Source organism: Rhododendron vialii, chromosome 2a, assembly GCF_030253575.1.
Source record: "Rhododendron vialii isolate Sample 1 chromosome 2a, ASM3025357v1".
In the NCBI taxonomy this organism is placed as follows: domain Eukaryota; kingdom Viridiplantae; phylum Streptophyta; class Magnoliopsida; order Ericales; family Ericaceae; genus Rhododendron; species Rhododendron vialii.
The window spans coordinates 1,824,254-1,893,583 of NC_080558.1; the positions used below are offsets into that span (position 1 = coordinate 1,824,254).

The 69,330-nt window shown below is 38.8% G+C and overlaps 10 protein-coding genes across 10 annotated transcripts; 4 read left to right on the top strand and 6 right to left on the bottom strand.

Moving 5' to 3' along the window:
- Positions 1-10,434: 10,434 nt before the first annotated feature.
- On the bottom strand, positions 10,435-11,018 carry LOC131316288 (uncharacterized). The gene is made up of 2 exons (XM_058345608.1): positions 10,885-11,018; positions 10,435-10,729 (listed from the first exon to the last, which is right to left on the bottom strand). The coding sequence occupies exons 1-2, from the start codon at positions 11,016-11,018 to the stop codon at positions 10,435-10,437; spliced, it is 429 nt and encodes a 142-aa protein (XP_058201591.1).
- A 37-nt stretch (positions 11,019-11,055) lies between these two features.
- On the bottom strand, positions 11,056-11,520 carry LOC131316290 (uncharacterized mitochondrial protein AtMg00810-like). Its single transcript, XM_058345611.1, has one exon. The coding sequence runs from the start codon at positions 11,518-11,520 to the stop codon at positions 11,056-11,058; it is 465 nt and encodes a 154-aa protein (XP_058201594.1).
- An 88-nt stretch (positions 11,521-11,608) lies between these two features.
- On the bottom strand, positions 11,609-11,968 carry LOC131316291 (uncharacterized mitochondrial protein AtMg00820-like). The gene has a single exon (XM_058345612.1). The coding sequence runs from the start codon at positions 11,966-11,968 to the stop codon at positions 11,609-11,611; it is 360 nt and encodes a 119-aa protein (XP_058201595.1).
- Positions 11,969-16,981: 5,013 nt separating this feature from the next.
- Positions 16,982-17,878, top strand: LOC131316292 (F-box protein CPR1-like). The gene has a single exon (XM_058345613.1). It carries the CDS (start codon positions 16,982-16,984, stop codon positions 17,876-17,878), a length of 897 nt encoding a protein of 298 aa, XP_058201596.1.
- Positions 17,879-20,404: 2,526 nt separating this feature from the next.
- Positions 20,405-21,646, top strand: LOC131316294 (F-box/kelch-repeat protein At3g23880-like). Its single transcript, XM_058345615.1, has one exon. It carries the CDS (start codon positions 20,405-20,407, stop codon positions 21,644-21,646), a length of 1,242 nt encoding a protein of 413 aa, XP_058201598.1.
- A 1,871-nt stretch (positions 21,647-23,517) lies between these two features.
- On the bottom strand, positions 23,518-25,796 carry LOC131315995 (membrane protein PM19L). The gene is made up of 4 exons (XM_058345259.1): positions 25,473-25,796; positions 24,782-25,001; positions 24,109-24,154; positions 23,518-23,983 (listed from the first exon to the last, which is right to left on the bottom strand). The coding sequence occupies exons 1-4, from the start codon at positions 25,597-25,599 to the stop codon at positions 23,858-23,860; spliced, it is 519 nt and encodes a 172-aa protein (XP_058201242.1). The 5' UTR covers positions 25,600-25,796; the 3' UTR covers positions 23,518-23,857.
- A 5,032-nt stretch (positions 25,797-30,828) lies between these two features.
- On the top strand, positions 30,829-36,454 carry LOC131316242 (elongation factor Tu, mitochondrial-like). Its single transcript, XM_058345542.1, has 12 exons — positions 30,829-31,008; positions 32,451-32,526; positions 32,784-32,876; positions 33,032-33,106; positions 33,424-33,528; positions 33,638-33,728; positions 34,090-34,295; positions 34,703-34,786; positions 34,884-34,949; positions 35,036-35,098; positions 35,446-35,686; positions 35,975-36,454. The coding sequence occupies exons 1-12, from the start codon at positions 30,857-30,859 to the stop codon at positions 36,043-36,045; spliced, it is 1,323 nt and encodes a 440-aa protein (XP_058201525.1). The 5' UTR covers positions 30,829-30,856; the 3' UTR covers positions 36,046-36,454.
- Positions 36,455-36,909: 455 nt separating this feature from the next.
- Positions 36,910-39,851, bottom strand: LOC131316240 (uncharacterized). The gene is made up of 2 exons (XM_058345541.1): positions 37,623-39,851; positions 36,910-37,526 (listed from the first exon to the last, which is right to left on the bottom strand). The coding sequence occupies exons 1-2, from the start codon at positions 39,690-39,692 to the stop codon at positions 37,086-37,088; spliced, it is 2,511 nt and encodes an 836-aa protein (XP_058201524.1). The 5' UTR covers positions 39,693-39,851; the 3' UTR covers positions 36,910-37,085.
- An 8,603-nt stretch (positions 39,852-48,454) lies between these two features.
- On the top strand, positions 48,455-54,754 carry LOC131316052 (elongation factor Tu, mitochondrial-like). The gene is made up of 12 exons (XM_058345317.1): positions 48,455-48,682; positions 49,803-49,878; positions 50,136-50,228; positions 50,397-50,471; positions 50,789-50,893; positions 51,003-51,093; positions 51,455-51,660; positions 52,068-52,151; positions 52,249-52,314; positions 52,401-52,463; positions 52,811-53,051; positions 53,340-54,754. Exons 1-12 carry the CDS (start codon positions 48,531-48,533, stop codon positions 53,408-53,410), a joined length of 1,323 nt encoding a protein of 440 aa, XP_058201300.1. The 5' UTR covers positions 48,455-48,530; the 3' UTR covers positions 53,411-54,754.
- Positions 54,292-57,339, bottom strand: LOC131316051 (uncharacterized). The gene is made up of 2 exons (XM_058345316.1): positions 54,989-57,339; positions 54,292-54,892 (listed from the first exon to the last, which is right to left on the bottom strand). Exons 1-2 carry the CDS (start codon positions 57,056-57,058, stop codon positions 54,452-54,454), a joined length of 2,511 nt encoding a protein of 836 aa, XP_058201299.1. The 5' UTR covers positions 57,059-57,339; the 3' UTR covers positions 54,292-54,451.
- Between the last annotated feature and the right edge of the window lie 11,991 nt (positions 57,340-69,330).

The following is a 69,330-nucleotide window of genomic DNA, read 5'->3' on the forward strand; positions in this document are numbered from 1 at the left end:
AAATATGAGAAAATTAAGTAGTCTCACACAAGTATAACTCGTAGAGTGAGACACACATCACAGGTGCAAATTCATCCCCTGCCATTCTGTTTATGCCTGGAAGCGATTTTAATTCGTAGGGGACCAATTTCAATCTAGTTTCATAAAATAGCAAATCTTAATTAGAAATTTCATAATAGGTTAAAGTATGTGGAATTTTTTTAGATTTTAATTTTTTTTTCCCGTAAAAACTAGACACGTTAATTAAACTTAACCCTGGCATGCCGACTATATATCTTTACGATCGAATACATACATTATTGTAGCCTCCGCCTTCATCTTCTTAAAACCGGAAGAGAAAAGCCCCAGAAACAGAATCATGTTTGTGGGGAGGAAGAGAAAAAAGTCAGCAAAAAGAAAAAGGAGAAGAAGGAGGAGGAGGGAAAAGAACAACAGATCAGAATTAGCAGAGTCATGTTTTCCGAACGTTATTCTTCCGGAAGCCATGGTTGTCGAAATACTCTCGAGATTATCCTTCCGTCCTCTCGTCGGATTCACCTTGGTTTCCAAGCAATGGCGTTCTTTGATCTCTGACATATGCGCCATGAAACCCGGATCACCGACAGTTCTCCTTGGATACGAGTCGAGAGCACATTCCCATTCATGGATAGGATATTACTTTTCACCTCACTCCATCAACCGACACAACCATGCTTATGTGAAAAGGGTTTATGTTCCATGGGCCGTGAGAGAGTACACATACATAAGAAGGTTTAAAATCTTAGGACCATGTAACGGGCTGTTGCTTATGTGTATAGAGGAGGACGTGTTCTTGTGGAATCCACTGACTAAATTCTTCAAGAAAGTGCTCGCATATTTCCGATTGGGTGATGAGGGCTACAGTGTTTGTTCCAATCCGATTGGGTGATGAGGGCTACAGTGTTTGTTCCAATCTTTGCTATGACTCCACCAGTGACGAGTACAAGACCGTTCTTGCGCTTTCCCATCAAACTCCCAGTTACGGGGGTGAATTGGTTGTCGTTGGTAGTTTCAGAAGCAAAAGTTGGACAACGATTGCATTCCCCTACATGGTATCTTCAGTGATTTCGGGGCCCATAGTCAATGGAAATCTTCACTGGTTTGCTTCTAAGAACGACTCAGGTAGTCATTTCCTTCAATCCCACCAAATTATTTACTTCGATGCACATATTGATAAATTCGTGGAGGTACCAATGCCAGAGCCTAGGGGAGAGGACGGTGATATTATTTGTGGACTGGGAGTTTTGGATGGATGCCTTTGTATGTCGCGCTCAGACAGTCCAGGCAATAGTGAAAGCAATGTGGAGGTATTGATAATGAAAGAACACGGAGTGAAAAATTCTTGGACGATTACATTCGTCGTTTTAGATGGTTTTACCTGCAATCATCTTCTGTCACTGGTGCCATTAGGTTATACAATGAACGGTAGAGTTCTAACAAAGGTTTACGTACAAAAGGACCTTGATTGGCATAAAAGGGCATTTGATTTTGCTGCCAGTTCCAATAGGAGAATTTCAATACCAAAGGTGAAGGATCACTATTTAGATGTTATTGAATATGAGGAAAGTTTGATTACACCTACCGATTATGGTTGGGAAGAGGAAGAGTTGAAAGGGGAAGCGACATATAGGGAAGATTCGCGGAATATGATGAAGGGCAGGGATGGTTACTGGATGACGGAAATGATAGTAAATAATCGCTTGGTAAGGTACTAGTTGAAGCTGTGGTGATGTTAATCTCATTCTCTTATCTCGTTCTTCTTTAATCTTCACCATAATTTGGATTGTTTTAGACAGCTAAAGTGTTTTTTCAGTTCATTTATGGTTTATCCTAAGTTATGATCATTTGGTGGTTAATTACTTGGATTGAATTGAGCAATTCAAGTTTCTATATGCATATGCTATTGATTTTCAAGTTTCTTTGGAGTGACTTTTCGTATTTCATCAGAGATCTTAAACCAGGAGTTGAACGGTGAGAATTAATTGCAGCATAAGTCTCTCCAATTTTGGCTTCAATTAAAAAGCCAAATCCTACGTGAATTCGACTTGAAGCAAGTGAAATTCAACAGCAATATTCAAAACAACAGTCCTCATTCAGATGCATGTCATCTTTTGGACGCTATGTTTTTAGGGGTTTTGAGGATGCTGAACTTAGAATGTCAAATATTTGCCACACAAGCCATCAAATAAATCTGATATCTCAAAATTTTAAAATCAACACTAGAGTTGCGGCAAATGCAATATTTGGGCAAGCTAAGTTTTGTTAAAAATAATCCAAGAATGTAACACTTTCACATCGGATTTTTTGTTTGTTGTATTTCGATTTAGTATCTAATGCAAATGGAAAGCATCCTACCATGTTTATGAGAAATGATGTAAAATGAATGTAAAGTTGGACGTACGTGTCCCTAACATGGCTAAGGATTGATTCTCAAGGAATGTGAGTAGTCAATGTGGTGGCAATAAGCGATCATGCTATTGTTCTATGATGCCATGGTGGTGTCAATAGAGGAATTTTCAGCAATGTGGTGGCAATAAGCGATCATTCTTCGTTTGGGAGCGTTAAATGGATGCCTTTCTATGTCTCGTTGAAATCTTCTAGCCAAAGGTGAATACAATGTCGATAGAGTGGCAACCAAGGATATGGGGTGGAAAAATCTTGATCTATCATCTTAGTTTATACTATCAAATGTGGCCTTTAGTATTTTCTACTTTGACGAAGCCATTGTCACACAAAATGTGGCGCCGAAGCTCTCATAAACTTTTGGCATGGTCAACGTTGGCTTATATGGACATACGACACAGATAACAATTTGAGTGGATTTTTTCCGGCTCGAAACAGCCGTCGGTATTTCGATTCAGTTGCTTATGAGGAGAGTTTGGTTAGACCTTCTTCCTACGATTCAAAAGAGCGAGAGCCGAGAGGAGAAGCAACATACGAGGATTGTTTCCTAATCTACTTTATCCTAGAGCTATGTAAATCAATTCTGATGAGATAGAAATCAATTGAGATATATGAATTACTCTGTACGTAAACCGCGATTATAAGATAGTTTTCAGTTTTTTTTTTTTTCCCTTCTTGTGCTGTTGTTGTTTCTTCTTCTCGTTTTAAGGCCGTTTGTGGGAAGAACTTGGGAATTCTTATTGGCGAGATCATGCAATAGATTGTTTTCCCATATTTTCCAAGTGCCACTTTTAAAATGAAAGAGAGTTTTTATTTTTGAAGTCGACTTTTCCTTTTAGCTTTGAAGAAAACTTGGACCCGGGGATGCTACCGAGCGGGTGCAGAGCCGTTCATCTCGGCACGGACGGCTCGGATTGAATCCGAGCGCATACAGATTCGAACAGTCCATTGCTCGATTGAGATCCGAGCAGTCTATTGCCGAGATGATCTTTAACTTCAGTTACTTTTAGAACCGCATTTCTAGTTTACAATTTGCTGCAAAGCAAACAGAGCCCAAGGGAAAGAATAGGAAAGGCAAATGCTAGAACGCATTAACGCTAATATTATCAGAAAAACCCCAGCAGCATCCCTCTGCCTCCCTTGGTTTTTCTTTGTTTCTGCTGCTTTTGTTTTTCGTTCCAATCTTTTGTTGCTTTTTCGGGTTTTTTCGGTTCCTCTTCTCCACCTCTTATCCGAATCAACCAACAAAAAACAAGCCAAGCACGATAGACAGATTCAAGGGAGAATGGGAAGGAAGCAACGGAAGGGAGGTAGAAGAGATAGGAAGATAAGCAACACCAAAGCTAAAGTAAAACCCAGTTCTCCAAAAGTTTGAGAGGAAGAGAAATTGGTTCCTCACTTCCCAGATGAAATCGTTGTCAATATACTCTCGCGATTACCCCTCAATTTTCTTGCACGGTTCATTTGCGTTTCCAAGCAATGGCGTTCGATGATTTCAGATATCTCCCGCCAAAAATTGGAAGGCAGATGGTTGTGGCTATCTCCAAGTTGGGAGAAGCCTGCTCTTCGCTCCATCGACCCAGAATCAATTTATGTGAGAACGGTTCGTAACCGTCTGGCCATCTTGTACGAATATGTGGTTCGTGCAATGGCTTGTTGCTTATAGGCGTTGATGATGATTTGTTCTTGTGGAATCCACTGATTAAATACTGCAAGAAAGTCTTGTCGTATGAGCGTCTGAGGGATCGTCATGATCATAGAGTCTTGTGGTATGAGCGTTTCAGGGATCGTCGTGATCACATTGTTTCTGCACTTTGCTACGACTCAGCCACCATTGAGTATAAGGTTGTATTGGCATTTGGTCCATCTGCTAGGGAATCCGCCGCGGTCATTGGTAGTTTCCGATGTAAAAGTTGGACAAGTATACCTTTCCCTTATAATGTCTTAATGGTGAATTCAGGGCCTGTAGTGAATGGATATCTACATTGGTTTTTGCCACTTGGAAAAATTACGGTAACATTCCTTCGCCCACCTAGATCTTTTACTTCAATTCACGGATGGGTAAATTCGAGAAGGTTCCAACTCCACAGCCTAAACATGTGAAAGGAGATGTGGTGATTGGTTTGGGAGCTTTGGATGGATGTCTTTGTATGTCTTGGATCGATAATCCGGGGACCAACAATGATAACGTCGTTGAGGTATTAGCAATGAAAGAATATGGTATGGTTGAAACTTGGACTGATATGTACGTCGTATCAAATATAAGATGTTCTTATCCCCCGGGCCTATATATTGTCCTTATGATTTGTTGGTCCCATTGTGCTGTACGAAGAGTGGTGAAGCTCTAACGTTGATTCGAAGAAAAAAACAGACCTATTATTCTCATCCTTTTACTTGGCACATGAAGGCATATAATCCTATTGACGATTTGCATAAGGATATTCGGATTCCTTCCAGTGATTACAATGTTGAAGCGGTTGCTATTGAGGAAAGTGTGGTTAGACCAACTTACGATTGGGAAGAGGAAGACGTGAAAGGAAAAGCAACATATGTGGAATATTTCCCTCACAAATCTCCGCAAAAATTCAAACGGGTAGGGACGGTCACTGGGAACCAACAGTTGAATACGAACAACCGGACTTACAAACAGAGGAATTGAGGACTAATTACAAGCAGAGGAACGAGGAATGAGGAGAAGAAACTGGTCCAGAAAGGCTGGTCCGTTTTTGTTTAATTTTTGCAATCTAGTTTTCGTTAAAATGCTTAGGCAATCGAACCTTTTAATTACCATGTTACGTACATTAATTTTTTTCTGTCGCAGTGTCTTTGATATACAATATACAGTTTTGTTCAGAGCCGTTCGATGCTTATGAATCCACTTATATCTAAACAAGTCTTCCTGTACTTTTTTGTTGAAAAAGCGTAGATTCTATTCGGCACATTTTTGAATGTCGATGAAGGAACATGTATACTTGAAACAAGTTTTTAAGGTAGACGATAGTACAAGAGCCAAATTATCAAACACCTACAGCATGGGGTATTGAAGCTATGATATGGACTCAGGTGAAAATAATTTTGGGTTGGCATGTGGTGTTGCTCGTGCTCTGTTTTTGTGCTTCTATTGGGCTGATTGCTTTCTAATATTCCTTCTTTTTTTTGTTTTCTGTTGGCTTCTGCCAAACATCTTGTTTTTGTTTTCGTTGATATTAGTAGCTTTCTTGAGGCTCTGATTTGGAAATTTTTACCCTCTTTTCTTGCCTATTCTGACTAGTTTATCTTGGTCTTTTCGTCGCTTTTTCTTTTGATGAATAAACAACAAAGTCTTCGACCAGGGAACATGAGAATTCGCACTATAGTACTGGCAGGCCAGGCCAGGCCAGCCTTGAGCCACGGTGGGAATGGGCTTCCTAAAAAGCCAGCCTGGGCCGGCGTCAGCATAGAATGAAGGGGGACGCCCCTAATGTTGTCTTGGGAAAGCCAACTTCTTGGGTTGCGGGCAGAGAAAAACTGAAGCAAAGACTCGGGTCGAGGCAGAGCGTAACTAAGAGAGTCATTCCATTTTAGCCTATTTGTCAGATGACTACTAATTCACTTATGAGATTAGTATTAGCCGCTTACCCCGGAATGGAATGGTTCCGTAACTTCCGTTTTGCGTCTAAATTCTTTTCTCTAATACGGGTTGTAACGAGGATCTTGGGAATTAACAAATATAGAGTATTAGAAATAACTCTGTTACGTTCCTGTTACCCCTATGCTTGAAACTTGAAAGGTACTTGATCACACGCAACAAATCTCACTGATCAGATGAATACTCGTGTAATTTTTTATTTTTTTTTTCCAACGGAAAGAGAGAAGAATTTATTAACGAAGAAACCCGTCAAAGGACCGGGCATCATCCAAAGCAAGATTAGCTAGCCAATAGGGGACATGACCCCCCCAATTTTCTAGTCTAACCCCTAATAGGGAATGCTTAGCCAACGAATGGGCTACCCTATTACAAGAACGATTAACATGCACGAAAGTACAAGAGGAAAATAGAGGCAGAAGAACTAAGCAATCCAAGAGAATAGAGCTACAATCCGCAAAAGATTTTCCTGCTTGAGTAAGTGCTTGAACAACTTGGAGAGAATCACCCTCCAGAACAATCTTTGAAAGGCCTCTATTGGCTGCAAAGACCAAAGCTTCCCGGAAGGCCATGGCCTCAACAGCTCTAGGGGAGAAAAGCCCAATAAAAGGGATGGCCACCATGCCCACAATCTGCCCCCAATGATCTCGAGCCACAATGCCGACCCCAACTGAGCCATTTGCCCTTTGAACGGCCCCATCAACATTTAGTTTTATCACATCAACAAGAGGTGGACGCCACATAGGAACGCTCCCAGAAACAGCAGGGCTTTGGAGAGAATGATGATCAACCATGACAACCTTAAATTCGGAACAAAGAGCAGAAGCCTTTTCCAGAATCATAGTACCATCCCAGCCAAGGCCATCAAAATACACTTGATTTCTTGCCTTCCAAATGAACAAGCAAATAGAAACAAAAAACGCACTCATATTCACCAATGTATCGGACGCATAAGAATTATGGGGGAACGAATACCACCAATCGATAAACTGAAAGGAATTCCACAGAGAAGAAACCATAGAGCTAAACGGGGAATCAAGCCACACCGCTCGCGATAGCTTGCACTGGAAAAGCAAGTGCTCTAGTGTTTCATAATTGGTCTTACACCTTGGGCAGTAGGGAGAAACATCAATACCTTTACGATTCAAATTAGCACATACAGCAATAGCATTATGGGAACATCTCCACAAAAACATCTTGACTTTATTAGGAATTGGTAAAGACCACAAAGATTTCCAAAAAGAGTCAGAAGGAATACCCGAACTCGACTCACCGCGTTCTCGAGACTGCCGTGGAAGGTTGCTTTGTTTTGCCAAACGATAAGCCGATTTAACTGAAAAGGACCCATTGCTGGTAGAGTGCCATAAACCCCTATCTCCGCAGCCTTGTGAACTGATTGGAATCGAGAGGATTGACTCCACATCGGATTCCAAAAAAAGCTCCTTAAGCAATGAAACATTCCAGCTATGGGAAGTGTTATCGATAAGATCCGAGACACAGTGAATGTGGCTAAGGGGGGAAGCGGTTGCTGGGGGAGGACTAAGCACTTGAAAAGAGAGAGACCTCGGAAGCCAAGGATCGCTCCAAATATCAATGGAAGAACCATCCCCCACATTCCATCTCCAGCCCCTTTTAAGAATGGCTCTGCCTACCAAAATGCTGCGCCATGCCCAAGAAGCAGAGTTCGGGCAACAAGCTTCCCAAAAAGACTTATTAAAAAAATACTTGCCCTTAAAAAGTTGTAGAAATAAAGAAGGCGGGCCTTGTAAGAGACGCCAACCTTGTTTCGCAAGAAAGGCCAAATTGAATGAATAAAGATCACGAAAGCCAAGCCCACCATCGAATTTGTTGTCACAGAGCTTGCTCCAACTAACCCAGTTAATCTTGTTCTCCCCTTCTTTTGAACCCCACCAGAATTTTCGAATTGCACTACAAATATCCTTGCACACCCGCTTAGGCAAAAGAAAACACTGCATCACATAATTAGGCATAGCTAACAATACCGACTTGATCAACACTTCTTTTCCTGCCATATTAAGAATAGTATCCTTCCAACTTTGAAGCCTATTAAAAACTCGGTCTTTTACGTACCTAAACACCTCAGTTTTGGACTTACCAATAATGGAAGGTAAGCCCAAGAATTTACCTCCTTGAATTTCACAATTAATATTAAGAAAGTCGGAAATACCTTCCTTTACATTGTTGGGAGTGTTCGGACTGAAAAATAAAGATGATTTATCCCTATTCACCATTTGCCCAGAGGCCGCCTCATATTTACGCAAAACCTCATCAATAGCATGACAGCCTGAAGTAGTAGCCTCCCAAAAAAGTATTGAATCATCGGCGAAAAACAAATGAGAGATTGCTGGACAATGTTGCCCGATTTTAACACCATGGAGAGCGCCATTCGATACCACTGTTTGAAGTAAAGAATGGAAGCCTTCCGCACATAATATAAACAGGAAAGGAGATAGCGGACAGCCCTGTCTAATTCCTCTAGAGGGGGAGAAACGATCTCCTTTCTCACCGTTGATCACTGTAGCAAAAGAAACTGTGGTAACACAGGCCATGACCCACCGAATCCACTGATCAGCAAACCCAAATTTACGAAGAATCGCCTCTAAGTATGACCATTCAATACGATCAAATGCCTTTGCCATATCAAGCTTCAAAGCCACCCATCCTTTTTTACCATGCCGCCTATTTTTGAAAGAATGCATTAGTTCATGAGCGATAAGGATACTATCTGATATCTGACAGCCCTCAATAAAAGCACTCTGATTTTCTGAGACTATGTGAGGAAGGATGGGCTTAAGTCGGTTGGCTAAGATTTTTGTAATGATCTTGTAGGATACATTACAGAGGCTAATGGGGCGGAACTGGTTAGGCTTTGTAGGGCATCTCACTTTAGGGATAAGAGTGATTAAGGTTTGGTTCACACTTCGTAACATATGAGATGAATGGAAAAAACTTTGCACAGCCGCAATGACATCTTCCCCCACTGTCGGCCAATAAGATTGAAAGAAGAGAGGGGTCATACCATCAATACCAGGCGCTTTAGTCGGCCCCATCCCCTTTAGGGCAGAACGAATTTCAGAATCTGTGACAGGTCGGACAAGGGAATGGTTCATAGCATCAGTAATCATATGAGGGATGACCTCCACAGTCTCACACATTTGGAGAGTCGGGCCAGCTGTGAAAAGATCCGTGAAAAAATGTTGGAACTCTGTTTGCACTTCGTGAGGGTCACTAGTCCAGTTACCATTGGCCACCTCAATACCAGATATACGGATACTCGTGTAATTCAGACACACATTTATCTTGAAGTTTATACTTAAAATCATATCAGTCTCGAAATTTTAAGCCAAAATTTTTTTTCTTTCATGCTAACACTGAATCACTACTTTCATTACAAACTTTATGAGCCGAATAAGTATGAACAATTTGAATCACTCATATGAGTCCGGAAAAGCACAACAGGCCTGCTACACCCAATCTCGTGGTTATTCTATAAGCCAATGTATCTTCACACTGAATATAAATTTAAATTGCTCGGTGCTCGCCCATATACTCAAATTAGTCTCAGAAAATGGTAATGCGGGAAGCAATTGCATTCTTCTGTGATGAAAATTTTGATTTCGAAAATGTATATTTATGCGGGGTAATATCGATGAGATATAAACTTTTTTCAGTGAAATTGACAGAAAGGATGTTAATTTCTTAAAATATCTTGATTTTCTTGTTACATTTCAAGACAGGATATCATGGAGGCGGATAAGTGCTTCAACAAAATGCAAGATGAAGTAAGGCCTAGCAGTGAGACATTAAACTCAAGTGTTTTCAGCTTCTAGGGAGAATGGTAATCGTTTTCAAGGCAAAAAAAATTGCATGGTTGCACTTTTGCTATTGAAAATGGACTTTGTCACTGTTAAAGTATTCAACTCAGAATTAATTGGCAATGAGTGGAGAGGCCCCCAGGTTCACATACTAGTTTTTGGAGGAGATAATAAACTAATATAGGACAAACTCTAACACTCCGCCGCACGTGCGACCCCCGACTCGCACGTGGAGAAGTAAATAAATGATGCATAGCACTTGGATCACAACAAACAACGGTGCCCTTATAGGCTTATAGCACAAACAAGGGAAACAAATTCTCCGACGCCCTAGCTCTGATACATACCATGCAAAATTCTGGAAGTTCAAATCATTTTATTCATCTTTGATCACTATATATATAGAGTACAAGAGTATCAAATCCCATAAGTCATGGGAATATGCAAGATTACAGCTAGCATGATAACAGGATTTACAATAATGGACTGAATGAATAGTACATGGACATATTGAACATGAGGTTCTAAAATCACGGGCTGGGATATCTTCAGTCAAGGATATGACTGAATGTGTGCTTTCCTAATACTCCCCCTCAAGTTGGAGCTAGCATGAGGATTGATCATGCCCAACTCGGATTTCAGGAAACTAAACTGATTGCGTCGGAGAGCTTTGGTAAATATGTCAGGACATTGCTCTTTGCTGGGAACATTCACTTTAGAATTTTCTCCCTCACAAGATGGCAATGTGTTTAGTGTGCTCATGAAAGACCGAATTTGCAGCGATGTGCAGTGCAGCCAGATTATCACAATGAAGAGCAACCGGTTGATGATGAGCTGACTCCTAAATCTGTTAGGAGATATTTTAGCCCAGTAATTTCACAAGTCACGGAGGCCATGGACCGATATTCAGCTTCGCCGGAAGAACGAGAATGGTGACTTGTTTTTTTGTCTCCCAAGAGATGGAACGATGACCAAGAAAGGTAAATGAAACCAGTTGCAGACCTGCGGGTGATCGGACAACTGGCCCAATCAGAGCTGCTATAACAAGTCAATTGTAGCGAGCTGCTGGAAGATAGAAGTATTCCTTCCCCCGGTGTTGTCTTGAGGTAGCGTAACAGAAGCAATGCAGCATACATGTGGGGTTGTTGAGGCTCATGCATAAATTGACTGAGATTATTGATGGCGTAAACAATATCCGGCCGAGTAATATATGGTCAGGTAAAGAAGCTGACCAACAAGACGAAGATAACGACAAGGATTGTCAAGTAAAACTCCACTGTGATCGAGTTTGAGTTGTTGTTCCATAGGAAACTCACATTCCTTGTCAAGTAAAACTCCACTGAAGATAACGACAAGGATTGTCAAATATTTGCGTTGATTGAGAAAATTTCCAGATTTTGAACGAGCAATTTCGATGCCAAGAAAATATTTCAATTGACCAAGATCTTTGATACGGAAACACTGGTGTAGGAAAGCTTTGAGACATGATATGGCCTGATCATCATTTCCTGCTATGAGAATATCATATACATAAACCAAGACAATGGTGTAGTGATCACCTTTTTTTGTCATAAAAAAAAGGTGACCACTGAGAATATCCGGCCTCAAGGAGGGCAGAGGAAATTTTTGCAAAACCATTGACGTGAAGCTTGCTGTAAACCATACAAAGATTTATTAAGGCGACGAACTCGAGTCTCCCCCTCACGATGAAATCCTTGTTGTAAGCTCATAAAAACTTCTTCATGGAGGTCACCAAGTTAAAATGCATTGTGCACATCGAGTTGGTGCAAAGACCAATGCTGATAGCAACTATAGCGAGTAAGCAATGGAGGGTGGTTAACTTAGCCATAGGAGCGAATGTATCATGATAATCAAGGCCTTCTTGTTGGGTGTAACCTTTGGCAACAAGACGTGCCTTATAACGCTCTATGGTTCCATTGGGGTGACGTTTTATTCTGAATACCCATTTACACCCAGTTGGTGTTTTACCTGGAAGAATATTAGTCAAGACCCAAGTATCGTTATCCTCCAAGGCTTTAATTTCAGCTGCCATCGCATCCCTCCAATGAGCATGTTTCATAGCCATGGTAAAAGAAGTACGTTCCTCTTCTAAATAAAGGGCTGCTATGAAGGACATATATATGTGCAGTAGAGAATTTAGAGTAGTTCAGAAAGTTTGACAAAGGAATGGGAGAACCTGGTCATACCTATGCACTGGACTTGCTTGGAGGGGGTGGCAACATGGCTGTAGAGCATTCATAATCATAGTGTCCTCCAAACTTCATTGTTGGATTTTTATGTAATGTGAGGAGACATGGATAGAGCAGCTCAAATGCTTAGACAAATTCCCTCTAAGAATAACATTACTTGGAGTGCATCCAACTCCACCAGATATATCTTATGCAGTACATAGGATGCAGCCGGGCCGCAATAAGTTGCACCTAAGGCACTAGTTCAAAAGAGAGAAAATGTGGATGCGCCCGGGCGCAATTTAAATGCGCCTGGGGCGCACTCGGATTGCGCCTGGGGCGCCTATGATGCAGCAAATGCTTTTAATTTGTTTTTTACTAACTTTTTCTAGTCCGAATTGGTAGGAGACTAATAAGGATTGTAAAGCATAAGAGATGCACAAGAAGCCTATATGAAGTGATTCCATGAGTTGATTTCGTTGACATATGTTTTGGTTTTCAGGTATAAATGATTCAAAAGTTTAGAAATGGTTGAAATTTGCAAGTAATCTGTGGTTCTTGGATCTGGGGGCACTGTTCTCATGCTTTTCATGGAGCTCTATCTTTTCAGGGAACGGAGGTAGGCTAAGTCCAATGGAAGCCCAATTTAACAACCAAATTTTTTTACCCAAAATCCAAATTCGCGGCCATGACGCACGACTTTGCGGCCATGTCGTTAAAGTTTGCGTCATTATACAAAAGTTTGTAGCCATGATCTAAAGTTTCTGGCCATCTTGTCAAAGTTTATGAAAGTTTGCGTCCAGGATACAAAAGTTTGCAGCCATCCTGTCAAAGTTTGCGGCTGAAATTCCCTTAATAAAAAAACCTCATGGAAGGCAAAATGAAAGCCGTTAACCTTCTAATAGTTGCTCCAAAAAGCACCGAATGCAGTCCTTTCAAATTTGTTTATGTGAAGGGGGCAGAACCTCGTGGAAGGAAAATTGAAAGCTGTTAACCTTCTAATCCCATTATCAGTGCAACTAGGCTATTACAGAATTATTTGGTTCTGATTGGGGTTTTGTTTGGAAGAATGATACATTGTTTGGCAAATAAACTGGGTTTTGAATCAGATATGTATTTCTGCCATACAATGATGGATGTCTATGTGAAATGTAGGTGCATAGGTTATGCCTCTTGGCTGTTTTATGGAACGGCTAATAGTGATCTGGTCTCTTGAACTACGATGATTATTCCGGGTTATGTTTTTGAAGGAAATATATGTGGTGCTTTCGACTCGTTCCAAGAAATGCAATTGGAGTTGGAAGCTGGACCATTGACCGTGGTGGTCATGATGTTGCAAGTGTGTTGTTCCCATGGAAGAAAGATTTAAGGGAAAAAAATTGCATTCCTCTGTGATGAAAAGCTTGATTTTGAAAATGTACAGTAATGCGGGTACTATCGATGAGGTAGAAACCTTTTTCAGTGAAGTTAATGGAAGGGATGTTGTTTCTTAGAATATCTTGATTTCTAGGTACATTTCACGTTAGGATATTGTGGAAGTTGACAATTGCTTTGACAAAATGCAAGGTGAAGTAAGGCCTAGCAGTGGGACATTGACCTTGTGTATCTCAGCTTCTGGGAAGAATGGTAATCTTTTTCGGGGAAAAAAATTGTATGATTTTGCTATTGAAAATGGACTTTATCAAAGTGTTCTCGAAACTTCATTGTTTGATTTTTATGCAAAGTGTGGGAGCATGGAGAGAGAAGTTCATGCAGCAAAATGCATGGCTCTGGGATCATGGTACAAAGTAATGCTGGCTATTACACTTACTAGTAGGTGGGACAGAGTTGAAGAAGTAAGGGGAGGAATGAACGACAACTATTTGATGAAGAAGCAGGTGTGGAGCTTCGTTGAAGCCACATGATCAATCTATTGTACGTTTTGCTTTTGGAAATCGACGACGCCCTCAAAAGTGTTTCCTTTCGAAAGTGCCTCGAGGCCTAAATTTTTTGTTCAAGAATTGTCTCATAGACAAATAAATATGGGCTAACACAAGAACCCATGACCACTAGAGTGTTTTTTTTTTATTCAGAATTATGGAGTTCACGGTTAAAAAAAATATTTGCACTTTCGACCATGTTGGCATGGAATTTAGTGGTTCATTACATCAAAAGAGAAAAAAGTGAATGCTCCTAAGGAGCAATTCAAATGCGCCTGAGTCACATCATGAAATGAGAGGAAATAGGATGTGCCCGGGGCACATTCAACTACACTTGAGGCACATTACAAAAAGAGAGTAAATACGGATCTGCCCGGGCGCAACGTAAATGCGCCCGGGGCTCACTTGAATTGCTCCTGAGGTGCATGTGATGCAACAAATATTTTTTAATTTTTTACCGAGTTTTTCTAGTCCGAATTGACAGTAGACTTAAAAAATATGCAAACCTTTAGACATTATTCAGGATTGTTAAAAGCATAAGAGAGGCACAAGAAGCCCGTTCGAATCGATTCCATGAGTTCCATCCTTGAAGGTTTCATTGACATATACTATATGTTTTGATTTTCAGGTATAAATGATTCAAAAGTTTAGAAATGGTTAAATATGCAAGTAATCTGTGGTTCTTGGACCTGAGGGCACTGTGCCCGCTCTTTTCATGGAGATTATCTTTGACGTAAAAAACGTGATCCAAATCGTCAAGTTTGTCGCACAAGCAACAAATCTCACTGATCAGGTGAATATAAACTTGTGTAATTCAGACAAATATCTTGAAGTTTATACTTAAAGATCATATTAGTCTCTCAATTTTAAGCCAAACGTGTTTTGTTCATGCTAACACGAATACTATGATTATTACATAACTTTATGAGCCGAACAAGTTTGAACACTTTGAATCAAGCATATGAGCCCGAGAAGCTTAGCAGGCCTACTACACCTAATCTCGTGGCTATTCTGTAACCTAATGTATCTTCCACTAAATAGAAATTTAAATCGCTCGGTGCTCGCCCACATACTCAAATTAGTCCAAGAAACTAGTAATGCGGGAAGCAATTGCATTCTGTGATGAAAATTTTGATTTCTAAAATGTATAAGAGGAAGGGCAGTAGAAGCCGAAAGATGGGAAGATGAGAAGCATTCTTAGATGTGGTTTTCTATCTTTTTTTAATCCAAAATCTTTAATTTTCAAGCAGCTATTTCTCTTTTTATGCTTCTTAGTGGTGAAATGGAAGTGTTATTCTTATTTTTAGAATAATCTCTACAACTTTGACTTATTTGGACAGCTTATTGGTTATTTATACCATCTCTGTTACATGGACTTCTTGTTTTGTATCTGTCCGGCAGACATTGATGTATTTGCATTCCAATCTGCACAGAAAAGGGAGTGGAAGATGGAAGATAGTCGTACGAATTTGAAGCTGATTGTTTTCCTGGTTGGCTTGAAAATTTTAAGTTTTGCTGGTTTATCTGTCATTCTAGCTTGATTCCCGCCCTGGCTTTTGTAAGCGCTTTTGTTCCACCAGCGAAATTCGTTGTTAAGTTGGAAGTAATACACTATGTCGGGAGTAATACGTGACAATGTTCCATGGTACATTGGGAGATCTGAATAACTTTTCGGATAAATCTTTTGAAAAAAATTCAGGCTCTAAAAGAGGGGGAAAAAAAATCGGACTTTCATTCGTCATCGACAATAACGCTGTCTATCTTCTTCTTAATCTTGCCATCATTTTATGTAAATTGGAATTCATATCATCAAGCTCGGCTCTGATTAAACAGTGTTACCTGGAGGTCACATTCAAATCCTCAGCATCTCTTTTATGTGAGTATGGTCCCCTTCGGCCTAAATTTATAAACCATGTGAGATCAATTCACCTAATGGGCACGTCCAATGGTCTCTCTCCTAGCTGATTCTAACTGTTTTCTATAGGCGTTGGTTTCCTGGGATCGGTCCTACGTGAATGTTAAGGCTTCCCGCCAACCCCCAACCCACGCCACCCTTGATTTGTGTAAATTGATTCGGTTCTTGATTGATTACAAAACCCAATCAATTTGATGCATGCTCAACCCTAATCAAATTATTCAGTACATGTGGTGCAACTTAGAGCCAGCTTTGGACATACGCTGAGGATGCAGCCACATGGGATCCCAAATTTTATCAAATTTAGATGGCCATCCAAATTTTTGTACATGTACATTATGGCTATGACCAATTACTATGAGAGCTTAATTACTATTTAGTCACTAAAAACGCAAGAATATATTAGCGATGTTTAAGTAATACATTTTGAACTAACAAAACGATTATCAATTTTTTTTAATTTATGTTTTTAAATACATATAACATTTCTCTTTAAAGTTGATTTTATCCTGTGAAAAGGATTTTCTTCGTGATTTATATAGAGGATTTGGTCTAAAAAGTTCCCATCGGCCCCGGTAAACTCATTGCCGGCCCTATGTAAGATGACCCGTTCAATTACTACTTCCTTATATATAGCTAACCCCAGTAATCCTCGAACAAGAAACACCAGAGAACTGTAACCTTGAAACAGTTTCGAGAGGAGAGATCATGGAAACCGAATCATTCTCACAATGAAAGGGTAAGATCCAACGTAGAGGAGGAAAGGCAGCAAGAAACACCAGAGATGAAGCACAACCAAATTTTCCAAATATCCCAGAAGAAATCATTCTTCAAATACTCCAAAGGCTACCCCTCAATTCTCTTTCTCGGTTCAAATGTGTTTCCAAAACATGGTTTTCTTCGATTTCAGACTTCTCTGCCAAAAAAAGAGGAAGAGATATGGTTCTTGTTGTTTCTTAGGATTTACTTCACTCCATTGACATAGAAAACTCCCACGGCAAACAACTCTATGAATCTGAAGACATAAAAAAAACTCCCATAGAGCAATCTACGGTTCCTGCAACGGGTTACTGCTCATGGGTATCGACAATGACCTTTTCTTGTGGAATCCACTGACTAGTTATTTCAAGAATGTATTTCATTATGACAGATACTACTTCGCTTACTTCCATATTGTTTCCGGACTCTGCTATGATTCTTCCACTGATGATTACAAGGTTGTTATGGTCCTTAACGAATACAGTCACTCTCCAGAATATGCTTCTAAAAATGTGGTCGTTGGTAGTTTCAAAACCAAAAGCTGGACAGAAGTTGACTGTTCCTCCTATATTATTAGGTCGTTTAGTTCAGGGCCTACAGTAAATGAACATCTGCTTTGGTATGTTTCTGAGGTAGAGAAATCCAAGTATTCTCAAATCGTTTACTTCAATACCCAGATGGGTACTTTCAAAAAAGTACCGATGCCACATGCTAAGCAAAGTGATGGAGATGTCGTTTATGGTTTGGGAGTTCTGGATGAATGCCTTTGTATGTCTCGGTCAGAAAATCCGAGCGACGGTGAATGCAACAAAATTGAGGTACTGGTGATGAAAGAGTACGGCATGGCAAATTCCTGGACTCTTATGTTCATCATATCAGATTTGAGGCCGTTTGGTTATACCAGGAAAGGCGAAGCTTTGGCTTTAAAGGCACCTGCTTTGGCTTTAAAGACACTTCCTCGTGGTGATGATAGTAAGGATATTTGGCACATAAGCGTGTACAATCCAATTAACAATTCAACTAGGGATATTCCTATTCCGACTCCAATGCGAACTCATTTTTCCATCATCGATTTAATTATATACGAGGAAAGTGTGGTTAAACCTACCGATTACAATTGGGAAGATGAAGAGCTAAGAGGAGAAGCAACATATGTGGAGTATTTCCTGAACGGATCCCATCGGAAAACGAAAATGGAAAGACACACTTATTGACGTCGACAAGTGGAATGACGTACGTGAATAGCCAGTGTCTCAAGACGAGGGTGTGGCTGGTAAGAGGAAGAGGATTAGAAGCAGAGACAGGGAGATGAGAAAGCATTCCAAATGGAGCAAGTAGTTTCATATATCCTGTCTATCCAAAATTTCATGTTTTTAGCAGCTATGTTTCGTTTCGCTTCTTTTTGTGTGTGTGTGTGTTTTGATGGGAATTTACGATTCTTTGGACAGTTCATGTTGATTTATACCATCTTAAATTAAGATTTTTAATGATAACAAAGCCGACGACCTGAAAAAGTTCTACTCATTTTTTGTCCATAAAGGTATCCGCTTGTATGTTACATGGACTCTTGGTATGAGTTAAGAGAGCGCCTATGCATCCAAGTGTTAGGTTTATCTAATTTTATTTCAAGGACATGGAGATATCCCCAAATACAGTGTACAAATTTGTGAGTGAATTTCTCTTATTTTCTCGTAATCGTTTCAAAGTATCTGAGGAGATTTCATGCATAACATAGGAGTTCGACGTCTAAATCATGGTAAAATCAAACTACAGAATATGCTAAGCGTCTTCACGTACTGTCTTAATTACTGGTTGGAAACCAAATCAGTGGTCTTCACTGTCTTAATTCAAGCTTAATTAAAGAAATCGCGAAACCGAATATAATCGGAACCGTAGTTCAAAGCCCATTTCAAAAATAACTAAAGTAGTCACGAAACGATGTATAATCGAAACCGTAGTTCAAAGCCAAAACGGAGCCTGCAATGTAGGGATTGGGATATCCTCGGTTCAATAAGTTCCACTGATCAGTAATTTGGTTATCAAAATCCATGATCTCCAGCAATTGATTTAGTTCCCTATTCATATATCGCCAAATCGAACCAATTTGATCCATGCTTAGCCCTAATGAAATTATACGATATATGGTTTGCCTCATGTGAAAATACCTGTTATGTTATATAAATTGCCTCTACCTAATTGCTTGAAAGTACCACGCATCAACGTTACTTAGATCCAAAAGTATTCAATAATCCCTTCCATATTTTGAAAATATTTTTATACATCAGCGGGAGTTAGCATCTCCAACAACTAAGCAAACCTTGAATGACTACAATACACATCCCTTATTTAAGTGTATATCATATGCACCCCCAAAATGTTAGTATGAATCATACAGAAAATGTTATGAATCTTTTTGCTAAAAAGTTACAATTTTAGTAATGTTATGAATCATAATAAAAATGTTACAACTTGTATTGCTGAAAGGTTATGAATTCTAAAACAAAAGTTACGAAACATACTAAAATATTATGAATGAACTATAAAATAGGTGCATCTGGTACACACTTTTAAGGGGTGCCTCGCCATTTTCTCTACGCAACATTACCTTGCCAAGGCTGGCGAGTTTTTTTAGCCACGGAAGCCACTTCTCTCTCTCTCTCTCTCTCTCTCTCTCTCTCTCTCTCTCTCTCTATAGAGGTGTCAAACGTGTGTGCCGTGTTGTGCCATTCAACTTCCGTGCCAACCATGTTTCGTATCGTGTCATGCCGTGCTTTAAGTGTTCCGTGCTCGGCCTTTTTACTTTATCGTAACGTGTCGGGCCGTGCCTTTTTTAAATTGTATCGTGTTGTGCCGTGCCCGATTAATTAATCGCGATGTGTCGTGCCGTGCCTGTTTTGTTATGTCGTGTCGTGTCGTGACTTTTTTATCGTGTCATGTCTTGCCGTGCTTTTTTGAATCATGTCATGCCGACCCGTTTATTAATCGTGTGTCCTGCCATGCCGTGCCTTTTTAAATCGTGTTGTGCCATGCCTTTTTAATGCTATAAATTCTTCCTCTTTTATAGCGTTAGCGTTTTGGAACGTTCTCCATTAGTACTCTATTATAGCAGTGCACGAACGCTGTATGGTTCTAAATCTTTAATAGCATTCTTTAAACATTACACTTTCTGAATTAATTATAGTGGTACAAGAATGCTACATACCATTGTCCTTTTTCATAGCATTTTGGCACGTTATAAATGGCACTTGTTTATTGGGGTTCAGCTCACTATGTTTGTCTTGATCAATAGCATCCAATACCAATATGCTCATTTGGTAGCACTTTTTTACACCAAAATCTAAATGATCCAATTGCTATAAATCCAACCACCATATATTCACCTAATTACATACAAAATTAGCAGGTTAGTTCATACGGGATTTCAAAGACTATATATAGCCCTGAACACAACACGCCCAAGTTGGTGCTCGACTATATATAGCCCTGAACACAACACGCCCAAGTTGGTGCTCGAACACTGTTCTCCCACATATGGAGAACTAGGAGATGTCAACAAGACCGAAAATGTTAGGATACATAAAAAGTATCCATGAAATTGTCTATAAAAGAGCTGTTCACGTCTCAGATTCACAGTGACCCATTTATTTAGCTAGCCCGAGTAATCAAATCAAGCCCAATCCTTTCTCCATAAAAACAGAAAACAGAGAACGCAAGCCCTAGATTCTGTTCTGAGAAAGAGAATGGAAACCCTAGGAAGACAAAAGAAGGCATCAAGAAACACCAGAGATGAAGCAAAACACAGTTTCCCAAACATCCCTGAAGAAATCATTCTCCAAATATTACCAAGGTTACCCCTCCATTCTCTTTCTCGATTTCAATGTGTTTCCAAGAAATGGCGTTCTTTGATTTCCGACATCTCTGCCAGAAAAAGAGGAAGAGAGATGTTTCTTGTTTTTTCTGACGATTTACTCCACTCCATTGACCTAGAAAAATCCCATGGGAAAAAACTTGATGAATTCCAACAACGTACTCAGTATAATAAACCTCAAGCGATCTACGGTTCCTGCCACGGGTTATTGCTTGTGGGTATCGACGGTGACTTTTTCTTGTGGAATCCACTGACTAGTTACTTCAAGAAAGTATTGCATTATGACAGGTTGATCTTCAATGATTTCTGCATTGTTTCCGGACTCTGCTATGATTCTTCTACTGATGAGTACAAGGTTGTTATGGTCCTTGTTACACCCAGTTACCCTCCAGTATTCGGATCTGTATCCGTGGTGGTTGGTAGTTTCAGGAGCAAAAAGTGGACAAACGTTGGCTGTTCCTCCTACTTTATTAGTTCTTTCAACCCAGGGCCCACAGTAAATGAACTTCTGCATTGGTACGTTGCTAAGGAGAAGAAATCGGAGTATTCTCAAATCGTTTACTTCAATCCCCAGATGGGTAGTTTCAGAGAAGTACCCATGCCACAACCTAAGCAAAGTGACGGAGATGTCATTTATGGTTTGGGAGTTCTGGATGGATGCCTTTGTATGTCTCGATCGGAAAATCTGGGCGACAGTGAAAGCAACAACATTGAGGTGTTGGCTATGAAGGAGTATGGCGTGGCAAAATCATGGACTAGTATGTTCATCATATCAAATTTTTGGCCATCTGGTTATACCAAGAACGGTGAAGCTTTTGCTTTAAGAATACCACCGTGTGACGAAAGGAAGGGTATTTGGCACATAAGTTTGTACAATCCTGTTGACAATTCCACTAGGGATATTCCAATTCCAACACCAATGCCAACTCATTCTTACAATGTCGGTGCCATTATATACGAGGAAAGTTTGGTTAAACCTACCGATTACCTTTGGGAAGACGAAGAGCTAAGAGACGAAGCAACATATGAGGAGTATTTCCTGAACGGCTGCATTCATAAAATGAAAATTAAAAGTTACATCACTTGGCGTACTGTGGAGGAAGGACGTGAATAGCGAGCTTCCGAAGAGCAGCCTGCAGTACTCTCCAAGGAGTGGGGTTCTGGCTGTCGCTGTTATGAGGAAGGGCAGTAGAAGCCGAAAGATGGGAAGATGAGAAACATTCTTAGGCCATTCACAGTGGTATAATCAAATGCCAATTGTTTTTAAAGTTAACAATATTAGTGCAAAAGATTACTCACAATGGTATAATCAAACTTAGCAACATCCTTAGAAATAATCAAATTTTGAGTTTTGGATAACCAAAACTAACAACATTTTTCAATAATCAAAATTTGTGGATCCTACACCACATAAGTTAACTAGTTCCAAAATTTGTATACACACGTGTTTCAACTAGTATTTTCTTCTTCCCTTCTTCGCCCACTCTTTTTTTTTTTGGTTAAAAAAATAAAATTAAAGAATAAAAATTTTATGTAGCCAAGCTTTTTCGCTACTCTATATCTTTTTCACTTCACCAACAAACTATTTCTCTTTTTTTTCCTCCAAAAGTGAAACTCATATCTCTCGATCATCTATAATTCAATCCATCGTCGCCGGATTAAGGTGTTTTACTCTTCTTTCCTATTTCTACTACCCACCCTTGAAAAAAAAAATAAGGAAAAAATCATAATAGGAGGCAAGGAAGTCGTCGATTTTTTTTTCAAAATTAAGAAAAGGAATCGATATATTTTAACTCATAAAAAACGTAAATGGAGGGAAGTGAATGACGGAAAACAGGGGGGAGAGAGAATGAAATTGTAGTGAACCCCATATTTTGATTATGGACTAGAAGTGACCATAGTGAAGCTTAACATTGTTAAGCTTAACAACCTCTTAAGTGAATAATCAAAAGCTAATGTGTCAACTTTTGGTTATCCTTTTTTGATTATACCACTGTGGATGGCCTTAGATGTGGTTTTTTCCATCTTCTTTCTATCCAAAATCTTTAATTTTCAAGCAGCTATTTCTGTTTATTTTGCTTCTTAGTAGTGAAATGGAAGTGTTATCCTTATTTGTAGCCTTATCTCTACAACTTTGACTTATTTGGACAACTTAATTTTGATTTATACCGTCTTTATGTTAACAAAGCAGTGCCAAAAACATATGATAACCAATGGGTCACTGAGCACTTGAAAAAATTTCAAGCATCTACGTTACATGGACTTCTTGTTTCGAATCTGTCCAGCGGACATTGATCTGTTTGCATGCCAATCTGCAGAGAAAAGGGAGTCAAATATGGAAGATAGTTGTGCGAATTTGAATCCGATTGTTTTCCTGGTATGCTTGAAAATTTCAAGTTTTACTGGTTTATCGATCATTGTAGCTTGATTCCCGCTACATATCTTTCGATACTTCCCATATGGTTACACCGCGACCTTTACGTGTCCCCATGCAGTTAATTTAAACACTGATATGATTGCTTTTTGATGTTCTTTCCCTTAGTTGGGTTCTGGTTAACTATCTTGATTTTAGACTTCTGCTTCGTCATACGTAGTCTTCCCAATTGTTAAGATCATTCAGTTTGTTTGTAGCATCATGCTCTGCTTATTGGACAGTCATATCTCTGAAATGAGGAAGAGGAATAGAAGCAGAGCGATCAGCGATGGGAAGATGAGAAAGCTTCTTGATGAAAACAAAGCAGAGGACCAATGGGTCACTGAGCACATGGAGAAATTCCAACCATCTTATGTTACGTACATGTACTCGGGTGCAAGTGTTGGGTGCAAGTGTCATGTTTATCCAATTTTCATCTCAATGGCATGGATATATGCGCGGAGTACAAATTTGCTAGTGAATTTCTCCTACTTTTCTCGGATAAATTGTCGTTACAAAGTAACTTGGAAAATTTCAAGCATAATATTGTATAGTTCATGAATGCGCTAATTCATGGTAAATCCAAACCAGAGATTTAATACATTTTCTTAGTAAATGTCCAACTAAACATACATAGAAGCATGAATCTCATACTCTTATCGAAGTGTCGGGTAAGTATTTATCAAACTCGAAATTCGTAAATTCAAGCAGAAGGCAGAAGTATCACAACTTTCACACACCACCTGAGGTCAATGCACCTTAACAGACCTTTGCAATCCTCTTAAAACACACCCAAGAAATGCATATATAAAAGAATAACAAGTAAAAGTAATCAAGGTTTTTTTTTTTTTTTTTTGTGTAAGTTTGGGCCATGTAAGACATCATATAATTATGCATCTATACATATCAAGCTCAAACTCTGCCTCTGCCTCTGCCAGTCATCTGTCTTCCAACCACATCTTCAATCCCTGCATGGATCGCTCCCATGCAGAACAATTGCGTACCGCTCACAATTATCATTATGGTTTCCAAAGTACGCTGCAAATATACAATCATAATGCAAACCAATATTATCACCAATCTTTAAAGATCAATTTTATAACCAAGTTAAAAAAAAAAATGTAATTTTCTTTAGTTTTTCTGGTCATAAAACGGTGGCTTACCAAGTTTGAATCTATCCAGCCTATATTGATCTCTTTGCATGCCAATCTGCATACACAAAAAAAAAAGGGAGGGGGAAATTGATGATAGTTGTAGGGATTTGAATCTAATATATTGATTTTCCTGGTTGGCTTGAAATTTTCAAGTTTGGCAATCGAACTGATCGTTAGTTGAGTTGTATGTGAGCCGAGTTCAAGCTCAATGCTCGATTTTATAGGATCCATTTATGAGAAATATGGTGTTCAAATGAGATAATATACATAGGATTCCATTTGATAACATGGACTATACTATTATCTACGGACCTCATCTCCAATGGTATTCAAAAATGGATAATTAATGATCACTACCCCATAAGACTCCCTCCGTGACTCCATCTAGTTTGTTTGTCCACGTTTTGACTTCTTAATGTTTCGAAGAATAAAATTTTATGAAAAGACCCTTTTACCCTTCACTCATGATTTGAAGTAACTAGTGCAATGTGAATCGAAGGACATTTTTATGAAAAAACAAAATTTTAGAAGTGTGATGCCCCGTAATAGGTTAGATTCTCCCAATTGACAAACAAATTGGGAAGAAGAAAGTCAAAAAAAAAAAAAATATATATATATATATATATATATGTGAAGGAGATGAAGTACAAGTAAGCAACAGGAAGTTAAACTTATTTGTTACCCCATGGCAAGCAGTGTGAGGGTCCATGTTACAAGAGAAGAGGCTGCAGCTGCATGTAAGTTAGGTGCGTTCCATTGAATCACATTGTGGATTCCAGTGAATGAGGTAATGAATCCAACAGCTCCGGCAATGAGGGAAAAAATCACGAAGAATCCGGTGGCCAGGTTACCAAACGGAAAGTATATCGGGAAAATCCGAGCTGGAATTGACAACACAGATGCTGCAAATAACATTCAAGTTTCTGTCACGAAATAGCTGGTATCGCATAACAAAAACAGGGGTGTATTGCTATGTGTTCTGTTTTCATAGTTTTTTTTTTCTTATTTTGAAAACAATCTACCTTTGACATACGCTGAAAAGAAAACAATATTGTTTGTCGACGAACTTTTTTCGAATAAATTTTCTAAAAAATACGCAAGTGATTCGCATTAGTAGAAAAGTATTTCTTAGATACTTTGAGACCTGTTTTTTTTTTTTGAATAAACTCGGAAAATGTACAAAACCATGTGACCTGGTAGTCACGGATTCGAGTTAGGGACAGTCTCCCCGGTTGCTGAGTAAGACTACATACATTGAACGCTTTCCCGGACCTACAGTCGCAGAGCCTGTATAGTGGTAGGCATTTTGTAGAAACCATGATTATTTTCAAATTTCTATTGTTTTTGTTGTCAGAAAACAATGCAAAAATTACCTGCTTCGTGAGCTCTTTCGATCCCATGATTGACGGCCCATCCAGAGATTAAAATAATAATGAGGTACAGTATGAGATTGACGATTAAGAGCATGAATGCTGCAGATTTGCCTGCTCCAGAAGCCATGGCTTATGAAACTTGAGAGAGAGAGAGAGAGAGAGAGAGAGAGAGAGAGGAATGCCAAACTTGTTCATCTGGAGAGAGAAATTTATAAGCTAGCCAGGAATATTTCTATCCTTCACCCTGAAAACATGGTTTTAAAATTAGAATGGAGAGTTGTATACCTTTAGTTCAAAGAAATGCAATAGTTCCTTGCTTTTGTTATTGGGTTTGCCCCATTGGAAAGAAAGCATATCTTTGGCCTTTCAAGCTGTATAATAAATTCTGATCAAAAAAAAAAAAAGCTGTATAATAAATTAATAATTAACTTTGTTTGGAGTACGTGTATGAAGTTTTATTAATAACCGGATGACTGGGCTAACTTTATTTCCGAAGGAGCTTTGAAGGTAATGATCAGGCATAATCTCCAGTGGCTCCAAGGATAGAAATGGTTTGGAGTATAAATTAAAGTTAATTAGGATTAGCTGATATTTGCCCTTGTTAAGTTGTTTTTCCCTCTATGCATGGAGCTCTATAGGATTTCGGATTAAAAAGGGGAAATTTATTGGGTGTTCTTATAAGCATGGCTAGTGGCGGAGTCAAAAATTTTCTTCGGTGGGAACAATTAAAAAACACAGTCTCAAATAAAAATGGTACGTACATAATAAACACCGGTGATGTAAAAACTGTACCGAGAATTTTAACAAAATTAATAATATATCTAGAGTAGTGATAATGTCAAAACTGTTTTTGTTTGTGCCAATATTCTAGTGCATAAAAGTCTTGTACATTGCAAATGGTACAAGTCTTTTGTGCACTAAAGTTTTGGCATCAACAAAAATAGTTTTGGCACCAACAAAAACGGTTTTGAAAAATGGAGAAATCTTTAATACACACCCCTTTAAGGTGCATATCATATACACCTATTGTATGGTCCATATTGTGCCACATCATAAAAAATTACCTGTTGAACGGGTCATTCATAACATTTTAAGTCTATCGTAACTTTTATGCCAAAAATTCGTAACTTTTGATTCATAATATTTTTCTTACAAATTATAACTTTTTAGTGCATATCGTAACTTTTACGAATGAATCGTAACTTTTTAGCAATAGATTCATAACATTTTTAGAATCATAAGCTATCGTAACATTTTAAAGGGCCAGACCAAAGTTGTCAAATCCGTTCCGTACCGGCCGGTACCGGCCGGTACGTACCGTACCGGTGCGTAAACGGAACACAAAAAGTCATGTTCCGTTCCGGTTGAAATACCGGCCTGTTCCGGCCAATACCGGGTGTACCGGACAATACCGGCCTGTTCCGGACATATTCCGGTGTTCCGGCCGGTACAAAATTACCCTTTTTTTTTTTTTTACATTTTATTTATGTTTATACTTAAATATGGTAGATATATATTAAATATATATATAAAATATTAATTGCGGTAAATCCGAAACGGTACCGGGATACAGCCCGGTACCGGTACGTACCATTCCAGTAGTGAAAACGGTACGCTGGCCGGTACGGTATTGACAACTTTGCGGTCAGACTCATTTTTCAAGCATCTAATGGCAATCAAAGAGAGTGCATATGATACATACCCAAATGAGGGGTGTGTATTGTAGCACTTTCCAAAATAAAATTCTCTAATGTATTATTGTGTATGCCTTTTCAAACTACATTGGCGAGTTTCTTTATGCAAATAGTGGATATTTTGCTTCTATGTTTTACGCAAACTGGCCTCCAAAAAAATAAAACTTTCAAAGGGTAATTTAAGCTATATCGTGGCATTCTAAATGGGAGAACATTTCAAGGATTTAAACTATTTCTAAAAAGGGTACATATACAGTTTTTTGCTTGTAGCTTTTCGAGCAGCATTTGACAGATGATCATCCTTAACAGATTCCAGATTCAGAGTCAGAGAGGAGTACTCCAGAGGTTTGGAATAGGGAAATTAATTAAGCGGGCTATTGATCATTGCAAAGGCAAAAGATTCGGAGGAGTACTCTAGAGGGTTTACCACCTCTGGAGGGAGAGGAATTCTGGAATTTTTGGTGGCAGAAGCAGGAGTGCTAATTCTGTGTTGGCTATGTGAGAGTCTTATGGTTGGTGTTGTGGTTGAATTGGGTGTCGGGTGGGTACCACGTTGCTTGGCCGACGTGGTGCCCGAGCACCACATTCGGGCCGTCCAAAAGTTCATTGAACGGTCCAAATTGAAACACTCTCTCTCCTCTTTCTCTCTCAAAATTCGAGCCGTCTAAAACCAATATAGAAGGCCCGGCTGCGTCAAACAGGCACCACGTGGTATCCGCTCGGCACTGAAAATCTTCTCGTGTCATCTATTCAAACAGGCACCAGTTTGGTGTCTCCCTGTCATGTATTTTCATTTCCAAAAATACCCATCTAAAAATTTACCCCTAAATTTCCCTCGAATCCAATTCACAGCAGTTAACTATGGGCAAAAGGATAAGTCTGCTCTTCAACTGCTCCCCACGATGTGAACTCAGCCAGAACTCCCCTCTTCTTCTCTTCCACCCCTCTTCTCCACACATCCCCTCTTCTTCTCTTCCACCCCTCTTCTCCACACACAGAGTTCTATTTCCTTCACGTTTCTTCTTCATAAGCTATAACTGCCAAAAAGTTTTGTTCCTGCCTGCTTCTTCGTCCTCTCCCTCGCTGCTTCTTCCGGCAAATTTCTGCAAATCACCCACCTTTCCACCATCTCAGGTTTGTCCACCCTCAATCTTCTCTCCCTTATTTGTAGACTTTCATTTTCCCCCATTAGTAGATGAAAGAGTTCTTTCTTTTTTAAATCGGTACGAAAAAGTTCATTTTCTCATAATCTTCTTCCCATTAGTAAATTTTCCAACTCCTGTTTCTATAATTCACGTGGCCATCATGTATCAGGATAGGTAGTATTACACAAAAGGAAAACCTGAAAAGGGCTACGTGAGAAAGAAAGTAGGATGAGTGGGGGAGTAAAAGAAGGATACGCAGGGAGAGGGATATGAGTTTTGTCCTTGACGTGTTCAATAAAACGCTTCAGTGAGTATGTTGCGTGGCTTTTGGTTTGTTAATTTCATGACAGTGAGGCAAACACAAAAAAAAAAAAACTTAATTTGAACCCGTTGGCGCATCTCGAAGTACCGTTATTACTAACTAGAGGCTGGGGCACATGCGATGCGTGTGCAAGTAGAAAGTATTTTTACAAAAATATTGTGAAAATTCAACTTGCACACGCATCGCGTGTGCCCAGCCTCTAGTGATTGTTACAAAGGGGTGGGAAAATAATTTCGCAGTAAATTCTACCGAAATCCCAATCAATAGATAGTCCGAAGATGTCTACACGTGGCATTTGAGAGCGCTTCAGCTTCCGTTTCATTCGCGGGAGAATATAACTTCCACTTGCATTATCAAGTCCTTGTACTTTACTAATTCTTTTCTTTGGCCTCCACACTCTCAATTTTATCAATTTAACCTTACCACTTTTGGTCTACTTGAATGTAGTCCCTCCGTCACCTGCCTTCGGTGTATCTCAACTTGAAAAAGAATCCCAAAAAGGAAAATTAGTAAAGGACTAAATGCCATGGTTCGCTTTTTTTAAAATAGTTGGAGATTATTCAAAATAATTCAAGACCAAATTAGAACAATTGTAAAACCCTAGTTGGAAAACATATCCATACACACTTCTTTCTTTCGTCTCTCAGTATTATTTCATTTCACATCTTAATTTATTCACAACTAAGTAATAAAAAAGAATGTGTGATACCATGGTTAAAAAATATGGAGATGAATTTCATTGTTTCCTCTTTAATTTCAATGTATTGTCTTTTGTACAAAAATTAAAATATTACAAAATATCTCATATGTACCACAATTAAATAAAAATGAACATTTGAGATTCAATTTGATAAAACTCGATGCTATTTTAAAATGATGAAATTGGAACCATGAAAAGTAAACTAGATACCACCAAGGGTGGTTGTCTAGTAGTTCAGAGCTTACTCCCAAGCCCCAAGTGATCGAGGTGGTCAAGAGGTTCAAGTTTCCAGTAGTACGATATATGCTCCATCACGCTTTGCCCTTCCAAAAAAAACTCGATCGTGTTTTACTAGCTATTGGTGGGACGATCACTAGGCCTTCTGTGGATCTGAGTCCCTACATTTACCCCTAAGGAAGGACTGTTACGCCTGGTCGCCTCTTCCATTCCACCCTTTTGAGTACCCAAAAAAACAAAAGAAAAGGTGAAGTAAAATATTCCTAAAACTATGGAGTACCAATAGTGTAATTTACCCCCCCCCCCCCCCCCATCTCTCTCTCTTAAACCGTCGCAGGCACCCCCATAAACCTCTGTGGGTAAACTACAGTTAACCCCCCTTTAACTAAGCTTCCGGTACATTTTGTCCCCTGTAACTTTTTGATTTGACACTCAACCCCCTCTAACTAAGTGAAATTCAAACGGTCATAACTTCTTCGTCTGAAATTGAAAACATGCAAATTGTATATCAATTTCGAGGTCTTGAAGTCAGCTTTCTAATGACACCAAAATCATATCACGATTCAATGCACATAGAAAGTTATGATCAAAACGGTCTTTCTGTCTACCAGCCCTTACTCTTTTGATCATAACTTTCTGTGTGCTTTTAATTGTGATGTGATTTTGGTGTCATTAGAAAGCTGATTTCAAGACCTCAAAATTGATATATAATTTGCATGTTTTCGATTTCGGACGAAGAAGTTATGACCGTTTGAAGTTATGATCGTTTGAATTTCAGTTAGTTAGAGGGGGTTGAGTGCCAAAAAAAAAAGTTAGAGGGAGCAAAGTGCACGCGAGGCTTAGTTGGAGGGGGTTAACTATAGTTTACCCAACCTCGGTTACTCCTCTGAGTTTCTAGGGCGCTGCTATTCGCAGCCTTCTATTTACTTCCATAGCTCGTTAAAAATTTCTAATTATACTCAACAGTTAGTTACCGAAATTGAGATATATTTTCAGCATCCAATTACAGAAATATAATATTTTTTTCAACAGATATTTACCGAAAATACATGTTTAGCAGTTGTTTACCGAAAGTTGAACATATTTTCGACATGTAGTTACCGAAATATAATCTTGTTTTCAACAGCAATTTACCGAAATGTTATTTATGATTTTCAACAACCATTTACCGAAATGTAATGGGCTACGGAAAAAAATAAAGGGCTGCGAATAGCGGCACCCAGTTTCTAAATATCCATACTCATCACAATCGCACACATAGATACACCAATACACACACGCACGCGATGGCTTCATCAGCGATCAGAGCTCGCAGTTCGAAGCACTTTCTCTCTCTGATCACAGCACAGTATTCGGCTGCCACCGAGTCGCTGTACGGAAATGGAAGAGCTTGGGAATTCGCTCCCTTGCGGAGATCGATGGCCACTTTCACTCGAACGTGAGTTTCAAACTAATCAAACGGCCTCGATAATTTCTGTATATAAGCAATGATCATATATGATTTTATTTGTGATGGAAAGTTTTCAGTTTGATTAGTTGTTGTTTACTTGAATTACTCAATGTACTGCCTTTGTTGTTTATTCTGTGTTGGCAATTGTATTTACAACCGATGGTGAATACAGATTGTGAAATACCAATTGTGCAGGGCCCACCTCGGGTAATTTTCATTTTGGTTCAGAATAATCTTGTAACATGCCCATTAAAAATTCGGACAGTGCTTCATCAATTCGTTCAATGTTTTGTTCAGAATTCTTGAATGTGAATCCTGGACCAACGATGGAATATATTGATCATACACACATCGACATCCGAATGAAATGATTTTTTACGGGGGCACATCGAACAATTACTATGAACAAAATGAACATGCTGGATTATTTGTGTGGAATTCGTGGTAGGCCCCACATGAGGAGCCGGTACATAACTGTACCTTCCATGGTACCAATAGTTGGACTCTTGTGTTTGTATCTTTAGTAACTCTCATTTGTTTGCCGAGGAAGAACGTTAAAAAATAAGCATGTATGCAGAACAATGTACATAGAAAACCAAATCCAATATGAAAGTTAACTGTTTGAACAATTTATCATAACATAGATGTGCAAACACTGAGAAAGATACATAATATAAATCTTAATTAACATGCAACGGGGGAGTGGATTTCGACTCTGTCAGGCTTCTTCCATACCAGAAATCTCAACTTTTTATTAGGGAAAACCTTTTTTTCTTTTGTTAGTATCCTAGAGGATTCCTATATGTTTGTTATGAATGTACATTTACCAGAAAAAATTATTCTCGAGGAAAGTAGCAATGGAAATCTAAGAGAATTTTTTATCTGTTTCTATTGGCGGGTCATATTTTTGTTACTTTCTGATGACTTAGAGGTATGAAGTAACGTTGGTAATCTTTCTATAGTCATTTAAGATATAGCTCAAAAGCTGTGTGTGGACTGTTGACATCCCATTGTATTGGTGATTTCTTCCATCTAGAATTCAAATGTTAAAATGTGTTGTGCAATGAAGAAGTTACCCAATTTTTGGAACCAAAAAAGTAAGCTGTGGGATATCAAGCTGCTTGTTATTTGATTGTGTGTGGTTAGTGATAGAAAACGATTGTTCAAATACTACAGCAGAGGTGATGGAAAGAAAATTGAATGAATAGTTCTACCTTGTATCGAATAGGAGATGCCACATCCCTCCATGAGCTCACTCCTTTTTGAGTTGGTTGGTGAATTTTGAAGAAATAATGGAAGTGTCTAGTCTTGACTATGTGTCAGATGTTATGGCAACTTTGTACTCAATATACTGATTTGTATATATAACTCAGTTGTCTCAATTCCTGCTGGTTCTCACGGTTCTTCCTTGTATGGTTTTATTGTTTCAGAAAACCACATGTAAATGTGGGTACCATTGGGCATGTTGATCATGGAAAAACTACATTGACTGCTGCAATCACAAAGGTTCAGTACTGACATAGCCATGTGATTGGTTAAGATGGATTTCCTTTTCTGATCTCGAATTACACTACTATTACACAAGAAAACAACTTGAAAATGCTATTACCACCCTGAGCATACTAACAGTTTAAAACCCGGAAGTTGCACCTTTTGTGCTTGCATTTCCTGGTTAACAGTGTAAATAGTGGGAATAAGTTTTTATGTTTGATGACTAAAAAAAAAAAAAACTTTTTATGGTTATTTTACCCACTTTGCTGTAGGTGCTCGCAGAAGAAGGCAAAGCCAAGGCTGTTGCTTTTGATGAGATTGACAAAGCACCGGAAGAGAAGAAGAGAGGAATTACTATTGCTACAGTTACGATACAGTTCGGGCTTTAGCATGTGTGCCTTGATTTTGGTCTTATATGTCAAAAGAAGCAGAATTTATGCTGAACTCAGACTTGAATTTTTGTTAATATACCTTGAAAAACTCTATGAGTTTAGTCAAGCTCTTGAACGTGCTTATGCAGGGCCATGTGGAGTATGAAACTGGTAAGCGGCACTATGCCCATGTAGACTGCCCAGGACATGCAGACTATGTCAAAGTAAGCTTTTTAAGTTTGATTTTCACTGTTATTTGATCTACATAGTATTATGCTTCTGGCCTTGTGTACTTGGAACAAGGTTTCAACTACGCATACTGGAATTTCGGACCTCCAAAACTGATATTTGCCATTACATCAGCTGATATTGTCTGACATGTGGTCATATTAGTCAAATTTTTATTTGCTACACTTCTTCCATTCATCAGTGTTGAAGCTATGTTGTCTCTTGCTTCCTTGGGCACACCATAATAATATAACCTCACAGTGATACATCTTTTGGGAGTTCTCATTTACCAGATACATTTGGTTGAACTCAGAACATGATTACTGGAGCTGCCCAAATGGTCGGGGGCATCCTGGTGGTATCTGCTCTAGATGGACCCATGCCACAGACCAAGGAACATATTTTGCTTGCCCGCCAGGTTGGCAACTCCTTTCATAGCAGCTTCAAAGAGTATCTAGCTATTGAACATTCTTAATTTTAAAGAGCCGTGTTCTTTTATGAGTTCCGATTATTGTAATGTGATTCAGGTTGGTGTACCATCTTTGGTATGCTTTCTTAATAAAGTTGATGCTGTTGATGATTCAGAGCTACTTGAACTTGTTGAGATGGAACTCCGGGGTATGACGGCCATAAAAGCAATTGTGCTTTTAGCACTAGCTGTCATCTTTATTTCAGTAGTTCTGCAGCTTGCTTATGTGATGCAACTCTTTCATATGATCTCATTATATGTTCTCATGTCATGTTTGTTTGATTGGACTAAAACTGAAGGGATGTATATTCCACTAGGATAAATAATCTCATCTCAATGAAGTGTATCGTATGTCCCATGTTTTGTGGGATAACCAGTAATGGCCAAACCTAGGTGGTCCCGTTGGATATATAGTCCAACCCGATGCTTTAATCCGGACAAGAAAACATGGCTGTAGTTACTGTTTTGCTCTAAACTCACTGCTCTTGTCATAATAATTGGTTGTTTCAGAACTGCTCAACTTCTACAAATTTCCTGGGGATGAAATTCCTATTGTTCGGGGTTCAGCTTTGTCTGCCCTACAGGGGACAAATGATGAACTTGGAAGAAAGGCTATTTTAAAACTAATGGATGCTGTGGATGAATACATTACCGATCCTGTACGCCAGCTTGATAAACCTTTCTTAATGCCAGTTGAAGATGTTTTCTCGATTCAGGTAATGCATAAATCCATATTAATTTCAATCTGTTCACTGAAATGAAGCTTCCTTTTGAATCATTGCCTCAGTAAAACTTCTGCAAGTTGGTACCATGTGATTTATTGGTTTTGGGATAGTTTCTTAAATTAGTATAGGAAGACAGGAACAACTACATATGGATTATGATATGAAGTGTGTCAGCAAACGATCTAGCTCTAGCTGAATGTGGGGAACCTACAATTACTTGATATTTGTGGCAAGACTGAAGCTTACCGAACTCCCACAATCCTTTGAGTTGAGGATGTTAGAAACACAGGCTTTCTTGAGAATTTTACTATTACTGTCCACACTTTGTTTCAGAATATATGTTTGACCTGATGGTCATTGACACCTCAATATTGATGTGTTTGTTTTTGTTTTTGAAGGGACGCGGCACTGTTGTCACTGGCCGTGTTGAACAGGGTACCATCAAAGTTGGTGAGGAGATTGAAATCCTGGGGTTGATGGAGGTACTTAGTTTCAGAACTCAATTGCATAAATGTTTTACCTCTCATATCCGTGCTGTGCTAGATAATGTTTGATTATGTTGCATCTGTCTCTCCGTAGGGTGGGCCTCTGAAGACTACAGTCACTGGTGTAGAAATGTTTAAGAAAATTTTGGATCGCGGACAGGCATGACCACTGTCTAATTACACGGTTGGAGACTTCATTTTCAATGCAGACTTAATTAAGCTATGTGTATGTTGTTCATCTTGTAGGCTGGGGACAACGTGGGGCTTCTTCTACGTGGTTTAAAACGTGCTGAGGTACAAAGAGGGCAGGTGAGTTAAAGTGGCTAAGGTGTGCGAGGACACCTTTTTTAAATTACCACATCGAAGTTGCAATTTTCCGTTGCATAAAGTTGATCAATCAATCATCTTATCTGACTACTGAAGTAATAACATGTATGGTCTACATAATTGGCGTGATTAATATTTCTTGACATCGTGAAACAAAAGGTTTGGTCACTTATACAGAAAAGCTTTCTAGTTTAAACACTATAACTATAAGGGGATTTCCCCCATTCCAGGGATTGTCAGTATTTTCATTTTTTTCTTCTCCTCTTTTCAGTTTTCATTTTCCATCCTTCCCCACATAATTTTAGTGATGATTGTTGAAAATCTCACAGGTAGTAGCAAAACCTGGCACCCTTAAAACGTATAAGCGTTTTGAGGCGGAGATCTATGTACTCACAAAAGATGAAGGTGGCCGCCATACTGCGTTTTTCTCGAACTATATGCCTCAATTCTACATGAGGACTGCAGATATTACAGGGAAGGTGGAATTGCCTGAAAATGTTAAGATGGTGATGCCTGGTGACAATGTGGCTGCAGTTTTTGAGCTCCTTTCAGCTGTGCCTCTTGAAGCAGGTTTGTATATAAATTCAATATAAATACAAAACGAAAAGATGTAAGTGCAAGACTGCTAGAGCTGCAACTACAGAACGGTACATGCCTACCCAAGCCTATTACCTTGGACTATTGACTGAAACGACTCTCCATTTTCCTTCTTTTGGACTCCTTAGGTATTTGTTTTATATAGCAAATCTACTTTTGGGGTAAATGAGGATTACAATTGGTTTATTTTTTTTCAGTTTTTGATGGTGTTTTTCTAGCCTTATCCATCGGGGTGTGTTCTGATCAATTGCTTTTCGACAGGACAAAGATTTGCTTTGAGAGAGGGAGGCAGAACAGTTGGTGCAGGAGTTGTCTCAAAAGTACTTGGCTAAGATACGGCTAATGTCACTTAACAGCGATATTCGTATCTACTCATTTTAGGAAAGATGTTAACAGATATCATGAGGATAAGTACAATTTCAGGTGATTAGGGACATGTAGTGCACTTAGGAGTTGACACTTGCTTTAGCCAGTGGTAGAGAGGTGAATAAGTTGAATATTGATTTATTTGAATTACGTGCAGAGAAATGTTTATTTCCTTCTTTCTGTTCATATTGAAAACTTCTGCATTTGAGGAATGTTTCTCGCTTCATTTAGGATGAATTAAGGTCCATGAAACGAGCAGTGGAAAATATCAATGATGTCTTTGTGGTTAGGCTTATTGATATCTACTGATCCTTGTTGAAATTATGACTTTCGGCCTTCAGGTCTAGTGTGAATGAACCTGTTCCTTTATTGTTCTGTCTGACTGGTTCGGGTCAACAAGACATGACTTGTAAAATTAGTGTTATTTGTTGTCCTTTCAATCTTGCTCTATGTAGCATTTGATTATATGACTTCAGGGTGAAGGGATAGTATTACCATCCAAAAGGATTCCGGCCTATCTAAAGGTAATGTATTATTCCTGGGTTTACGTATATTTGTTTCCAGTTTTATGGACATAAGAAAAATACTTGAATTACTTGCATTGTGAATAAGATGATTAGTGATCAGGTTGGATGTAGCATTTCAATATTCATAAGGTTGAAAAATAGCCAATCTGAGTCTGAGCATCTTCCGAGCCATCTGCGAAGTGAAAAAGAAGACTCTGTCTATAACGGCCTGATAGAAGGAATTGTAAACTGACATGTTAGACCGATTTCTGTGAAGTAACCATAGGTGTGTAGAAATTGTTTCACATAAGATTCTCAACAGAATTTATGGGCATAATAAATTCTCAATAGATATAGCTTTATTATGGCATCATAGACATTTCTGTTACTTATTTAGTACATATAAAAATAATAACCTATACGCTTCATGCATCCATACACCATTATTGCATTTTTCTCTGACTAGTAGAAAAAGAATATTATTCCGAAAAAAAGCTACTCTACATCACCATAAATTGCTTGTCATCCAGTAAATTCATTGCGGTTTCAACTAGCGAGTGAATCGTTGTGCTATGCCGGCTCATCCCAACGGCACCAGAGAAAACATTGAAGCTTTCAAGCTCGGAAGTTGTCTCTATGACAGACTCAATGTCCATTCTCATTCCCAGATCCTTGAAAATTTGAACATTTCTTTCCTTGTGTCTCATCATCCAGATTGCCAACTCTATGACAAACCTCCTTATTCTTGGAGTTTTGGTTGCTGGAATTGGATATTTTCTTAGAATCTGAACCAGAGCCCTAGCCAATTCAGCCTCTTGAATGCCAGCTCTCTTGAACATGATGCTTGATTCTTCACTACTCATAAATTTGAAAACACGTGCTGCTAGTCCCACCATTACTTCTTGCAATTTGTTCTCTTCTGACATGATTGATCTGAGCACCTGCAATAGAATTGATTTTGCATATTTTTGCCTCCATTATTGTCTTTCAGATTAGAAGAAAATGAGTATGTTCTTTGGTGTTGTTGCAAAACTTACAATAGGTGCTCCATTAATGACTCCCCTTAGCTGCATGAAGCAGTCTTCTCCAATGTAGATGCACAAATTCGTTAAAATTCGTGCTGCATTTATGCGTGGAAACGGTACTTCCAATGCTTCAACCAGCTTTTCAATTGCCTTCAATTTTATAATTCTACGACAATTACTATTGCTTTCAAATGCCAGCATTGCTATTGCTTCTCCTGCTGCGATTCTTACATCGTTCGGATTTTCAGGCATCCCCAGTTTGAAGAAAATATTGAAAAGCTCTTTGAGGACTCCGCCAGTGCCCCCTATCATCTCTCTTGCATCTGCTTCCATTGCAAGACTGGTTAAAATCTCAATCCCTAGTTTTTGCAACTCCGTCTGTTTGTCACCATACTTCAGTATATCTCTGATATTGCTGATTGTGAATACAACTTCAGAAATTTCATTCCTGAGTTGTTTCCCTGTGGTACCTGTCATGCTAGCCAGCATCTTCAGCACTTGGAGTGACCGTTTCACTGTCTTGATCTGGGACAGTGTAACATTTTGATCCTTCAGTAACCTCTCCCCCGCGTGAGTGAAGTCTATTATTTTAGGTAGAAGTCCTCTTGTGTTCCCTATCTTTCCGCAGTTATCATGGTCCCGAGCAAGTTTCTTTAGAATGAGAAGTCCCAATTGATTGAATGTCCAGAAACTATAACTCTCGTTGTCATGGATGATTATCTTCTCAGGGATTTCATCAGCTACACCATGTGGCGTCCTGTGGTTCTGAAGCAGAGACGATATGGACTCCATTGCACCAGGTATTCCCGAAACCCGAAGGGCGTTCTGCTTTTTACCAGCTAATTGTGATAATATCTCCGCCGCGGATCGCCTTATCTCTTCTTCTTCCAGATCTTTCCAATTCAGCATTTCGACTAACCTTTCCATCACCAGTAACGTTGTTCCGATCTTCTGGAGGGTATGGTTAGAAAATCGCTCGTTTGTTGCGAATTTATGTAAAACCCTAATTCCAATAAGCTGTTCATCTGGTGAATTCGAAACCAGAAGGTCCATGGCGAACGAGACCATGTCCATCTTTAATCCATTGAAAATGGTTCCATATACACATCTCGAATAGGCATCATAGAAGAATTTTCTGATTGAAACCATACCTGAAGGCCCCAGCTCACATTCCTTGTTCACTTCGTCCAACAGTTTGCAGTAAATCACCTTCCATTCCCAAAATGCCTTCTCCAGGAGAAACAATAATGCTTCTGCCAATGCCAAAGAGTAGAAGATAATCAGAGCCGCTTTGCGGTTCCTCTTGTCAGTATCTCCTTTTGCCACTTCACCAAAGTTGCATTTTACGAGTTTCATTAGCGACAATATTGCACATGTTGTTGCCGATGCCAGCTGAAGCCAGTACAGAACCTTGCTGACATTCTTGGAGAGAAAGACCCATTCGGAAATTGGCAGAATCGGAACGTCCGATGTCTCCCACATCCGACTTGGCATCTTTTTCTGGTCCCACTTTGGCCGGCTCTTTTCCTGGTGCATGCTCTTGTTTATTTCTCTGCTACTGTGTTGGCTCTGCTTCTGAACCATCTCAATAGGACGGAAACAAATCCCCTTTACGGCTTTTATTATAAAGTGTGAGCTTGATCTTATTGCACGGAAACTATTTATTCCGACACCTGCAATCGACCACGTGGCTTGGTTTTGTTGCCATTCGAGCTCGTGGCTCCGGCTGAATATCCGGGTCCCCTCAATTACCAGAATTATAGTTATGAACCAGAAATCTGTTTTATCAAGGGTGACTGCAAAACCACCGAGTAAAACCACCGTTGCCCAGATAAAACCCAGAGTTCCTAAACCCGTAGCAGCTTGTTCCAGCACTGCTAGCCGGAGAGCAAAGAGAGTTAGCTTCTTTTCCGGCGCATGGACCGTGGGTCCCAACGGGGAATCCGGATTTGAGTTGCTACTGTTTTTCGTGTCGATACTGCTCTGTGGTTCGATACTGCTATGTGGTTCAAAAACTCTAGGCACGTCGATCTGCAAACGAATGCTTTCCCTTCCCTCTCCTTCGTCTCGACCACCGTCCATCGGATCAAATTGAACCTGCTATGTCTAGTATTTTACTTTTGCTGGGTGGATAGATGAGGTTGGATTTTGGGTTTAGAAATGGGGGGTTGAGGTTGAGTCTTGGATTGTAAATGTTGCTGTCTTTCAGCGGTGGAGTAGGGAATGGAGGAGTGGGGCCCAGGAATAATAAATTGGCAGAATGTGCTTGCGGAACGCTCTTTGAAAATGGGGAGGAAAGAAAAACGTTAAGGAATTTCGTTTTCTGTTTTTGTTGTTTGCTCTCTCTCTCTCTAGGCTTTTCGTGTCCCCATTTCTCCTCTTGATGGATAGATTACTTCCAAAATCAAAAGCCCATTTTTTCTGTAACCAAAAGGCATAAGCTTTTTTCCTGTTTTATTCGCCTTCTTATCCTACTCCTTGTTGCATGAACGAACCCACATGTAAAATGACGAAACCGCACTTCTTGAGGTCTGTTCGCAGACCATGGATATAGGGTATAAAGGTCATGTTACATAAATCGTTGAGTTTACTCTTTCTATTCTTTGTTGATAAGTGTCGAACTACTCATTCTATCTTTATCCTACCATGCTTTGTTAGTTAAATCATATTCAATAAAACTATGGGTAAGCCAAGCGTACACCGCTTATTATGGGACCTATTTAGAGATCTCATTCAAATGATCGGAGCCATTAAACTTTTTCAAAATATTTTCTTAAGCATCTCTGTAAAAAATCAATTCCGTCAGATATTGACAAATTCTTGATCTACGTCCGATTTGCTAATTGGAAATTGGGCGTGGAATCGATCAAGTCTTTACCGATATCTGACGGAGCTGATTTTTTTACAAGAATACTTAAAAAAAATGTTTTAAAAAATTGAGCAGGTCTAGTCATTTGTGTGGAACCCCCTAAGTGGTAGGCATTTTGTAGAAACCATGATTATTTTCAAATTTCTATTGTTTTTGTTGTCAGAAAACAATGCAAAAATTACCTGCTTCGTGAGCTCTTTCGATCCCATGATTGACGGCCCATCCAGAGATTAAAATAATAACGAGGTACAGTATGAGATTGAGGATTAAGAGCATGAATGCTGCAGATTTGCCTGCTCCAGAAGCCATGGCTTATGAAACTTGAGAGAGAGAGAGAGAGAGAGAGAGAGAGAGAGAGGAATGCCAAACTTGTTCATCTGGAGAGAGAAATTTATAAGCTAGCCAGGAATATTTCTATCCTTCACCCTGAAAACATGGTTTTAAAATTAGAATGGAGAGTTGTATATCTTTAGTTCAAAGAAATGCAATAGTTCCTTGCTTTTGTTATTGGGTTTGCCCCATTGGAAAGAAAGCATATCTTTGGCCTTTCAAGCTGTATAATAAATTAATAATTAACTATGTTTGGAGTACGTGTATGAAGTTTTTTTAATAACCGTGTAGAGGATTCTGATCTCAGCTCAGCTTCTGCAGCTACAAGCTTGGTTTCCACCTCAACTTCTGAGCCTTGGCTCAGCTCAAATGCTTCTATATCAGCTCCTGTGGTTCTCACTTTCACCAAAGGAATGTTTTCCACGTCAGCTTGTTAATGGAGAGTTAGTTTGAGTTTGTTTCGTTTAGTTAGTGATTAGTTTCATTCAGTTAGTGATTAGTTGGGGTAATTAGCTGATGTTAGTGGAGGTAATCAGCGGTTATTCAAATCTATAAAGGCTTGAGGGCCTGATCTTGGTACGGCAGAATCAGAAAAATGAAATGAGAAACACTTTCCCTTCTCTCTCTTCTTTTCCTTTTCTCTTTTCAGTTCTTGAGGTTTAGTTTCGTTTGTGAAGAATTCAGAATTTCCTTATGGTATCAGAGCAACAAGGACGAAAGTCTGTTCATTTTGGGGTTTCTACTCAAGCACGCTCATCTCTTTCGACTTAGGGTTTCAAAGTTCAAGAATAGGGCTTCGCGATCAAGATTAGGATTTCTTTTCTGTTCAACACAATGTCTGCACCTTCGAGTGAATCTGCTATGACGAATCAAACTGCTGTGACCATGCCTCCATCTCTGGCGTTTCTGGTATCGAACTTTCACACACTTGTCAAAATCCAGTTAAGTTCTGATAACTATCTTCTTTGGAAAACGCAAGTCTTGAATGCTCTTCGTGCCAACGGCTTTATTGAATATGTTGATGGAACTCATAGTCCTCCACCAATTCAGATTCGTGATTCTACTAACAATCTTATCACAAATCCTGCGTATCTGCTTTGGAAACTCATTGACAACCAATTACTGTCTTGCTTAACTGCTTCATTATCTGCTTCTACTTTACCTTTGGTTCTTGGATTAGAACATGCGTTTGAGGTGTGGAGCTGTTTGGAACAGAGGTTTAATTCTTTGTCTAGGTCAAATATTCATGATCTAAAAAGAACTTTGTTTAACTTTACCAAAACTGGTTCATTGGATCAATATCTTGATGAGATCAGAATATGTGCTCAGAAATTGAGTGCTGTTGGTTATATCGTGGATGATGATGATATGATCTTTCATACATTGAATGGTTTACCAGTAGAGTTTGATCATATAAAATCTTCCTATACATTGAATGGTATGCCTTCTCAGTTTTGGCTTGAAGCCTTGTTCACTACAGTTTACTTGGCTAATAGGCTTCCTCATTCTTCTTTGAAGTTTCAAGTCCCTTTTGTTCTTCTTTTTCATACTCAACCTGACTATCTTACTCTCAAACCTTTTGGCTGTGCTTGTTTTCCCTGGTTAAAACCATATCATTCACATAAGTTGCATCCTAAGTCAACCCCATGTGTGTTTTTAGGCTACTGCCCTGCTACTAAGGGCTATAGGTGCTTGGATCCTGTGTCTCAGAAAGTTTTCATTTCAAGACATGTTAGGTTTATTGAGAATGATTTTCCTTATTCTACTTTACTGTCTAACTCTCTTTCTTCACACCAGACTGGGTCAGATTTGTCTACATTTACAGTTCCTCTTACTAGTTTTACAGATATTCTTGTTACAGTCACCCCTCCAAATCCCCCAGCTTCCCCTATCTTATCTTCTTCTTCTTTTATTGTTCCAACACCCATTTTTGAAAATACTTCCTTTCCTATTCAGTTTGGTTCTATTTCAGTTCCAGTTGTTGCTTCTTCTTCACCTAGCTCTTCTCATCCTTCTTCTAATTCTCATTCAGTTGAGTCAATTGTCTTACCAGGTCCTTCTCATTCTATGAGAACTCGATCTAAGAATGGAATTTTCAAACCTAGACATCCTCTCTCTTTGTTTACTTCTGTGTCTTCTTTACCTACTAAAGAACCATCTCATTTTTCTGATGCCATTCATCATCATGTCTGGCAAAAAGCCATGGCAGAAGAGTATGAAGCATTGGTTAAACAGGGTACTTGGCATCTTGTTCCTCCTCCTACACATGGTAATATCATAGGCTGCCAATGGATTTATAAAATTAAAAAGCATTCAGATGGTTCTGTAGCTCGATATAAGGCAAAGCTTGTGGCCAATGGGAACCAGCAAGAAGCCGGCATGGATTTTATTGAGACTTTTAGTCCAGTAATAAAACAACCAACTCTCAGGGTGATTCTCAGTCTTGCTGTTCATCATAAGTGGTCTTTAAGACAGTTGGATGTTTCAAATACTTTCTTACATGGTGTTATTAATGAGGATGTTTACATGAAGCAACCCTTAGGGTATAAGGATCCAATTCATCCTACTTATGTGTGTAAGCTTTCCAAGGCTCTTTATGGACTGCGGCAAGCTCCACGGGCTTGGTATGCTATGTTCTCCAGTTATCTCATTGAGCTCGGCTTCTGCTCTAGCAAGGCAGATACTTCTCTTTTTCTTTTGCCTCAAGCCAACAACATTACTATTGTGTTGGTATATGTGGATGATATAGTAATTACAGGTAGTGATTCTACCTACATCACTGATCTCATCAGTCTTCTCAGTAAAAAGTTTGTAATGAAAGACTTAGGCTCTCTCAATTACTTTCTGGGTCTTGAAGTTCATTCCACTTCTTCTGGTTTATTTTTGTCACAAGCCAAATATGCCACTGAGCTTTTGCATAAAGCTGGGATGATTGACTGCAAGCCAAGTGCTTCCCCTGCCTCTGTTAAACCTGGTGTGCCACATCCTGATTCTTTATTTGATGATATACATTTGTATCGAACTCTTGTGGGCTCTTTACAATACTTGACCTTAACCAGACAAGAAATCTCCTATTCTGTGAATGTTGCTTGTCAACATATGCATTGTCCAAAGGTGAATGACTTTATCGCTGTCAAAAGGATTCTCAGGTACATCAAGGGTACAGTGCATCAAGGTCTGCATTTTATTTCCAGTCCCTTGTCTCTGTCGGCCTATGCTGATGCTGACTGGGCAGGAGATCCTATTGATAGAAGGTCCACTACTGGTTTTGGCGTTTTTATGGGCTCTAATCTTGTGTCTTGGTGTGCCAAGAAACAACATACAGTGGCTAGATCATCCACCGAGGCTGAGTACAGGGCCATGGCACAGACTGCTGGAGATGTGGTTTGGTTGGCACGGCTATTTTCTGAATTACGTATTCCTTTGTCATCAGCACCTATCTTGTTTTGTGACAACAAATCTGCTATGGCCCTTGCCTCTAATCCTGTCTTCCATGCCAGGACTAAGCACATAGAGATAGATTATCATTATATCCGTGAACAAGTGCTCAGTAAACACATTGTTTTGTCTCATGTTAGTTCTGAGGACCAAATAGCAGATATCTTTACAAAGCCACTCTCAGTATCTCGATTTCAGGTTCTCAAGTCCAATCTCATGGTTGGTGATCCTCCCATGAGCTTGCAGGGGTGTGTAGAGGATTCTGATCTCAGCTCGGCTTCTGCAGCTACAAGCTTGGTTTCCACCTCAGCTTCTGAGCCTTGGCTCAGCTCAAATGCTTCTATATCAGCTCCTGTGGTTCCCACTTTCACCAAAGGAATGCTTTCCACGTCAGCTTGTTAATGGAGAGTTAGTTAGAGTTTGTTTCGTTTAGTTAGTGATTAGTTTCATTCAGTTAATGATTAGTTGGGGTAATTAGCTGATGTTAGTGGAGGTAATCAGCGGTTATTCAAATCTATAAAGGCTTGAGGGCCTGATCTTGGTACGGCAGAATCAGAAAAATGAAATGAGAAAGACTTTCCCTTCTCTCTCTTCTTTTCCTTTTCTCTTTTCAGTTCTTGAGGTTTAGTTTCGTTTGTGAAGAATTCAGAATTTCCTTAAACCGGATGACTGGGCTAACTTTATTTCCGGAGGAGCTTTGAAGGTAATGACTAGACATAATCTCCGGTGGCTCCAAGGATAGGAATGGTTTGGAGTATAAAGTTAATCAGGATTAGCTGATATTTGCCATTGTTAAGTTTTTCCCTCTATACATGGAGCTTTATAGGATTTCGAATTAAAGAGGGGAAATTTATTGGGTGTTCTTATAAGCATGGCTAGTGGCGGAGCCAAAAATTCTCTTCGGTGGGACCAATTAAAAAACATAGTCTCAAATAAAAATGGTACGTACGTAATAAACACTGGTGATGTAAAAATTGTACCGAGAATTTCAACAAAATTAATAATATATCTAGAGTAGTGATAATGTCAAAACCGTTTTTGTTGGTCCCAATATTCCAATGCATAAAAGTCTTGTACATTGCAAATGGTACAAGTCTTTTGTGTAGTAAAGTTTTGGCATCAACAAAAATAATTTTGGCACCAACGAAAAAGGTTTTGAAAAATTCTCTAATGTATTATTATGTATGCCTTTTCAAACTACATTGGCAGAGTTTCTTTATGCAAATAGTGGATATTTTGCTTCTATGTTTTACGCAAACTGGCCTCCAAAAAAATATAACTTTCAAAGGGTAATTTAAGCTTTATCGTGGCATTCTAAATGGTATAACATTTCAAGGATTTAAACTATTTCTAAAAAGGGTACATATACAGTTTTTTGCTTGTAGCTTTTCGAGCAGCATTTGACAGATGATCATCCTAAATAGATTCCAGATTCAGAGTCAGAGAGTACTCCAGAGGTTTGGAATAGGGAAATTAATTAAGTGGGCTATTGATCATTGCAAAGGCAAAAGATTCGGAGGAGTACTCCAGAGGGTTTACCACCTCTGGATGGAGAGGAATTCTGGAATTTTTGGAGGCAGAAGCAGGAGTGCTAATTCTGTGTTGGCTATGTGAGAGTCTTATGGTTGGTGTTGTGGTTGAATTGGGTGTCAGGTGGATACCACGTTACCCGGCCGACGTGGTGTCCGAGCACCACATTTTGGCCGTCCAAAAGTTCATTGAACGGTTCAAATTGAAACACTCTCTCTCCTCTTTCTCTCTTCAAATTCGAGCCGTCTAAAACCAATATGGAAGGCCCGGATGCGTCAAACAGGCACCACGTGGTATCCACTCCGCACTGAAAATCTTCTCGTGTCCTGATTGTTATGAAGGGGTGGGAAAATAATTTCGCAGTAAATTCTACCGAAATCCCAATCAATAGATAGTCCGAAGATGTCTACACGTGGCATTTGAGAGCGCTTCAGCTTCCGTTTCATTCGCGGGAGAATATAACTTCCACTTGCATTATCAAGTCCTTGTACTTTACTAATTCTTTTCTTTGGCCTCCACACTCTCAATTTTATCAATTTAACCTTACCACTTTTGGTCTACTTGAATGTAGTCCCTCCGTCACCTGCCTTCGGTGTATCTCAACTTGAAAAAGAATCCCAAAAAGGAAAATTAGTAAAGGACTAAATGCCATGGTTCGCTTTTTTTAAGATAGTTGGAGATTATTCAAACTAATTCAAGACCAAATTAGAACAATTGTAAAATCCTAGTTGGAAAACATATTACATACACACTTCTTTCTTTCGTCTCTTAGTATTATTTCATTTCACATCTTAATTTATCCACAACTAAGTAATAAAAAAGAATGTGTGATACCATGGTTAAAAAATATGGAGATGAATTTCATTGTTTCCTCTTTAATTTCAATGTATTGTCTTTTGTACAAATATTAAAATATTACAAAATATCTCATATGTAACACAATTAAATAAAAATCAACATTTGAGATTCAATTTGATAAAACTCGATGCTATTTTAAAATGATGAAATTGGAACCGTGAAAAGTAAACTAGATACCACCAAGGGTGGTTGTCTAGTAGTTCAGAGCTTACTCCCAAGCCCCAAGTGATCGAGTTGGTCAAGAGGTTCAAGTTTCCAGTAGTCCGATATATGCTCCCTCACGCTTTGCCCTTCCAAAAAAAACTCGATCGTGTTTTACTAGCCATTGGTGGGACAATCACCAGGCCTTCTGTGGATCTGAGTCCCTATGTTTACCCCTAAGAGCATCCCCAATGGGGATGTATTTTAGAAGGGGATGGATAGTTATTTTAGATGTAAAAAGTGGTTAAAAGTTAGTTGGATGTAAAATAGAATCCACCACTATCCAATGGTGAGATGTAAAAAAAGGATGGATAATTAACTAACTTTTTCTCTTCCTTAATTTTCCTCAACTTTTTTAACCCTAATTCAAGTACTACTTCCGTTGAAAAATAATTTTGGTATCCGATAATTGAGGACTTAAAAAAAAAAATTATTTCGAAAAAAAAAATTACTTCCATCCCATTTTTTTTTTTACTTCTCGACCATTTCAATTACATCATTTACTTCATCCATTTATTCCCATCAATTCTCAACCACATCATTACAAAATTGCTTCATCTTGATCAGAGTTGAACGATTTTTCTCTCGCACTATGAATTCCGTCTACCATAATTGATACACTATTTTTTTTGGAGGGTGTTTGTGAAGAATGGAGAATTTTTTTTTTGGTGTAAAATTCTATTTAAAACACACATTTATAGGCATGAAAAAAAAAAGACCAGCAAATTTTTTTTCATCAAAACATCCCTTGGGAAGCCAATGGTTGGATCCTAATAAATTAAAAAAAAAAAAAAAAACCAACGGTCTAATGAAAGACCAGTTGGCTGAGATAAACCCAACCCAACTTTACCTTTCATCTATTCTTTCTCTCTCTCTCTCTCTCTACGAACACAACCAGAGCCCCCCACCCACCTGAACCAGACGACCCATCTCTCTCTCTCTGAAGCAGACCCCCCCCTCTCTCTCTCCGTCCGAAGATTGGCTCTCTCTCTCCAAAGATTGGGGAAATCTTGGCTGGGGAAATCGATGAGGGTTTCGGAAGGAGCACAGCCGGCAGAGATGGTGATCTCCGGACCTGCGCCGTCCATGGATCGTCAAGAATCGGGGTCGGAGACGGTGATCTCTGGACCTGGAATCAGTTTTCAAGCTTCCGGCGTGTTCTTGCAATTCCGGCATGTTTTTGCAATTTCCGACGAGATTAGGTAACTCCGGCCCTCTAAAAATCTGTTACAATCAGTTGGTGATGACCTGTCCATTTATAGCTGCAGCCAAAAGGGGATGCAAATATACATCTCCCTTTCCATTTGTGCTATTTTACATCTCTGAAATTTCTATTTTACATCCCCATTGGAGCAATTTTTTTTACATCTGGGTGCTATTATAACTATAGCACCTGGTTTTACATCCCCATTGGGGATGCTCTAAGGAAGGACTTAGGACTGTTACGCCTGGTCGCCTCTTCCATTCCACCCTTTTGAGTACCCAAAAAAACAAAAGAAAAGGTGAAGTAAAATATTCCTAAAACTATGGAGTACCAATAGGATAATTTATCCCCCCCATCTCTGTCTCTCTCTCTCTCTCTCTCCTAAACCCTCGCAGGCACCCCCATAAACCTCTGTTACTCCTCTGAGTTTCTAAATATCCATACTCATCACAATCGTACACATAGATACACCAATACACACACGCACGCGATGGCTTCATCAGCGATCAGAGCTCGTAGTTCGAAGCACTTTCTCTCTCTGATCACAGCACAGTATTCGGCTGCCACCGAGTCGCTGTACGGAAATGGAAGAGCTTGGGAATTCGCTCCCTTACGGAGATCGATGGCCACTTTCACTCGAACGTGAGTTTCAAACTAATCAAACGGCCTCGATAATTTCTGTATATAAGCAATGATCATATATGATTTTATTTGTGATGGAAAGTTTTCAGTTTGATTAGTTGTTTGTTTACTTGAATTACTCAATGTACTGCCTTTGTTGTTTATTCTGTGTTGGCACTTGTATTTACAACCGATGGTGAATACAGATTGGACTCTTGTGTTTGTATCTTTAGTAACTCTCATTTGTTTGCCGAGGAAGAACGTTAAAAAATAAGCATGTATGCAGAACAATGTACATAGAAAACCAAATCCAATATGAAAGTTAACTGTTTGAACAATTTATCATAACATAGATGTGCAAACACTGAGAAAGATACATAATATAAATCTTAATTAACATGCAATGGGGGAGTGGAATTCGACTCTGTCAGGCTTCTTCCATACCAGAAATCTCAACTTTTTATTAGGGAAAACCTTTTTTTCTTTTGTTAGTATCCTAGAGGATTCCTATATGTTCGTTATGAATGTACATTTACCAGAAAAAATTATTCTCGAGGAAAGTAGCAATGGAAATCTAAGAGAATTTTTTATCTGTTTCTATTGGCGGGTCATATTTTTGTTACTTTCTGATGACTTAGAGGTATGGAGTAACGTTGGTAATCTTTCTATAGTCATTTAAGATATAGCTCCAAAAAGCTGTATGTGGACTGTTGACATCCCATTGTATTGGTGATTTCTTCCATCTAGAATTCAAATGTTAAAATGTGTTGTGCAATGAAGAAGTTACCCAATTTTTGGAACCAAAAAAGTAAGCTGTGGGATATCGAGCTGCTTGTTATTTGATTGAGTGTGGTTAGTAATAGAAAACGATTGTTCAAATACTACAGCAGAGGTGATGGAAAGAAAATTGAATGAATAGTTCTACCTTGTATCGAATAGGAGATGCCACATCCCTCCATGAGCTCACTCCTTTTTGAGTTGGTTGGTGAATTTTGAAGAAATAATGAAAGTGTCTAGTCTTGACTATGTGTCAGATGTTATGGCAACTTTGTACTCAATATACTGATTTGTATATATAACTCAGTTGTCTCAATTCCTGCTGGTTCTCACGGTTCTTCCTTGTATGGTTTTATTGTTTCAGAAAACCACATGTAAATGTGGGTACCATTGGGCATGTTGATCATGGAAAAACTACATTGACTGCTGCAATCACAAAGGTTCAGTACTGACATAGCCATGTGATTGGTTAAGATGGATTTCCTTTTCTGATCTCGAATTACACTACTATTACACAAGAAAACAACTTGAAAATGCTATTACCACCCTGAGCATACTAACAGTTTAAAACCCGGAAGTTGCACCTTTTGTGCTTGCATTTCCTGGTTAACAGTGTAAATAGTGGGAATAAGTTTTTATGTTTGATGACTAAAAAAAAAAAAAACTTTTTATGGTTATTTTACCCACTTTGCTGTAGGTGCTCGCAGAAGAAGGCAAAGCCAAGGCTGTTGCTTTTGATGAGATTGACAAAGCACCGGAAGAGAAGAAGAGAGGAATTACTATTGCTACAGTTACGATACAGTTCGGGCTTTAGCATGTGTGCCTTGATTTTGGTCTTATATGTCAAAAGAAGCAGAATTTATGCTGAACTCAGACTTGAATTTTTGTTACCTATTAGTCTTTATATACCTTGAAAAACTCTATGAGTTTAGTCAAGCTCTTGAACGTGATTATGCAGGCCCATGTGGAGTATGAAACTGGTAAGCGGCACTATGCCCATGTAGACTGCCCAGGACATGCAGACTATGTCAAAGTAAGCTTTTTAAGTTTGATTTTCACTGTTATTTGATCTACATAGTATTATGCTTCTGGCCTTGTTTACTTGGAACAAGGTTTCAACTACGCATACTGGAATTTCGGACCTCCAAAACTGATATTTGCCATTATGTCGGCTGATATTGTCTGACATGTGGTCATATTAGTCAAATTTTTATTTGCTGCACTTCTTCCATTCATCAGTGTTGAAGCTATGTTGTCTCTTGCTTCCTTGGGCACACCATAATAATATAACCTCACAGTGATACATCTTTTGGGAGTTCTCATTTACCAGATACATTTGGTTGAATTCAGAACATGATTACTGGAGCTGCCCAAATGGACGGGGGCATCCTGGTGGTATCTGCTCCAGATGGACCCATGCCACAGACCAAGGAACATATTTTGCTTGCCCGCCAGGTTGGCAACTCCTTTCATAGCAGCTTCAAAGAGTATCTAGCTATTGAACATTCTTAATTTTAAAGAGCTGTGTTCTTTTATGAGTTCCGATTATTGTAATGTGATTCAGGTTGGTGTACCATCTTTGGTATGCTTTCTTAATAAAGTTGATGCTGTTGATGATTCGGAGCTACTTGAACTTGTTGAGATGGAACTCCGGGGTATGACGGCCATAAAAGCAATTGTGCTTTTAGCACTAGCTGTCATCTTTATTTCAGTAGTTCTGCAGCTTGCTTATGTGATGCAACTCTTTCATATGATCTCATTATATGTTCTCATGTCATGTTTGTTTGATTGGACTAAAACTGAAGGGATGTATATTCCACTAGGATAAATAATCTCATCTCAATGAAGTGTATCGTATGTCCCATGTTTTGTGGGATAACCAGTAATGGCCAAACCTAGGTGGTCCCGTTGGATATATAGTCCAACCCGATGCTTTAATCCGGACAAGAAAACATGGCTGTAGTTACTGTTTTGCTCTAAACTCACTGCTCTTGTCATAATAATTGGTTGTTTCAGAACTGCTCAACTTCTACAAATTTCCTGGGGATGAAATTCCTATTGTTCGGGGTTCAGCTTTGTCTGCCCTACAGGGGACAAATGATGAACTTGGAAGAAAGGCTATTTTAAAACTAATGGATGCTGTGGATGAATACATTACCGATCCTGTACGCCAGCTTGATAAACCTTTCTTAATGCCAGTTGAAGATGTTTTCTCGATTCAGGTAATGCATAAATGCATATTAATTTCAATCTGTTCGATGAAATGAAGCTTCCTTTTGAATCATTGCCTCGGTAAAACTTCTGCAAGTTGGTACCGTGTGATTTATTGGTTTTGGGATAGTTTCTTAAATTAGTATAGGAAGACATGAACAACTACATATGGATTATGATATGAAGTGTGGCAGCAAACGATCTAGCTCTAGCTGAATGTGGAGAACCTACAATTACTTGATATTTGTGGCAAGACTGAAGCTTACCGAACTCCCACAATCCTTTGAGTTGAGGATGTTAGAAACACAGGCTTTCTTGAGAATTTTACTATTACTGTCCACACTTTGTTTCAGAATATATGTATGACCTGATGGTCATTGACACCTCAATATTGATGTGTTTGTTTTTGTTTTTGAAGGGACGCGGCACTGTTGTCACTGGCCGTGTTGAACAGGGTACCATCAAAGTTGGTGAGGAGATTGAAATCTTGGGGTTGATGGAGGTACTTAGTTTCAGAACTCAATTGCATAAATGTTTTACCTCTCATATCTGTGCTGTGCTAGATAATGTCTGATTATTTTGCATCTGTCTCTCCGTAGGGTGGGCCTCTGAAGACTACAGTCACTGGTGTAGAAATGTTTAAGAAAATTTTGGATCGTGGACAGGCATGACCACTGTCTAATTACACGGTTGGAGACTTCATTTTCAATGCAGACTTAATTAAGCTATGTGTATGTTGTTCATCCTGTAGGCTGGGGACAACGTGGGGCTTCTTCTACGTGGTTTAAAACGTGATGAGGTACAAAGAGGGCAGGTGAGTTAAAGTGGCTAAGGTGTGCGAGGACACCTTTTTTAAATTACCACATCGAAGTTGCAATTTTCCGTTGCATAAAGTTGATCAATCAATCATCTTATCTGACTACTGAAGTAATAACATGTATGGTCTACATAATTGGCATGATTAATATTTCTTGACATCGTGAAACAAAAGGTTTGGTCACTTATACAGAAAAGCTTTCTAGTTTAAACACTATAACTATAAGGGGATTTGCCCCATTCCAGGGATTGTCAGTATTTTCATTTTTTTCTTCTCTTCTTTTCAGTTTTCATTTTCCATCCTTCCCCACATAATTTTAGTGATGATTGTTGAAAATCTCACAGGTAGTAGCAAAACCTGGCACCCTTAAAACGTATAAGCGTTTTGAGGCGGAGATCTATGTACTCACAAAAGATGAAGGTGGCCGCCATACTGCGTTTTTCTCGAACTATATGCCTCAATTCTACACGAGGACTGCAGATATTACAGGGAAGGTGGAATTGCCTGAAAATGTTAAGATGGTGATGCCTGGTGACAATGTGGCTGCAGTTTTTGAGCTCCTTTCAGCTGTGCCTCTTGAAGCAGGTTTGTATATAAATTCAACATAAATACAAAACGAAAAGATGTAAGTGCAAGACTGCTAGAGTTGCAACTACAGAACGGTACATGCCTACCCAAGCCTATTACCTTGGACTATTGACTGAAACGACTCTCCATTTTCCTTCTTTTGGACTCCTTAGGTATTTGTTTTATATAACAAATCTACTTTTGGGGTAAATGAGGATTACAATTGGTTTATTTTTTTTCAGTTTTTGATGGTGTTTTTCTAGCCTTATCCATCTGGGTGTGTTCTGATCAATTGCTTTTCGACAGGACAAAGATTTGCTTTGAGAGAGGGAGGCAGAACAGTTGGTGCAGGAGTTGTCTCAAAAGTACTTGGCTAAGATACGGCTAATGTCACTTAACAGTGATATTCGTATCTACTCATTTTAGGAAAGATGTTAACAGATATCAGGAGGATAAGTACAATTTCAGGTGATTAGGGACATGTAGTGCACTTAGGAGTTGACACTTGCTTTAGCCAGTGGTAGAGAGGTGAATAAGTTGAATATTGATTTATTTGAATTACGTGCAGAGAAATGTTTATTTCCTTCTTTCTGTTCATATTGAAAACTTCTGCATTTGAGGAATGTTTCTCGCTTCATTTAGGATGAATTAAGGTCCATGAAACGAGCAGTGGAAAATATCAATGATGTCTTTGTGGTTAGGCTTATTGATATCTACTGATCCTTGTTGAAATTATGACTTTCGGCCTTCAGGTCTAGTGTGAATGAACCTGTTCCTTTATTGTTCTGTCTGACTGGTTCGGGTCAACAAGACATGACTTGTAAAATTAGTGTTATTTGTTGTCCTTTCAATCTTGCTCTATGTAGCATTTGATTATATGACTTCAGGGTGAAGGGATAGTATTACCATCCAAAAGGATTCCGGCCTATCTAAAGGTAATGTATTATTTCTGGGTTTACGTATATTTGTTTCCAGTTTTATGGACATAAGAAAAATACTTGAATTACTTGCATTGTGAATAAGATGATTAGTGATCAGGTTGGATGTAGCATTTCAATATTCATAAGGTTGAAAAATAGCCAATCTGAGTCTGAGCATCTTCCGAGCCATCTGCGAAGTGAAAAAGAAGACTCTGTCTATAACGGCCTGATAGAAGGAATTGTAAACTGACATGTTAGACCGATTTCTGTGAAGTAACCATAGGTGTGTAGAAATTGCTTCACATAAGATTCTCAACAGAATTTATGGGCATAATAAATTCTCAATAGATATAGCTTTATTATGGCATCATAGACATTTCTGTTACTTATTTAGTACATATAAAAATAATAACCTATACGCTTCATGCATCCATACACCATTATTGCATTTTTCTCTGACTAGTAGAAAAAAAATATTATTCCGAAAAAAAAGCTACTCTACATCTCCATAAATTGCTTGTCATCCAGTAAATTCATTGCGGTTTCAACTAGCGAGTGAATCGTTGTGCTATGCCGGCTCATCCCAACGGCACCAGAGAAAACATTGAAGCTTTCAAGCTCGGAAGTTGTCTCTATGACAGACTCCATGTCCTTTCTCATTCCCAGATCCTTGAAAATTTGAACATTTCTTTCCTTGTGTCTCATCATCCAGATTGCCAACTCTACGACGAACCTCCTTATTCTTGGAGTTTTGGTTGCTGGAATTGGATATTTTCTTAGAATCTGAACCAGAGCCCTAGCCAATTCGGCCTCTTGAATGCCAGCTCTCTTGAACATGATGCTTGATTCTTCACTACTCATAAATTTGAAAACACGTGCTGCTAGTCCCACCATTACTTCTTGCAATTTGTTCTCTTCTGACATGATTGGTCTGAGCACCTGCAATAGAATTGATTTTGCATATTATTGCCTCCATTATTGTCTTTCAGATTAGAAAAAAATGAGTATGTTCTTTGGTGTTGTTGTAAAACTTACAATTGGTGCTGCATTAATGACTCCCCTTAGCTGCATGAAGCAGTCTTCTCCAATGTAGATGCACAAATTCGTTAAAATTCGTGCTGCATTTATGCGTGGAAACGGTACTTCCAATGCTTCAACCAGCTTTTCAATTGCCTTCAATTTTATAATTCTACGACAATTACTCTTGCTTTCAAATGCCAGCATTGCTATTGCTTCTCCTGCTGCGATTCTTACATCGTTCGGATTTTCAGGCATCCCCAGTTTGAAGAAAATATTGAAAAGCTCTTTGAGGACTCCGCCAGTGCCCCCTATCATCTCTCTTGCATCTGCTTCCATGGCAAGACTGGTTAAAATCTCAATCCCTAGTTTTTGCAACTCCGTCTGTTTGTCACCATACTTCAGTATATCTCTGATATTGCTGATTGTGAATACAACTTCAGAAATTTCATTCCTGAGTTGTTTCCCTGTGGTACCTGTCATGCTAGCCAGCATCTTCAGCACTTGGAGTGACCGTTTCACTGTCTTGATCTGGGACGGTGTAACATTTTGATCCTTCAGTAACCTCTCCCCCGCGTGAGTGAAGTCTATTATTTTAGGTAGAAGTCCTCTTGTGTTCCCTATCTTTCCGCAGTTATCATGGTCCCGAGCAAGTTTCTTTAGGATGAGAAGTCCCAAATGATTGAATGTCCAGAAACTATAACTCTCGTTGTCATGGATGATTATCTTCTCAGGGATTTCATCAGCTACACCATGTGGCGTCCTGTGGTTCTGAAGCAGAGACGATATGGACTCCATTGCACCAGGTATTCCCGAAACCCGAAGGGCGTTTTGCTTTTTACCAGCTAATTGTGATAATATCTCCGCCGCGGATCGCCTTATCTCTTCTTCTTCCAGATCTTTCCAATTCAGCATTTCGACTAACCTTTCCATCACCAGTAACGTTGTTCCAATCTTCTGGAGGGTATGGTTAGAAAATCGCTCGTTTGTTGCGAATTTATGTAAAACCCTAATTCCAATAAGCTGTTCATCTGGTGAATTCGAAACCAGAAGGTCCATGGCGAACGAGACCATGTCCATCTTTAATCCATCGAAAATGGTTCCATATACACATCTCGAATAGGCATCATAGAAGAATTTTCTGATTGAAACCATACCTGAAGGCCCCAGCTCACATTCCTTGTTCACTTCGTCCAACAGTTTGCAGTAAATCACCTTCCATTCCCAATATGCCTTCTCCAGGAGAAACAATAATGCTTCTGCCAATGCCAAAGAGTAGAAGATAATCAGAGCCGCTTTGCGGTTCCTCTTGTCAGTATCTCCTTTTGCCACTTCACCAAAGTTGCGTTTTACGAGTTTCATTAGCGACAATATTGCACATGTTGTTGCCGATGCCAGCTGAAGCCAGTACAGAACCTTGCCGACATTCTTGGAGAGAAAGACCCATTGGGAAAATGGCAGAATCGGAACGTCCGATGTCTCCCACATCCGACTTGGCATCTTTTTCTGGTCCCACTTTGGCCGGCTCTTTTCCTGGTGCATGCTCTTGTTTATTTCTCTGCTACTGTGTTGGCTCTGCTTCTGAACCATCTCAATAGGACGGAAACAAATCCCCTTTACGGCTTTTATTATAAAGTGTGAGCTTGATCTTATTGCACGGAAACTATTTATTCCGACACCTGCAATCGACCACGTGGCTTGGTTTTGTTGCCATTCGAGCTCGTGGCTCCGGCTGAATATCCGGGTCCCCTCAATTACCAGAATTATAGTTATGAACCAGAAATCTGTTTTATCAAGGGTGATTGCAAAACCACCGAGTAAAACCACCGTTGCCCAGATAAAACCCAGAGTTCCTAAACTCGTAGCAGCTTTTTCCAGCACTGCTAGCCGGAGAGCAAAGAGAGTTAGCTTCTTTTCCGGCGCATGGACCGTGGGTCCCAACGGGGAATCGGGATTTGAGTTGCTACTGTTTTTCGTGTCGATACTGCTCTGTGGTTCGATACTGCTATGTGGTTCAAAAACTCTAGGCACGTCGATCTGCAAACGAATGCTTTCCCTTCCCTCTCCTTCGTCTCGACCACCGTCCATCGGATCAAATTGAACCTGCTATGTCTAGTATTTTACTTTTGCTGGGTGGATAAATGAGGTTGGATTCTGGGTTTAGAAATGGTGGGTTGAGGTGGAGTCTTGGATTGTAAATGTTGCTGTCTTTCAGCTGTGGAGGAGGGAATGGAGGAGTGGGCCCCCGGAATAATAAATTGGCAGAATGTGCTTGCGGAACACTCTTTGAAAATGGGGAGGAAAGAAAAACGTTAAGGAATTTCGTTTTCTGTTTTTGTTGTTTGCTCTCTCTCTCTCTCTCTCTCTCTAGGCTTTTCGTGTCCCCATTTCTCCTCTTGATGGATAGATTACTTCCAAAGCAGGAATGCTACATAAGCTTTTTTCCTGTAACCAAAAGGCATAAGCTTTTTTCTTGTTTTATTCGCCTTCTTATCCTCCTCCTTGTTGCATGAACGAACCCACATGTAAAATGACGAAACCGCACTTCTTGAGGTCTGCTCGCAGACCATGGATATAGGGTATAAAGGTCATGTTACATAAATCGTTGAGTTTACTCTTTCTATTCTTTGTTGATAAGTGTTGAACTACTCATTCTATCTTTATCCTACCATGCTTTGTTAGTTAAATCATATTCAATAAAACTATGGGTAAGCCAAGCGTACATCGCTTATTATGGGACCTATTTAGAGATCTCATTCAAATGATCGGAGCCGTTAAACTTTTTCAAAATATTTTCTTAAGCATCTCTGTAAAAAATCAATTTCGTCAGATATTGGTAAATTCTTGATCTACGTCCGATTTGCTAACAAGAAATTGGGCGTGGAATCGATCAAGTCTTTACCGATATCTGACGGAGCTGATTTTTTTACAAGAATACTTAAAAAAAATATTTTAAAAAATTGAGCAGCTCTAGTCATTTGTGTGGAACCCCCTAAGTGGGTCCCATAGAAAGCAGTGTACATCAAGGGCTCGTTTAGATTTTATGGAAGAAAATGAATATATTTGGCCCTTTGATCCTCTCTCCGTTGAATGAACAAACCCACTTGTGAAATGACCATATTGCCCTTCACGAGGCCTCTTCGGTGACTACACATGTTAGATACAAATGTGGAATTGTTAATGTACGTCATTATCTTTAATTTTCATATTTTGCTACTTGGAAGCATTTGACCTTTAAGCTAATTATAATTTATATTTAGGTTTTCGTGGGGAGAACAAGTCGAAGTCTTTGGCCTAATGGGAGATCAATTAGGTTAGGAATTAGGAAGGACAAATCAGACTCGAGATATCGCTGTTAATTTGATTATGCTGATTATCAAGTTTCTCAACTCTCATGTCATTTTGTAATAATCAAACGATTCTCCTACTGGGTCCATATATCCACAGTAACCGCAGAATGTTTTAGAATATATACTATTTATACAGTTGAATCCGAATATGAGTCATTCCACTACTTTAATATTAGTTGCTCAAAAATGCTACTTGCACAACCGTTGTGTTGGTTGTGTGCGTAACAAAAGTGCTACACACACAACGGTTGTGTAAAACACAACACACAACCAATCTTTAGCCGTCCATTGTTGTAATAAATGGTCACGATTCACTCAAACTCTTTCCCATAAAAGTTAGACTTTTTCTTGGAAGAGTTTGTTTAAAATCTAACCGTCCAGATGTATTTGGATTGTCTAGATTTTAAACAAACTCTTCCAAGAAAAGTCTAACTTTTATGGGAAAGAGTTTGAGTGAATCGTGACCATTTATTACAACAATGAATGGCTAGAGATTGGTTGTGTGTTGTGTTTTACACAACCGTTGTGTGTGTAGCACTTTTGTTAATTGCTAGTATTCTCATGTAAACTGGGTAGTATTGTCAGGTTGTGTGATAATAAGTATTAATGTTGCAAAATCACTTCACATGATTTCATTTTCGTGTAATCACTTTTTAATTTGATCCCGGTTTTAATATTTACGAATTCAATGGTCAGTTTTTTTATCTAAAGTTTGATCGTGATCAAGGAATTTTGATTATTTTGGTATCTGGTACATTAAAATCACTAGCGTTTGAGGCCCACTCGATGCGTGTGCAACTGCTGTCGGAGGCCAAAAGATTTGACTAATCGGAAAATAACTGACTAAACATTGCAATGTTAATTTACCACAAAAAGGTTAGTAACGGAAATTTCGTAATGAATCAGACTATACCTAAGCATGAAGCATCGTTAACAGAAAAAACCAAGAGAAGGGAAAACCAAAGAAAAAAAAATAGAAAAAAAATAAAGCAAATTAAAGCATGTGAAGTAAACAATGGAAGAATATTAAAAATTGAAAGACCTCTTGGACGACCCGTGTAGTTTCTGCTGTTTCTCTCTTGACTCGGTTTCGCATACCTTGACTCGGTTTTGCATGCGTGTGGAGCTTACTCAGGGTTACAGAAAAATATAAGAAAATATTCATAAATTTTAAGATAATCTTTTATGGATCTTGTAAAAAATCTACTCCAATTGATATCAGTAAGTTTTGTTTTTTCTGGGTTTGCAGGGTGAAACTGCCCATCAGCTCAATTTCGCATAATCTTTGGGCGTGGCAATTGGAGTGGGAGTGTTTTTACAATTTAACCCAAGCAGTTACTTCATTCCGTGGTGGAAAAATTGTAAAATCTTCAATATTTTTGGACAAAAGAAAAAAGGGGAATTTAAATAATTATCCTCAGAACCAAACGAATATAAGTATTCATCCAGAACTTTTTGAACATTTATATTTTCATCCTAAATCTTTTATAATCCCGATAGTACCCTTATATATATATATATATATATATACACACACACACACACATCGGAATTTGGGACTAAAACATAACTACAAAAGTCCCCGAAAAAATGGGTGGTCACCATTTGAGCCAAATTCAAAAAAAATTAGTATTAATTTTCGAAATCCCATAAATCTCGCCGGAAAAACGCTCTCATCCCAATCCCTCTCTCTCTCAAATCTTGGAACAATTTTTAGCCAAAATTAAAAACTTCTAGATAAAAAACCTCACCTCACCATTTTTTGTCACCGATCGTCTCCTTCTACCGTGCCGCCGCTGCCCTTGGCCGGATTTCGCCTATTGGATTGCCTCCTCTCGGCCCGTCACACCCTCACCGCACCTACGCTCGTTGCCGCACCTTCGCGCGGCCGTTTCACTCATTACCATTAGTGATGCTGCCGCAGACGTATCAAGCAATGGCGGCGGCAGCACCGAACGAACTCCAACCACCTAGTACGGCGGCAACAGATCGTTCAGGTGCGCCGAGAGAGGTGGGGATTGCGGTGGTCCTCGAGGGAGGCACTTGAGCTTTCATCAGTTCCTCCTAAAATAAGGCAAAATTGTGGGAGGGATTACGGAGGTCAACAAGATTATGAGTGGGATGGTTTTGATGACGAAATCGGTTCGGATTCATTCTTGGATTTCGTTCGAAATTTCCCCATGCACTTGCCTCTGAGATCGTTCATATTTTTTTATTTTTTTTTGTGATTCTTTATGTGAATCTTTTTGGCTGGGAAAGGTCGTAAGAACAGTGGTATTGGTTGGGAGGGATTGGTGGTTTTAGATTTCATGGTTTATTTAGGATTCTATGATTTTAGATTCCATGGTTTATTTAGGATTTCATGGCTTATTTGATTCTTCTGATTTGAGACATTTGATAACATGGGTTATTTTATGGTCTAAAAAATATTTCATGGTTTATTCGGTTACGATTTCATGATTTATTTTATTCATACTGTTTTGTTGAAATTTATGAAATTCATGAAATCCTCAATTCATGGCTTATATGTTGGAATTTACGAGAATTCATGAAATCCTAAATAAACCATGAAATTCATAATTCATGGTTTATACTGTGAAATTTACGAAAATTCATAAAATTAAGAATTTGAAAAATTCATGAAATTAAAGAGAGAATTATTTAGAATATATCCATTAAGAATTTGAGAATTCAAATTCCCCCATTCATATCCATTAGTGATCCCATAATTTTAGGTTACTATAATTACTACAATCCCACTAATTTAGGAATGGAAATATATACATACATATGAATATTTTATTAAAAGGGTAAGATATGTAATTTTTCATCTGAAAAGATGAAAATATAACTATTCAAAATGACCTAGATGAATACTTACGTGGGGTGAAATTTGAGGATGAATATTTAAAAACACCAAGAAAAAATCACTTTTGTGAGGGGACTTTAAAAATGGGAGACGTCAAATTGATGTTCTTTCTTTAGTCTTTATATATTAGAATAGATTCTTATGTGCACGAGAAAATTTCACGAGAAAATTTCATTTTCTGACTCGTTCAATCTTTTTGTGCTTGTTAGCAATTCAGGTGCTTCTGACTTGCAGGGTTGGGCTACGAGGATGTCTTTCAATCATTTTATAATCACAAAATTAGTCTTTATATATTAGAATAGATTTTTATGAGCACGAGAAAATTTCATTTTTTGACTCATTCTACTCCCTCCGTCCCCTTATTATAGTTCAGTATTTTATTTTGGGCTGTTCCTTAATAAGTGTCCATTTGGTAAAGTTAGTAGGTAAAAGTTGGTACATTGTCTATTTTGTCCCTAAAAGTATATTTCATTTTGAAAAGTTAGTGAGTAAAAAGTGTAATGATGATGGGTAAGTAGGGAAAGTGAAGGAAAAAGTTGATGTGAAAGGTATAATAATGATGTTTTTTTAATAAGTTGGAGTTACGAAGTAGGACATTTAAAAGGGAACGAAGGGAGTATCTTTTTGTGCTTGTCAGCAATTCATATGCTTCTGACTTGCAGGGTTGGGCTACTAGGATGTCTTTCAATCATTTTATAATCACAAAATTTTATATAAATATTTACATAAATTTATTTGCATTCACATTAGGACCCATACATGCTACACCTCCAGTGTACGTGAGCCCCTCTAAAAGATGTGAGACCTCGTTCGTTTTGAGATTTTGAATTTAGATTTGTAAGTAATGAATGTAGAAGAAATAAAGTAATGATTGGAAATATGGATAATGATGAGAGATAGATAGAGAAAAAAATAAGAGCAATGATTGGAGAGAAATACTCCCTCTGTCTCAATTTATTTGTCCAATCTTAGGTTTTCAACTTATTAAAAAAACCAAATCTTATCCATTTATTTAAAAATTTACATAATCTGATCCATTGATTTTGAAACTGGACAGTTCAATTTAGGACATACACAATTCAAAAAGTGGACAAAAAAATTGAGACGAAAGAAATATGATAATAATTAAAATCCAAAATCCAAAACCCTTAAAAGAACGGGTTCAAGTATTTGTGGTTGAATAACGGAGGAATTGAGACGTCTTCTTTTGTTAAGTTTAAAAGCCTTGTACGGTTGTACCCTAAAAAAGTGTTAAGTTGAAGCCTGTGATGGATCCAGTGTTTCTTATACTACTATATTTTTAGGAAATTTACTTCTACATTCTACATAATAACATACATCCCTTTTTTTGTCTTTATTTGGTGTAAATTTACTATATTGCCCCTTATGTGTAAAAAAGTGAACTTATGAAAGGATAAAAAGGTAAATTTACATGAATAAAGACAGAAAATGAAGTGTATGTGATAAAAAAAAAGTGTAGAAGGCAATTCTCAATTTTTATTCTTTATCTCTTTGAGTGAACGACACGAATATTTAACTTGTGACATCATTGTCGTACAATATGATTAATTGGGCGGCTCCAGAATTTTTTGATGATACACGGGAATTTTAAATTCACAAATTTGATTTGAACAGAGAGATCGCTTTATTCACGGAGTTTTCGTGAACAAGTCCTTTACAGAAAACGCGCGATCTCGATCGTCCGTTTCGACAATTAATAATTGAGATATGTTTTTAATTTCTGACCGCTAATAAATATTTTTTACCGTTAATAGTTTGTTTTTAATCTAGAACATTCAAAACACTTTTGAACGGTCGAGATTTGCCTTTGTAAATAAAGATTTTCCCTTGAACAAAACACCAAACACTTGCCAGTCTCCGAAGACCTGTAATTTTAAAACGAACTTTTTCATAGCATAAACAATTCTTGTGAATTTGATACAGGATGTAGGAAAACCCAATGCTGACACTAAAATTTTTTTAATTTTTTTTTAAATTTTTTTTTTGAACATAAAAAAAAAATGTTGGAACTCAGATTTTACTTGCATCTTCTTCTCTTTCTTTTTCTTTTTTTTTTAATAAGGGCTTGCACCTTATTATAGGCTATTGTCGTCTCGACCCTGAAGTCATGCGTGAAGTAATATCTATTGCTTTGTCGTTTTGGTCATGACATAAAACTTGTTCTCAGTATGTCATAATTTCGGCTAGGAATCTTACCAATTTTCATTTTCGGGTTCGGCAAGAATTTCACTTGTAAGATTCGATGAAAGATTGACACCTCCGATGAATTTTGGCATCAACAAAGACAGACGGTGGGACAAATGCTCTCTGGTCCTCCCGCGTCACTCTTTATGTCACCATCTTTTTAGACCTACTAGTCTGGAATTTGGCATAAAACAGTCCGACTCTTCACCATATTTTCAATTCGCAAAGTCCACTTTGTAGAGAAGGATTGGAACACTGTATTTGCATTTCATGCCACATCACCATTTTGTATCTCTAGGGAACGATCTGTTATCCAAAAGGCAACCCAAGAGGGGGTCAATTGGGTTCCTAATTAAAATACCCAAATAAAAAATTATTTGGCTAAATAAAAATAATAATTTAGCAACTACAGTAAATAATTAAGTAGCAATAAAAAATAAAATAGATAAGCGATAGAGATAGCATACAGATCTAGATATATAGTGATTTGGTCCAAGTTTTGTCCACTGGACTAAGAAGTTGTTATTTTACTAATCAATTGACCAGTTTCTGGTGCCGATTAAACCATACAACTGTCCCACTATAGCTTTCCTTAGGAGTTAGCCGAACCACTTGAGTTTATCTTCCCAAACTCAATAATTTAACTTGCAAAACAAAACCCAATTCTGTAATTGAGCCGCAAACTCACTGAGAATTTTGCTTATTCTCAATACAATCATTGAGAAAAATATGTAAAGTGAAAAGCTCTCTAAAAGAGTGAAAACAACAATTTTGCTCTCAATGCCCTCAGGCGAATACTGTGAAATAAAGTGGGTGAGAAGAGGATTTGTATTGCTCTGATGTAGCTTGATATTCTTGGTATCTTGCAACTACTGAACCTCTTCCATTTTATAGCCTGAACATTTGGACTGATAAAATTTACCAGTTGAGAAGAAAATCTTTTTGCATCAAATATGATCTTTTGTATTTGCTTTTATGAACGTTGGCCCGAAATCATCAGGAAATTATATTTGCAACATTCAATGAGACAAGTTTCGGATAAAAAAAGACTTTTTTTTTTTTACTTTTGAATTTTTTTTTCTTTATTTCAAAATTTTGAGTTTCGATCATAACTTTTTAGACCTTGTACACATGATCTTTAGACCTTGTAAAAAAGTACTGATTTATTTTCACTCAGAAACTAAAACAATATAGGAATAGTTGTTTCTATGCAATTTGTAAATGCCATGCATGAAGAAGAAATTTTAGATGAGAAAAAAGAAAAAGTAAAACAAGATTTTAAATTTATTTGGCAAAGAAAATTTAAATGGTGCACATGGCTAGCTGTTGTACGAAACCAGATTTTAATCAATTATGAAATTGATTTGAGCATTGCGTGTATTGATTTACATGTAGCCGGCCCGGACTTTTCGAAGGCTTAAAGCGAAATTAAAAATAGGGCCTCTTTTGTTGAACTGTAATAAGGAATAAAAAAGTAAGAGGAATCCTTTTTTTTTTTTTGCTCAGCCAAACGAAAATATTATTATCTCGAAGAGGGTACATCGAGAAAGAAACTCGCTAAGCGCATACACTTATAAACGAGGGAACAGAACACCAAAGACGAGAAAATAAAACAAAAGCTGTGCAACAGAAAATTGGACTGCAAATCCCCTTCCAAAACGACTACACCTTCACCTTTCTCATGCCCTCAAGATAACCCTTAAAGTCCTCCATTGAGTACACCTTGATATCGAACTTCGCCTTAATCCACATAGCTACCCTGGTTTTAATTAACTCCCCAAGATCCTCCACCCGCCATGATGCATTGTTGAAGACAATGTCATTCCTTACCAACCATAACGACCAAGTGGTGGCATGGAAAGTTGTTTCCCACATAAACTTCTCCAGATTTTTGAATCCCAAACTCAGCCACCAAGTGAACAGGTCTAATAGGGTAGCAGGACACACCCAATAGACATGCCACCAATCCAAAATCAAAGACCAAACGTCCCATGAAAATTGGCAATGTAAGAATAGATGGTCAGGTGATTCCAAATGAGAAGAGCAGCGAGGGCACAAAACCGATTGGCCCTCAGCTATCAAATTTCTCGAAAGAAGAACCGATCTCGAAGCCACTCTATCCTAGATAGCCATCCACGAAAAAATTTCCACCTTCGGAGGGATAATATTCTTCCAAATCGAGCCCAGAACCCAATTGCTATCATATCCCTCTTTCTCCCATTTATTATAAACTGATTTAACGGAGAAAGAATTATTAGAGGCCCATTTCCAACTTAGTACATCTCGCTTGGATTGATCCAAATGCACTGACTGTAATCTCAGGAGCAGGTCATCAAATTGCTGAACCTCCCAATCCCTCAACCTTCGCTGGAAAAGAATATTCCACCTACCATCACCTCTTGCATCTTGTAAATCACTGATCACCATATCTTTTTGAGTGGAGATTCGGTAAAGGCGAGGGAATTCCTCCTTAAGCAATGTGTCCCCTAGCCAAACTTGATTCCAGAAGTAAATCTCTTGCCCAGATTGAACCAACAGTCGAAACCCCTCCTGGTGAATGGAACCGATACCCGAGGAAGTTTCCCTTATTGAACATATGTGTCTCCACAAGTTGGATACCTTACCAGAAGAGGGTAAGCAAGGAAACCAGCATCTTTGCTCCAGCTTATATTTACTCTTGATTATTGACCACCGCGTGGCAGTTTGACTGGTGCGCGCGGGAGTCAGTCTGGCACGTGATGGTTGCGCCCTGGCGCGAGGGACTGATCCAGACCAGTGCTTGGTTTACATGTTTCTGGGTTCTGGGACAGGTCCAGAATGATCCCAGGGGCACTCCACAACAGCAAAAACACATTTTGAACTACAGCTAACAGTTTATACTAAGAAAAGCAGTAAACTGATTTTAGCATGCTCAACAGTAATCTATATGAAAGAAAATACATAAAACAGTAGGAAACCAATCCCCACACGGTCCATCGCGCACAGCAACGAAGTGTCGCACGCGAGAGTGGAACCGACGCGCGCTGGTCCTACTACAACGATTTTTGAAACCTTGCTAGCTTTAGGATCAGAACTGGTATTGATTACCAGCCTTGGCCCTACCAGCCCCCCTCGGGGATCAGAACAGAAAACAGTAGGTATGCTATACCTACATTGAGTTTGAAAGAGTGCTTGAGCTTTGAGATTTGAGGCTTGATTGAGGTGTAGGGAGGAGAAGGAAGAACAAGTTACTTGAGGGTATAACTTAGGGCTTTAAAACTTGAAACTTTGTAACCCTTTAAAACCTTTAAACTTTGTGACCCCTTAAAAGATGAACAAATGAGGGGTATTTATAGGGAGAGATGAGGCAGGTATGGAGCTGCAAAAAGAGAAGTTCAGCCAGCCCACGAGGCTCGTTGAGGTTGCATTGGTGGCCAAGTTTCCGCCTCAAGAAAAGTTGGTGGGGACTAGCATTGCTCTCCGACGCGCGATGGAGTCAGTCTGCTGCACAATGGTCAACGGTCAAGCTTTGACTGTTGACCACCACCTGGCAGTTTGACCGGCGCGCGTGGGAGTCTGTCTGGCGTGCGATGGTTGCACCCTGGTACGCGTATACCACCTACTCACGCGTTGGTCAACGGTCAAGCTTTGACCATTGACCAACACCTGTCAAGTTGATCAACGCACGTAGGCTTTAAATCTGCGTGCGTCAGTAGGGTTTTTAGCTTTTTTGAAGTGGCTTAGGCTAGGTTAGGTTCAAGGATTTTTCAAACATTCAAATCTCAAACACTTAACATTCCCGAGGTGTTCTTGATCCGTTTTATCATTGGGGAATCAAAAACCGTAAGTAAACTAATCTGGAAGCCCAGATTGGGGTGTCTACAGCCTAGAAGGTTCTCTTTAACATCATTCAAGCAGCTTACAAGTTGCTAAACCAGGCTTGGTGACTGAAGTAAAAGCAAGTGGGCCCTCAAAAGCCAATATAATGGCTGAAAGGCCTGGAAAAACTTCGGCCTTTAACCTTGGTGGGCCCAAGATCTTCTATCCAGGCATTCAAGCAGCTCAATAGGCTTAGAGGTTCTGCACAGCCAAATTTTTTTTTGCCCTTTTACAAGTTTTTATGCAAGAAAAGAGAGTTTTTCCAAGTCTCTCAGGCCTCAGCTGATTTGTTGGAGTGAGGAGCAAGGCTTGTGATAGGTGCCAAAAAGCACCCATTTAATCCGCCTAATCTACACTTTGTCGGTCCGTTTACATTATTACTTGATATATTTTAGCGTTCCATTGTATTTATAAGCCTTGGAGACTGATGGATGCGAAAATGTGCAAATTGAAAGGTCTTATAGAATTGTTATGCTATGAAACAACAAAATTTATGTGGTGGGCCTGAGCAGTATAGTACTGTAAAAGTGTTAATCAAGAATTATTCCTAGGCCTATGGGTTGCACGTGGTTTATGATTTTCTGAGAGGGGATTAAGCCCATTGACATTGGTCTTGGCTGGTGTTGAAAAAAAGGTAAAGGATTGACAAGTGAATTGTGGGGAAAGTTGGGCCAGCCTTCCGTAACTTGAGAAATGTTAAATGGAATATAAAGAAATCCGACTAGGATTCACTATGAGAACAAATGAATTTTTTTTTTGGCTCGACAAACGAAACTTTTATAAACTTGAAGAGGGTACAATGAGGAAAAATAGGAAGAAAACAAAACAATAACAAGACCATCCAACCGAAAGTTGGACGGAACAATACCTCACCAAACGATATTCATGGCCAAAAAAATTAGGACTTAGGATACATTAAAATTTTTTTTTTGTATCCTTTCCTTCTTTTTACAGAATTAGGGCATTATAATTAAATGTGCGGCACGGCAAGCATTGATAGCCAGACATAATATTTGTATATGTAGTAGTAGCTTTCGTACATGGCCGTTGATAAGCCTTGCCCCCATTCTTCTTCAGGAGTCATGGCAAGCATAAGAGAGGAAAACCCTATCCTCATAAACCAACAGTTTCGAAGGAGAATGAAAAGGAAGAAAAATAAGCGAAGAAGAAAGCAGAAACAAAATCCCAACCCTGCGGGTTTCCAAATATTCCTGAAGAAATCATTGTCGATATACTTGTGACGACCCGAATTTTTTTACATTGCCTTAAAACAAATACATCTCCAATAATTACAAGTACTCAATATAAATATACATGGTGGGCCTAAAAACCTACAAAAATTATACAAATTTTCTAAAAGTCTCTATAGAGCTTAATCTTTCAAATACTCAAACTCGGGTCCCCACTAACTTTTCTTTGCACCTAAAAAATATAAAACGCCCGGGTAGTATATGCAATACGAGGACAATAATATGGCTAGCAATAAGAATATGCTCAATAAACGAGGATAACAAATCAAGTAGGATCATTCTGAACACTTTTCATTTGTAGTCTCATACCCGGCTCATTTGGATAACATGCCAAGCACCACCCTGGTCAAAACTTTGTATTGGGCACATGGGCCCCATAAACATACTGGACTCCCCGTGGGGCAGTCCATCATACATCTTTCATAACTCTATGACCTGGTGGGCTTAAACATGTACCAATCTGTTTCATGGCTTTCAGCCAAATATTTTTTGTGTCACGAAACAAGAAGTGACAATAACTGAATCAACAAGATTAGACATCAAATGAATACAAATATGAGAGAATTAAAGAGCACTCTTTGCAAAGAGATTTAGCTAAGAATGTATTGCACACTACCCGGTACCTCAAATTATGCCTGAATATCACCTCGCCGTGGAATTTCTCACAAAAGCTACTGTGAAGAACTTGCCTTGCTACAAAACCTACTGCCCCTCACGTTTTCGAATTTCTCCAAAGCATGCATTATGGATTATTCATACAAATAACCCTATTTAAACCAAAGTCCAACGAACTAGTCTTTTTAGACTACCATGTGTACAACCAAAGAT

What these genes read in the sequence shown, in the direction of transcription:
- LOC131316288 (XM_058345608.1), bottom strand. Translation starts at nt 11,018, where the DNA reads ATGTATGCTGCATTGCTTCTGTTACGCTACCTCAAGACAACACCGGGG. An exon ending in AGTTGTCCGATCACCCGCAG is followed by an intron (nt 10,730 to 10,884) that starts GTCTGCAACTGG and finishes ATCTCCTAACAG; the next exon opens with ATTTAGGAGTCAGCTCATCA.
- LOC131316290 (XM_058345611.1), bottom strand. Translation starts at nt 11,520, where the DNA reads ATGGTTTTGCAAAAATTTCCTCTGCCCTCCTTGAGGCCGGATATTCTC.
- LOC131316291 (XM_058345612.1), bottom strand. Translation starts at nt 11,968, where the DNA reads ATGGCTATGAAACATGCTCATTGGAGGGATGCGATGGCAGCTGAAATT.
- LOC131316292 (XM_058345613.1), top strand. Translation starts at nt 16,982, where the DNA reads ATGGGTATCGACAATGACCTTTTCTTGTGGAATCCACTGACTAGTTAT.
- LOC131316294 (XM_058345615.1), top strand. Translation starts at nt 20,405, where the DNA reads ATGGAAACCCTAGGAAGACAAAAGAAGGCATCAAGAAACACCAGAGAT.
- LOC131315995 (XM_058345259.1), bottom strand. Translation starts at nt 25,599, where the DNA reads ATGGCTTCTGGAGCAGGCAAATCTGCAGCATTCATGCTCTTAATCGTC. An exon ending in CGAAAGAGCTCACGAAGCAG is followed by an intron (nt 25,002 to 25,472) that starts GTAATTTTTGCA and finishes TGTTATTTGCAG; the next exon opens with CATCTGTGTTGTCAATTCCA. An exon ending in CTCACACTGCTTGCCATGGG is followed by an intron (nt 24,155 to 24,781) that starts GTAACAAATAAG and finishes TTGTGTATGCAG; the next exon opens with ATTGGCATGCAAAGAGATCA.
- LOC131316242 (XM_058345542.1), top strand. Translation starts at nt 30,857, where the DNA reads ATGGCTTCATCAGCGATCAGAGCTCGCAGTTCGAAGCACTTTCTCTCT. An exon ending in GACATGCAGACTATGTCAAA is followed by an intron (nt 33,107 to 33,423) that starts GTAAGCTTTTTA and finishes GGTTGAACTCAG; the next exon opens with AACATGATTACTGGAGCTGC. An exon ending in AAATCCTGGGGTTGATGGAG is followed by an intron (nt 34,787 to 34,883) that starts GTACTTAGTTTC and finishes GTCTCTCCGTAG; the next exon opens with GGTGGGCCTCTGAAGACTAC.
- LOC131316240 (XM_058345541.1), bottom strand. Translation starts at nt 39,692, where the DNA reads ATGGACGGTGGTCGAGACGAAGGAGAGGGAAGGGAAAGCATTCGTTTG. An exon ending in TCATTAATGGAGCACCTATT is followed by an intron (nt 37,527 to 37,622) that starts GTAAGTTTTGCA and finishes ATTCTATTGCAG; the next exon opens with GTGCTCAGATCAATCATGTC.
- LOC131316052 (XM_058345317.1), top strand. Translation starts at nt 48,531, where the DNA reads ATGGCTTCATCAGCGATCAGAGCTCGTAGTTCGAAGCACTTTCTCTCT. An exon ending in GACATGCAGACTATGTCAAA is followed by an intron (nt 50,472 to 50,788) that starts GTAAGCTTTTTA and finishes GGTTGAATTCAG; the next exon opens with AACATGATTACTGGAGCTGC. An exon ending in AAATCTTGGGGTTGATGGAG is followed by an intron (nt 52,152 to 52,248) that starts GTACTTAGTTTC and finishes GTCTCTCCGTAG; the next exon opens with GGTGGGCCTCTGAAGACTAC.
- LOC131316051 (XM_058345316.1), bottom strand. Translation starts at nt 57,058, where the DNA reads ATGGACGGTGGTCGAGACGAAGGAGAGGGAAGGGAAAGCATTCGTTTG. An exon ending in TCATTAATGCAGCACCAATT is followed by an intron (nt 54,893 to 54,988) that starts GTAAGTTTTACA and finishes ATTCTATTGCAG; the next exon opens with GTGCTCAGACCAATCATGTC.